This window comes from Mycetomoellerius zeteki, unplaced genomic scaffold (assembly GCF_001594055.1).
Source record: "Mycetomoellerius zeteki isolate Tzet28-1 unplaced genomic scaffold, Tzet1.0 scaffold151, whole genome shotgun sequence".
In the NCBI taxonomy this organism is placed as follows: domain Eukaryota; kingdom Metazoa; phylum Arthropoda; class Insecta; order Hymenoptera; family Formicidae; genus Mycetomoellerius; species Mycetomoellerius zeteki.
The window spans coordinates 291,168-363,256 of record NW_017256458.1 but is presented as its reverse complement, the minus strand read 5'-3'; the positions used below and the strand labels follow the sequence as shown (position 1 = coordinate 363,256).

Here is a 72,089-nt window from a genome sequence, read left to right as displayed (position 1 = left end):
TCACATAGATATTAATGCGTATACTTTAATTTTGGAAAAAAAATGTTAAATCCGTAAGAGAGAGAGAGAGAGAGAGAGAGAGAGAGAGAAGTAGTGTTACACAAAAATTATTACATTTAGTCGATAAAACAAACGACTTTAAGATCGCTTTAATAGTTTGAATCAAATTTTTTAAAAATAATACCTTCTGATATAAAAATACCTAATATGTTTTCATTTTTTATTTGCTATAGTTTATTTTAATTTAAAGAGAGAGAGAGAGAAGTTATAATTTATTTATAAATTTATAGATTTCTTCTGATGATATAGGCAAAAGAATGAAAGAAATCAGTATTGTTACAAGTTAGAAAAAACTGACAAACTTTAAATTCGGTCATGTTGTTTCCTTTCCCTCAGTTATAATTTTGTATTCATCCCTGCTCCAAATATTGTATCAATTTTACTTTTACTTTACTTTTAACTTTCTCTACGCAAGTTGCAATCACCACCAGATGCTCTTCACCACTCTGCGCTTGGTCGCGGGCCTATCGGGCATCGCAAGATAATTTTCATCCCATCGTTTGTGCCGCTAAGTATCTTCCCTCGTTCTTCCGTGAAGAATTCCTTAGATTTATCTCTCGAAAGAAACATCTATGATAATTCATGAGACAATTCACAGGATGATCTTCGCACCACTTTTCTTACGCCTGTCCGAATTACTGAAATTGTTTTCCTAAGCTGCATTTTCCAACGTTTCTTATACTTTGAATAAAATAAATCTGAAGAAAAAGTAGAGAAAGAGGAAAAGATTGTCGAGAATGTGGACAAAAAGGATAAATCTTCTTGTTCACAATGTAAAGGATGATTCTTGTGTCAGAGATGTATATCTGTGAACATAAGTGTAAACTGGAATGTTATCAATAGCTTTCAGATAGAAAAATTCTTAAACATCTGTTGAGGGGTCTGTACTCCGTAATCTTATCTTTAAAATTAACAAAAAGGTTTGTTAACAAGAGATGTTTGAAATCAAATTCTCAAATAAGTGGCATCCTTAAAATCACTTTCGGTTTATATCTCTGAACTAAAATAATCGAAAAGCAAGTTGATTTCATTATGAAAAAAAAAATAAGTAGAAAGAATAAAATATCTTTCCATTCCTCTTTCTGACGCAAATTAATTTAGAAATCCGAAGATTAATAGAATTCGAACTTTTTGAAACTTATGTATAATTTTTATGAGAAATTTATGAGAAAGATCAGTTCCGAGAGTATTCTATCTTGCTTTCATTTAATATTAAATACAATTATACATATATAAAGACACAATATAAATCACCAGCTAAGTACAAAATGACAATAACATTAACAATAACATCAATATTATAATTTTCTATTCAATGATATAAATACAATATGACACATAATATATAAATACAATATGACATATAAATACAATATGTTGTACTTAACAGCTATATTGTTGAGTAGAAAATTATAATATTGATATTATAATCTTACTGTTATTTTATGTTTAGCGGGCAATAATGTTTCAATTTACGAAATATAAGTCATTATAAGTTATTATAAACGGAATAATGGCGTAGCCACTTTTAACGCTGAGAGAGAGAGAGAGAGAGAGAGAGAGAGAGAGAGAGAGAGAGAGAGAGAGAAAGCGCGAGAGAAGCCCTCCGTGCGATGATTGTGCGACAAATATTCGATACTAGAGTACCAACGAGTGCCGTCACTAACCACCGCCTTCAAGAATGGACATACGGAATTACATATCGTCATCCATCGTGCAACCTCTCATTTCCCTCCTACTGCAATCAGCGGCATTTAAGCTTGGCTTTCGAGCGTTTAAGCATTTAGCCGCTTCCGCCATATCTCGCGGTTGTCTTATACCGGGCATACTTTTTTCGCGGAACTGGATGGCTCTCCCTCGTTCGGTTCCTAGAAGAACGGACGCGGCGATGGACGCTGGCATGTCGTGACATGTTGCCAACAGGAATTGTATCGTACGTCACCGTCGGTCCTCATTCACGCAATCATTGAACAGGAATCCTTGAAATCGACCACTTAGAATAACTAGGCTTATCAGTAAAAATGGAATTCATATACTAAAGATAAATCTATTCCAAATTGTTCCGAGTATTGTCAGATAAAGACAACATCGATAACTTTGGTACATCCTGTTGAATCATACTATCTAAAATATCATTTTTTAAATATTATGTCATTCCTATACAATTTTTGTGGGTCCTTAGACAATGTCTGAGAAAACAAAATATTATATGCAGCCAAAAGAAAATGGTAATATATGTTTCTCAGAATAAAAAGCTAAAGCTCATTTCGAATGTAAAAAAAGCACGTTTCACAATGTTATATTTGAAGAAAAAATCAGAAAAATATTAGGGGAGAGTTGCCACTTAAGCAATTATGCGTATCACTTAAGCAATTTTTATTACGTTTTCCATTTGGCATTGATTTATACGCAAATGAATATTGGAAATTGTAGCTCGATATTTCACCTGTTTGTATTTGTACCTATTATTGGTACAATTTAGGTCACCGGTACGCATTCAGCAAAAATATTCCTTCATCTAAATTTATCACATTTTCATAACTTTGCCATAATTTAGAAAAATTGTAGTAAAATTGTAACACAGAAAAACACTTCTTTCTATGAAAGGGCAACACAATACTTGATTATTATTTGCTTTACCGGAGTTTGTGTTTTCTAAAACGAAATCAGGAATATCGGAATTTGATACTTCATCTACAAAAAAAGAACGATTTTGCTAAAGTGTAAAAGTATCAAGTCTAAAAAGTATCAAAATAATTATGTAGAACGCTTGGAAAATTTTTTGCAATATTGTTCATTATGCTCCAACGTCCTATATAATTATTTTAATGATCCAACAAAATTTTTTCAGTATCGAGTTAAAAATTTTTACATGTTTTAGCAAACTTGTTCTGTCCGTGAGATAACCATTCGGCATAAAGTAAAAGTGTCCCATAAGCTTCTCACACATCTATATTATGTTATCGCCATATTAATGCGTTCCGAACTAGAATCCGAGCACCCAATTGGCTCGAGTCAAGCTCGCAAGTCCAGCCATCACAGCCGGAGAGTCCTTCGTATGCACGATCGCTCCCCTTTCGATGTTGCGATACGATTGCAATAACCGTCCATCTGCGAGCGCATTATTTTCCTCGTGGAAATTACCGAAGGCGTTGAATAATTTCATATTTCATACCTGACTCTACGAGGCGCGAGAGCGAGAGAGCCGATCGAGAGAGGCAAGAAAGGTCAGCCGGATATCTGCGCGAGTTTCGGAATGCATCGAGAATGAATTGTTGCTCCCCTCGCAGTCCGCGCACGCCGCGTCGGGATTGCGGCGTCATTTTTCCTTTTCGTAATCGATATGCGGATGTTGCATTGAAAACGCGTCAGCGTAAGCAAATGTCACGAGCCTTCAATTTTGCACTCGTCGTGACGAGGGGAGTCCGGAGGCGAGAAAGATCAACCGGACATCTGCGACGAGAGTTTCGGAATGCATCGAGAAGAATCGTTGCGTTGTTACTTAGACAGAACTTTATATACCGTCGAACGTTGTGAAATCGATTGCGAGAAATCGTGCAAGCGACTGTGCGAGCGAATAAAAATGTTTATTTACTTGACACCTTACGTGAGCAAGATACACATATACCGTCAGCAAACTTGTATTTTCTGTATGTCATGGTAACTCGCGGTATAATTTGCCGCTTAATTTACCGCTTAATTAAATACAGCGAAGATTTTCAATAATTATTTAGCTCAAAAATAATATATTTAGCAAGCATCGATATTTATTACTTGTTTAATACTTTTATTTTACAAATATTAAAAAAATTTTCTGATATATCAACAAGACGTATATGAACGAAATGCATTCTGATTATACTAATAAGAATTCTAGTTATCGTAATTGAATTTCTGATTATTTCGATCAGAAATAACCAGGAATTTTTGATAGATTTAATTATAAATACTTAATTTTATTAATAAGTATCTAAGAATAAATATCTTTCAGAATTTACCAGATTTCCAATTGATGCAGTCAGATTTTGTTTCTCGTGAAAAATTACTTTCATATGTTACTACTAAATCTACAATACTGTCATCGAAATGAGATAAGTATCCGGTTCACAAAATAAATAATCATAATTCGAAGGAAGTGAATCTTTTAACCATCGAAATTTGCCAATCTTATATATAATGTCTTTATAAAGATTACATCAAGTATAATTGAGCACTGTATGAACTGTCGAGTTTTTTTCTTTATACACACATTGTATCGATGAAGTGTTTACATAGATGGCAATATAATGAATTGTATAGCCTTGGAATAAAAATGCGATTACGCTTGCCGATGCGCATCCTCGAATGGAAAACGGGATGAATTATGATCGATAACAAGCAGCGAGAAATGAGCAGCTAAATTCCAGCTAAAACGACCGGCCATACAAGCGGATTGTTGACGATCGAGAGCTTTTCAAGGGTTTCACAATCCGCAACACTTAATCCGAAGTGCATGCGCAAACTTCGTGAACTTCCTCTTACGCAACGCGCGAATCGCAGAGTGTCGGATTTTTCTGCGCGCTCGAATTCTTCGCGTGTTTTCTTTCTCGCAACGCAAAAAAAGACCCAAGGTGTCTCGCACACTGGGTAATACTCCGAATGCAATCTGCACTCATCTGCATTCCGCTGCTGGCAGCGCGCAGAAACGCACGGGCGTGAATACCAACGTTAGACGCGGCGATCTACGGTATTCGCAACCCCGCTTTGAACGTTCCCGGCGAAGAACTCGCGGGACTTGTCGCGGGAAAAGTTTTCGAGCCGATCGCGCAAAGACTTTATAGCAAGATAATTTGGCAATGACGCGAAATGAAAATCGCAGCAAGATATTATCAGATGCAGAACGCGGGAGAAAAATTGTAAAATTGGAGCGCTGAAAAAGCAGCGATAAATAAAAATAATCGTAAATAATAAAAATAAACGTAATCATTTTATTCTTCACGGAGAAAAAAAGACAGTAGTTATCTATAAAGTATACACATCACAGTTGAATAAAAGCTACTTTATAATTATTGCAAGTATAAAATAATTTATTCCATATTATATGTACATTAATTCTACATATAAAACTTATGTAACTGTCACTGCTTATAATTATCACCACTATGTTTTTCTCGGAGTATTTTTTCGCTAATTTGCCTTGAACACTTTGTTTGAAATAAAGATTTGCGATATATCTCGTGCTTCTGAAATTACTTAAAACCTGGAACTCGATGAGAGTAGTATTCTTGATCGATACTCGAGAGCCGGCTCTGTGTCCACTGAAGATTATTATTAGCGAACGATTAACTGGAATTAATATTTAGCAATAGTTGCAATTTAGTTTTTGATGGAAAGTGAAAGACAACGTTTATTTTAGATATACAGAATAGTTCAGTCGACGCATAAACAAGTTGAGTTGGTTTTACATCGTTAACTCATATTGGGTTTCTATTGCAAAACTCGCTGGAGATAAATCTTCTCGGATTATGGAGCTATTAGCATACGCGATTTATATTATTGACGAAAAAAGTCGCTACTTTCGCGCGTATGCTATAATAGATGTTTCTTAAAGTCCTTGATATACTATTCAGTTTCTATTTTTAAATGTACATATTAACGTCACGATATGTCTGAAAGAGATAAAAATCATGCCTAATTCATTTATAGATTTTAACGGTAAAACTATCAAAAGCCTCTCCAGTTAATTAATATTTCCATTAAAATCAATCATGAATTGTACAAATTGCACATCAACTAGAAAAAGAGATCGTGCTTCACAATTTTTAATGTAATTAGAAATATATTTGTTTTTTTCCGGAACTTTAATTTGAAAAATACGCGTGGAGCTTATGGATCTGACACAACAGTTTCGGTCTAATAGCCGAGCTTTGTTCTCAGTCCTAAAATTCCCGATGCACCCAGCGGCCGAAAGATTCATCATGCGGGACCATCCACGAAGAGAGATCCGTCCCCGAGGATTTCGGAGTCGACCCGATCGACCGCCGGCGATCGAGGAGCGGAGGATCGGCAGCGGCGGCGGCGCGGCTCGGAGCTCTCGGCTCACCCGTTACTCGTCCAGCACGCTCTGCGGGAGGGAAAAGGGGTGGAGGAGGAGGAGGAGGAGAGAGTCGAAGAACAGGGGGAAGGAAAGAGATAGAGAGACACGGTGAGGCTGTGTGAGGCACAGCACAGGTAAAACAAAAAGTCGGGAAAAAATTGAAAACCAGTCTTATGCAGTCGGTAGTCCGAACTATCCGACCATCAGCGGACTCATTCTTTCTCTCTTTTCTCTCTCTCTCTCTCTCTCTCTCTTTCTCTCTCTTTTAACGAGAGTGCCTCTCGTTCTCTCTTCCTTCATCATTTTCTCGCTCGCACTCTCCTGTTGCGCTCATGCTCTCTCCCTCTTCTCTTCTCCACCTCCAGCGGAGAGATCCGCGACGGTACAAACCACTACCACCAGCCGCCGTCGCCACCACCTCCTTTTCCTCCTCCTTCTCCACCTCCTCCTCCTTCTTCCGTTTCTCTCTGAGGTCCTCGCGGTCCACGCTCTTTCTTAATTCAGTCCAATGAGAACTGCTCTTCGATTCGTCACACCCGCCGACAAATCTCTTTCTATTATCTGTTTTCCTATTTCCTTCTCTGTCTCGCACCGTTTCGCGAAAGATCGCCGCGAAATTTTGAAAAAGCTACGACGAAACGGGTATTCTCCACCGTTCTCCACCGTTCTCCTCCGACGCCGATCCCCGATCGAGCGAGCGATCGCGATTGCGATTCGCACGACGCAAGTACATCGCGATGCGTCGCAACGCGGTAACGTCGTAAAACCGCGACAGGTGCATCCTTCGCGCTGGATGGGACACGCCGTACGCGCCGCCGTCGAGCAGGAAAAGGATCCTCGCGGAAGACGGACGCCCGTCACTCCGCGAGTTTGTTTTGACGACGTGTACGGTGCTCGCGAGAGAGGCGTGAGCGCGCTGCGTCGTAAACACGCTGTGATCTAAGTGCGCGATTCCCACGAGAGAACGTTCATCGAACGTTGGCGAACGTTGGCGAACGCGTGGATCGATTCATTTTACGATCGCGAAAAATCGTCAAGATCTTCGACTCGTCATCGTCCAAGAGAACTATACATCTCATCGTCTTTTGCGTGTCACATACAGCATCTTATTCTGTGCCTCAACGATCTCTCCGACATATCCTCGCGAACACGAAGAGCGGCCGGATTCTCGTGCGTCGCGGGCGATTGGACGATTCGCTGAAACCGCTGAGAGAAAACGCTCCTTCCTAGAGGATGCGAGGAAGGATTTCTCCTCTTACCGAGGAAACATGTCCCGCAGCGGTCGTCGCAACGCGCGAACCGGTTGCGCGCTCTTAAAATAGTTTCTCACGCGCGTAGGTAACTGGCGCGCACCGTTGTCCCGCCGCTGGAACACGCCGCCGGAGTAGTGCCAGGTAAATATCGATCGACTTTGTCTATCGCCGTTAGATAGATCCCCCTGCCCTCTCCACCTCCTACCTCTTCTTCTCCTCCTTGTCCCCCTGCCTCCTACCAACGAGAGCGCGCGAGAAAGATCCGCCCGGATCCGCCGCGATCGCGATCGCGCCGGATTGCGGCGGACGGACCGGACCGGCCTCCTCTCTATAATCATGGAAAATAAATAGCTCGCCTCCAATTAAAGAAGCGTTCGAAATTTGAGCACGATCGAACCCTGGTTCCTCTCGACGAGTTGTTATTATCGGCCGAGGAACCGCAGAGAATTCGTCTCTTCCGAGATTGTTTTCCCTCCTCCTCCGCTCGTCAAAAGAATCGTTTCTCCAAGAGTTTGCTTGTTGACAGAACACGCGAGGACGAAAAAAGTTTTGGCGGAACCCGAAGGGGGAACTATTACGGCCACGCTGTCGTAATTTTTGTTTAGTTAAGAGTTTCCGTCTTCATTCTCTCTCTTTCTCTTTGAGCTTCGCCGAAACTCTCCATTTAAAGAGAAGCGAGCTATTTTTGATGATGGGGGTGGATTGGTATCGCGGAACAAAGCGCGTCGGTGCGTATGATCGATCTATTTGCAACGCGGCTTTCGCGGAATCGTCGCGGGACCGCAAGAGTTTCAGAGTCGTTGCAGCGGGATCGACTCAAGTCGCGATTATTTATCAATCCGCAATCAATCGAGAGACGCATATCGGCCGGGTGCACTCGGTCTAATACTTTTACGAGAACGCGATCGCATCAGCGACGTCGACGGAATTATCTTCAATGGCGATCTATATTCACGGTGATGGTCGATGCACATTTTTTCATTGCCCCGCTCTCAGTTCTCGAGAAAGCCGGGAGAGACGCAAATACATCTGCGATGTATCTGATCGATCGTGTCATGCGCTTAAGCACATCTTTCCGAGTATCGGAAGGCTATCCGTCGAACGGTAATTCAATTAGCACCTAAACGCACTGCCGAAACCCCAAGGAGACCGGTTATTTTCTAAAACGAGTTTAAGGCAAAAAATATCCTATCGATCGTAATAACATTTCGATACACAGAATATCGTAAATCAATGTTCTTGTATATATTTGCGCTTTAATTAGCACGAAACACACACACACACGCGCGCGCGCGCGCGCGATTGTTCGATTCTGAGTATCGTTTGAATGAACATTGTTGACACAAAAATTCGTTTGCATTCGCTGCAAATAAGATGCTAACAAGAAATAATAATCGAAAACATTCTAAAATCGGCGTTAAATATAGAAATACATAAAGATTGTAACAAAAAATAACTTGTAAAGTACAAAAAGCGTAGATAAATGTTAAAGAGAAAATATATAAGAAGGGTAAATGGTAGCAAATAGTGACAGCAACTATAGAGGTGACAACTATACAAGTATTTTATATGTAGAATTAATGTTAATACATATAGTTGAATAAACTATTTTATAGTTTTTCTAACTGTGTGTGTAATTATACATATAAAATTTGTACAGTTGTCACCTTTGTAATTACTACTATTATATTTTCCTTTGAGTGTATTAACTTTATATTTTATGTAAAAAATAAAATCGACAAATTTTGTTAAGTATTGTAATTAATCCATTCGAAAGTTTCTTCCAAATATATTTTTAATTTTTGTTTTCATTTGCTTTAATAGAATCATAATTCATTCATTAAATTCGAATAACGACTCCGCTGTTAATCGACATCTATAGCGTATTTAGCGTTAAACGTAGTCGTCCCATTCCGATTGCCCCTTGTCTATTATTAAGATGCTATTCGATGTTATCACAGGCTGTGTCGCAGCATTCGCAGCCAAGTTTTAACGCTGACCGCGCGTCGTAAGTGCGAGCTGTTCGATGGCGAGCGTGTCTCTCGTGTGCTCGGTAATTCCTGCAATAACCGAAAATAATAATACGGTAGACGACACCGTAAATGGTAGCGATAGCGCAATAACGACGCGATGCCAATTGACAGCGATTCTTCGATAACGCGGATATTAACGCACGAAGGAGGTCATCACCACATGCAACCAATCGGAAATGGCGGACGATCGAGTTTCAGCATCCATGCACTCCAATCATCTTGCATAATTGAATCGATGCGATTTTGTCTTAATTAAATTTTTTTTAACAGAATTTCCCGAAAAGCGCTAGCCGAAAGAAATGCTATTTCTACTCATTACGTTTAAAGATTGAGTCTAAACAATTAAAAATCATGATCGTACATTATACAATTAATCGCATTAACTATTTTTTACCAAAATATTTCAGACTGTGATAGTATTATAGCATGATAAAATATTTCAATCTGTGAGTTATTTCGTCAAGCGATATGTAAAAGGCTGACCTTCTGCGAAATTCGATTCCAGTTCCATCGAAGCCACGAGCAATTTTAACCCTTCCCGAGTGATTTGAACGTGTTATACGTAAATTAATTTTTTCATTCGAAACGTGAACACACGTTCCTTCTTCCTCAAACGTAACAGAAATAAAATATAAAATTGAAAAAAGTTATTGTTTTTTTACAATAACTGCTTATTACCATCAATATCATTAATTTGCTTGGCAATTTAATTTCTGATATTGCTATCTCAAGTTTCAGTTTAGGGTTGCGTTTCCAGACCGTAAATGAAATCGTACAATTACAGAACCAGATATTGCATATAAATTCATATTAAAATATTATTAATTATAAACACTAAGATCTAGCTAAATCTGAATAAGATATTTTCCTATTATTAGTTGTGTTATTCACATAGTCGTTTAATATCACTTTATTGTTGTTGAAAAGTAAAGTCAAAATGTCTAAATACATACATTTTGAAAGCTATTCCTAAAATCTTTATTATTTTTTCTTGGTCGTGTTCATTTTATATTTTATTTATTTAATAACATTTTTATTTTTTTATTTTTTTTATTTTATCTCACGTCGCGTCGGTACACAATTTTTTTTTCGACAGTAGAAAGATTTATTCACGTAATTAAAGAGTTACACACTCGCACCTACGGGACCGAGGCGAACGAGGAAGAGGGGAACGGAGGAGCTTACACTCTAGTAGTAACAGAAAATGATTGGAAAGTCTTCCTCCGTCGTGTGAACGTGGTGTACACGAGCGGACACGTAGGTAGAGATACCAGGCTTGCTGCCGCCTTCTACGAAGGCGATTGGTGTTTGTTATTGAAGTTATTCCATCGCCTCGGGCCACAGAACGAGAGGCGAGGCTGCTGATCGTGAGTGCCAGCAGCAGCGGCAGCACGCCTGTCCCTGGATGACAAACATCCACATTTCGCTCGCGAGTTGGAATTTTTATTAAATCCGATTGCGCCCGTCCCCACGTACGCGGTGTCCTGAGTGTACCATGCGCACTCGTTCATTCCGCTTTACGCGATTAGTCTCTAACGAGAATATATAGAAATTTATTATTTCAGCTTATATAGCAAGAAAAGACTTGGTTTACAATTTTTTCTCTTAATCTTACACATACATTGATATCTACGATTAATGGCTAATTAAAATCTGAGAAATAGCTAAATATTGCTGTTATCTAAACCTAAAACTACATCCTTTCCTTATTTTTTGTATCATAAATGTCACAGCCTTTCAAATTAGACACTTTACACTAATTTACATTAATATCACATTTACTCAATTATTGCACAATTTTTACACAAAACCCTAATCTTTTTTCTCGTTCTCGTGTCCTCTCTTAATAACTATTATAATTTTCTATACTTCGATTGACAGTCCGTTTTATAACCTTGCTTTTCGTTCTTATACAATGTGCAAGTATTCCGACTTCCGACAGGTTCTAGTCACGTAAATAATAGTTTTTTTTTTTTGACTTGATCAGAAAACTGCCAAATATTCATATAGACACACTGAGAAAAATGGTTTAATTATATCAACAAGATGTATATGGTTAAATGCATTTTGGTTAAATCTAGCAGAATTTCTGGTTATTATAATAGGACTCGAAATTTTATGACTAGATCGTTTGGTAGATTATACTATAAGGATCTGTTTAATATTTTTCAATTGGATCTACAAAACTTCTAGTTATATTCACTAGACGTGCGCAACGTTACCAGAATTCTTGTTAACGCTAGCGCATCTTGGTAGTTGCATCATTGTGCAAGTTCGCGCAAGTCGCGCGAATCGAGCGGATACGTAAACAAGTAAAAAAAGTGTAAGTTGGATGAACAATTTTAACATTTATACAAACGCGTTATTGAAGTAGCATGGCTGACGAAAAAACGTCTTCTCTTCTTCGCCAATGGAATTTTGAAAAATATATAGAAGTTTTTAAAGGTTAGTAATACATTAATTTATATTTCTGTAACGATATTGCTTTGTACATAGATAATGGACGCATTTCGTTTTACGCATAATACTCATGTTGCATTTAGGCCGCCATTTCATTTGTGCGTTTTTGTCGTACGACAAATAGGTCTGTTCGCGTTGCATGAAATTCCCAAATATTTTTGCACCTGAAAAATGAGATAAGTTATATATTTGGCCTTGAAAAGAGAGAAAACAAAGGTGCCGAGTACCAAAAGTGCAAGCAACGCCAACAGACCTAGGCTACGTCCGTTTCACGCATGTTGTTTATCTTTGTTAACATTCGGTAAATAACAAGAATAAAAGATGCATCATGCGTATCATATGTGAAACGGAATGCAGCCCTAATGTGTGCAGAATAGAGAATATAACTTGAAAAAATTAATTCGCTTAATAAGACATTCTGGTAGAATTTACGAAACTAATTGTTCGCTCAACAAGAAAATCTGATAGATTCAACGAGAAGGCATTATTAGACCAATAAGAAAATCTGGTACAGTTAACGGGAAAAATTTATTCGATCAACAAGAAGTTCTGGTAGAGTTTACGAAAATAATTGTTCACTCAACAAGAAAATCTGGTAGATTCAACGGGAAGGCATTATTAGACCAACAAGAAATTCTGATAGATTTAATTAGAAGGAATTAATCAAATTCATTCAGTAAATCTTACAAGAATTCTGATTCGTCCGCGTTTGAACAGACATACTGGTTGAATCTACCAGATTTCCAAATAATCCAACCAAACTCTTTTTTTCAGTGCAACGGTTATAATTTAATTTCTTTGGACGTATAATATCATTATTTACAAATATCTCCACTGAGCTTGCAATTAATTAAAAAGTAGATGGAATTTTATTTCAACCAACTGCAAAATTCTAAAGAACGAATTTATAGGACCGGTCAAATTAGTTTTAGAATAAACTTATTTCACATTTGATTGACAGATTTTACAAACAAACTTTTAGGACTTAAATGAGCTCGCTACTATCTACTCACCGGTAATTACAGATGTAGTGTTATAAGACTTGGAAAGTAGGGTGCTGAGTAGTTTAGACTTTCATATACAATCTTATTATAAATATGTTGACGATATCGTTATAGCACTTGCCATCAGTAAGATTAATATAATTTTAGATAGATTCAACAATTTTCACCCTTAATTTACGGCGGAAAAGTAGGGGATGACAAAATAAACTTCTTGGATACCACAATAATGATCGAAAATAATAAAATAAAATTTTATTGGCATCAGAAGCCAACATTTTCCCGCAGATTCCTGAATTTTTGATCCTAGCACCCTACTCCACAAAAAAGAGGAATAATTTTTGGATTGATCCACAAAGCAATGTTATTGGCACATCCAGAACTTCAACAAAAAATTTGAAATTTATTATCAAAGTTTTACTAGATAACGACTACCCGTTAGAATTTATATTTAAAACGATGACACATAAATATAATAGAATTTTAGGATTGAAAAATAAAAGAATTCAAAAATTTACTTGCTTCCTCTTGAATTAAATTTTTCTCTTTTTTTATTGTAATACTCTTGTATAATTTAAATAAAACTTAGGGAAAACCTATATTATAAAAGAGATATTTTGCGGTAATTTTTCCATTGTTTCTTTTGTCATAAATGCATAAACGGAACACAATATCAATTTGCTTTTTGTATCAACGAGCCTCTTTCTCCCATCTTATGCCTGAATCTTTGTTCTTATTCTCCTTTCTCTTTTTCAATTCTTTAGCTTTCCTTTTTCACAATTTTCTTAGAATATTGCCTTTCATTAACATCTATAAATCTTCATTCTATAACTTGCTCCATACTTTTTCCTTATTCATCTACTTTAGAAATGTAAAAAAAATGTAAAAATAGATACAGTTGATCCGTTAAATTCGATGAATAGACAGAATGACAAATTGTAGAAAAATTTCTTATACTTTGACGGTCGTCGAATAACATTATATTTATCCTCTCGATGGTACAAAAGGGTAGAGTTTCATTATTTCGACAAACATGTGACAATGGATGCCAGAAGATAGCTATCAACCATCCACAAAAATCCTACAGAAGAATTGATTTGTTGAAAGCTTTCGAGTTGCACGGATTCCATTTGACCTGAGGGAATCTAGATGTGTAGTTTCCAAAATCCGCAGCAGCAATTAGCATAGCAGAGGTGTCCCTCTTATAGAAATGCAAATGTTTATACGATGTTTCGCCAAAATTTAAATACGAGTCAATACTAACTAAAGTGTAGGACATAATCCAAAAGGAATTATACAAAGGATATCAATTTGACACTGTAAAAGCGATGCCCCTGTTATTTTTACTACTTACCATACGATGATTATAATTAGGGATGCACCAGATATCCAGTCGAAAATTTATATTGAAATGACGTGTATAATGATAAATTTGAAAACTTTTATTATCACTGATATATTTTTTTAGAAATATAATACTGGATATCTGGCATATCTTCAATAAAAATTTTCAGGTATTCGTACCATTGTACACGTCATTTTAATATAAAGTTTCGACCGGATATATTGCCAGAAATCAGATATCCGGTATAATAATAAGATTTGACGAATATTTGAACAAATCAAACAGCTGGACTTTCTTGGCAAAAATAATCATAAATATTTTCAAAGCTTTTAATCTTTAATTTAACACACAGATACAATGATGATTAATTTAATTATCATGCTATATTTTCGAGTCGGGCTTTTCACAAGTCGAGGTTTGTAATGGAGGTATTTAAGTAACTTAAATCGTCGAAGTGTGATTGCTTATGCCGACGCATAAAAAAGCATAACAGATATAATTACCTAGAAGCCATCGTAAACCGTTCCACAGTGGTGGGTGCGCCTTCATTTACGAATGACCTAAGACCGTCTCGAAATTAGAGTGGGGATTTCCTACCTTAAAACTACAGTCCCTCTGTCCCTCAAAATCTTCGTGATTAGTCCGCCACAAGAATCTGCCGTGGTGGGTCCTGTCATTCGGTAGTATTCGGCGAAATAACGAGCGGACAGTAAAGCGTAATAGATTGAAAAGTGATTCAAAGTGCACGAATAAATAATAAAATATGCTACAAAAAGGTGCGTATAAAAATAAAATTTAAAAATATAAATAAAATAAAAATAAATTTGTAAAAAAATAAAGTGTTAGAAATAAAGTTTTATGAAAAGTTGGTTATAAAATAAGTTAACGCGTAGACTACAAAAATGTGAAACACAAATGTGAAGATGTGTAACTTAAGATACAAATACAAAAGTGTAAAAAATATTTTTGTGCTTCAAATACCTATGTAAAGAAAACAAAGAAGTTATATGCAAATACATTTGTGTGTGTCTAAGATGTGTCTAAGATTAAACTTCGCTTGATAGGGTAAGATTGAAATCATATAGGTTGTTATAACTTTTTTAACAAATTTTTAATAATTTCATGAACGACACGAATATGAATATTTACAATCTTTTTTCTTTCTAAATCCTGTTATTAATTCTTAGTGATTTTTAATAGCATATTAATAAACAGGCGATATAAGAACATGTGGAAAGCTAGCATGAAAGTCGCCAGCAACGGCATGTACGATATCGAGTCGGTCATGCCTTTTCAATCACCGCGTGTAACAGGTCGTTGTGTAGTGGAATTCTTTTCCAATAATAATTCACCTGAGATATCGTAGGACGCGATTATACATGATATAAATAGATTCTTAATGGGCGCGTTTGAAATTGCAATTATTGTACGAACGATCGTTTTGCATTCGATTAACTTGTCGTTTCTTTATCCTCCTCACTATCTGGCCAAGCATATTCAATGTAAAAATAATTGCACATATATTTATCGATTTTTATAAAGAAATAATTAAATTTTATAAATGAAGAATGTGATTGTGCGATATTCATTCGATAATCTTATGACTCTTGTTTATTCATTGCTTTCAAATTGTAAAATAAAAAAATATAGAATAAAAATTCTTGCAAATTATATTTAAATAATTTTCGATAAAATATAACATTTACAATCAATAGAATAAACTTATAAAACATATTGAAAGTTATCCTCTCGTTTTGGGAAGAAATTAAATTATATTTATTTTTAGAATAGAAATAAATATGAGAGATACAATTTTTCTCTAAAAGAAGAAAATAATTTTTTTCAGTATATTTTATAAGTTTACTCTAATTCTTATTATTAATTTGACAGTTTGTCGTAATTGTAAACATAGTTTATTTCGTTTTTGATTATTTTTATTTCTTGACTATAATGCAGGATTTACAATAGAAGCCGCAGCGGTCGTAGGGTCTTAAATCGTAGAAAATTAATCAATCAGAATCGATTATTCTTCTCATATTTGATTGTGATTGATTAATTTTCTACGACTTAAGACTCTACGACTTCTATTGTAGATCCCGCATTACTTGTATTGCTATCTTTTTTTATAATTTTTACTTTTTGATGACTCTGTTTCTAACATTATATCTATTACATATATTCACACTGTCTATTACAACTATTCTGAGCATTTTTCTCAACATGTTGAAAAACATAACTGTACGGACTTGTCGGTGAGTTTTTTTTATCAGAGTGACGGTTTGCTTGCCTATATTATCATGTTGTAACAAATTTATATTTTTTACAATTTATATATATTTTTTATTTTTTGATTCTTCAAATAAGATAAAAAACATCTCGGGCTTTTTGATTTTCATCAGATTATCGAAAAATTACCAACAATCGATCGTCCAATCGTTTGCGAGCAATTTCTGTTTCTCTATAAGGCACTCAGCAGGCCTTCTCTGACATATTACCTGTATGTATAATTTATAACTTCTTCTATCACTGTGTTCCTCATTTTATAACATTTCTGAGTTTATTTCAATATCTGAAAATGGTTCGATATTGTAGCCGAAATATGTAATATTAAGAATTTTATGTTTTAATGTATCTTTTTTTATGATTTTTGTAACTGATTCTTATATGGCCTTTCTATTACTTATATTATTATTTGACGTTAAAAGTCCTTGATTACAATTAATTTGCTTAAAGTTTTTTGTGCGCCCTAATTTCCAGATGTATGTATAATTATTTATTAATATATGAAACAAAAGAAGTTTTCGCTATATTTTACAAGTCGGTTCTATCGAGTAGATTGGAAGTGTTATTTTATTAAAACATATTTCCGTATTAATAGATTTTTCAAAAATTTTTATTGTGTATTTTCTCGCTTTTGACGTCTCAATCTGGTTGTGAGATAGTAATAGTAGTGAATAAACGGGAACTTTAAACATTTTGAGAAGTAATTGCTTTTTGATTTCTGTATCTCTAAATTTGTGTATTTATTATCATGTTTTTTTAAGAAAAAATTCGCCATTAGAAATCTCAATAATTGACACAATAAAAATCGAGATAAAAATCAGTCAGAATCTGTACGAGATAGAGCTTCAAGTAATAAAAAATAATTTCTTATACGTAGGACGTATCTTCCGAGAATGTAACTTTCTCTGTCTGTACCTTCTCAGAAAGAATTTTTAATAACAAGACAAAAAATTCTTTACGGAGTATAAAATAAAATGACATTAAGATTAGATTAATAATTCTTATTCTACTTCCTTGAATCAAATATAAGATTGACTTATTGTCTTGAGACAAAGGTAACATATACAAAAAGTTTATATATTCTTACGTTTAGAATAAATCTTTACTGGAAGTCATAATGCATGCTGGAGAATTTGGCACGAAACCGATGTCCAAAATCATTTTATTCTATATAGATTTACGAATTTTCATTTAAGAAAAAAATATTCCTCTGTTAACAATAGATATGATTGTCCGTATATCAATCATATTTTATGATAGATCGAAGTAATAGCATTGGATTCGAAAATCTTTTCTATAGGAGTATTTGCGTTTATAACTTTAAAGAAAATCCATTTTTGTGCCTCGTCGTAACAAATGAGCCCCGGAATTTCCGCGACAATTCCTTCGCGCAAGAAGCGAAATTACTTCCGGTCGTATTAGCAAAGAGACCCCGAATTTGCAAAGGCTTAAACGAGTTTAAACAGTGACCTCGCGCGGTGTTATCCCTGAAACGGATAGGAGCAGCATTACGCTGATTGTTCGGGTTAGCACGTTAGAGCAGCGCTTGCCAGGAGAAGAGACTGAAATTTCATTCTTTTTAGCACGCGTTCCCGCTTAATGACACCCTGACTCACGTTCGTGAATATTCTTAATAATCTTAATCGGGCTTCGTCGGCATAATCATTCTTCTCGTCTCCGTAACGTCACTCCGGGAGTGACGCGAGCAGGGAAACGTTATAATCATACACTGTTCGACATCTAAGAGCAGACAAACAATAATCTACGCATGAGCAGAAAAAAGTGCACACAAAAATCACGTGGACTGCGTTGAACGCGGCTGGATAATTTTTCACCGGTAACACGATCAAGTAGGTCTGTGGTTTAGCTTTTAGTATCATTACGTTTCCGCGATTTCTATAAAGTCTTAAAGGAAAACTTCCTATGCAAAAAGATTATATCTTAGACATTCTGCAACGATCAACATACAAGATATTATTAACATATCGCTATAAAGCATTTCACTCTTATCTCCCATTTTCTATATCTATAACAAAACTATTCTGTCATATAGGTTAAAACAAAAATACATTATATAAGCGACAATATGTTATACAATTCTGATAAGATATGTAAGTTGATTATAAGAAACAAAAATTTAAATAATATTCATTGTTACAACTTATTATTTACAATTAATGATAAATTCTGAAATCTAAGCTGTTCTTGAAATTGCTCTATTCTTTTTAGTTTTCTATAAAAAAATGCTGATGAATCTCTTTAATGATTTCTTCTTCTTATAATTCTTTTAATTATATAGAAAATTTTAAATAGTATATTTTAGTATAGTTTTTATTTTATTTATAACTTGCATTAAATTCCTTTGTTCCTCATTTAACTGTAGAATTTCTATATCTTTTTTTTATTTAAAAATGTATAATATATAAAACTACTGAATTTATTAATGATTTATTCAATGCAAAAATTCCAAGAGGTAACAGTCATACACCTCAACAAACTGCTATTTCATAACATACTAACTCAAGTCCCCAGGGTTGTCACAGATATCATTTGAAAGGTATTTAGATATAGGTTTAGGTATTACGTGGAAAATATATTTAGGTATAAGTACAGATACATTTTTTATAATTACCTAAGTATACAGATACAAAAAAAATATCCGAAAATTTAGATACTTTTAGTTAAAAAAAAAAGGAAAAAAAGAAAAATGGGAAAGTAGGAAAAAATAGAGAAAACAAGAAGAGGAAAAGATATGAGCAGCGTAAAATATGCTACATTTTATTTGTTTATTTTAATACATAAAAGAATGTCTCGATAATGAAAATTTAAGTCGAAAACAACAAGCTGCGTTCATATACAGAATGTCTCCGACCTACGAGATCACTTCTCGTGAGGTATAGAACGGACTAAACTAAGTCGAAAAATTCTTTATCATTTTGCAATTTTCGCAATACTTTAGGAGATATTAATTTCTAAAGATTACCAAATAAGCACGCAAAGTGATATTTAGAAATTAATATCTCCTAAAGTATTGCAAAAATTGTACAATGATAAAGGACTTTTCGACTCAGTTCAGTTCACTATACCTGCTCATGAGAGGCGATCCCGTAGGTCGGGGACATCCTGCATAATTACATGTAATATTATATAATTTTATGTAACTATTGAAATTACATAGGATGCTTTCCATTTGATGACACAAATCGACACAAGTTGACACAAGCGTCGTTCTATCCTTCTTGACATTCAGAAAGTGACATTCAAAGATAGAATGACCCTTGTGTCGACTAGCGTCGACTTGTGTCATCAAATGAAAAGCGCTCATAATTTTGTAAAACTTTTTCTCCCGGGCGATGAAGCAAATGAAAGCACTTGTACGAAGTTAAGAATTAGAGAAGAAAGATGATTTATAGTATAGTAATCAAAAATTAAGTTTCTAATATGACATAAAATAAAATGTATAACTATCTTGTACCTACGTATCTCCTCCTATAAGGATCTAGGTAATACACTTAGGTACAGCTAAAGTATCTAGATACTTTTACTTACATACGTTCCAACACGGCAAATCTCTTATTATAATATTTGTATTCAGTACAATTTCAAAACACATTTCTTCAAATTGGAAGATTCCAAAAGTTTATTGTTTATTTACGTTTGTATATCTAATTTCGAAGGATTTATTACCTCCTTGTCTTTCTTCAGAGTACGTAAGCTTGTAATAATATCCACGAAGTGAGACGTTTTGTACCGCAGTACAAGTCAAGTAAGAGAATTTAATAGAAACTATCCGAAACAGGATGACGAGTTGGAGTGCATTGTTTGTCGCGGCCGCCGTCGGGATTCTGTTGTTGACGACCGCGACGAAACGCTCGGAAGCGTGCAACGAAGCGATCTGCGCCAGCGTCGTGAGCAAGTGCATGCTGACGCAGAGCTGTAAGTGCGACCTGGTCACCTGCACTTGTTGCAAAGACTGCTTCTCGTGCTTGAGCTATCTGTACGACGAGTGCTGTTCGTGCGTAGGTAAGATAATACTGAGGATAATCAAATTTTTCTCGATATTTCAATTTACCAGATGTATTGTATTACTGCTATTAGAAATTGAGTCCATCCTAATAAGATAGTAATTTATTAAAAGCTATCAAATAATAAAAATTACAAAATACAATACACAAACGAGCATTTAATTGCACAAACGGATGAACTGAGAAAAAGTTGAAAAACCAAGATTTGGACTATAACTAACGCTGCATTAATTTTAGACAAAATTTCCCTTTATTTTAAACAAATTGATTTTGAGTTAATTAATTTTATATAATTGATTTAATACAAAGAGCTTTTTAAACTAAGGTCGAAACATTTTATAGATTCTTATAAAAAGAATTTTGATAATCATTCTGAGATAAGAATGAGTGATTCGCGGAGAAAGGTTCAATTTAGATATGCTGAAAAGTTTTCATGTCATTTAATTATGAACTAAAATGCGGCTCAACATAAAAATAAATGTATATAAAAGTAAGAATAAAAGATAAGACGATTTAAATATATTCCTAATTTGATTAGTGTACTAATAATCAACATTTCATAAATATTGGTAAATATCATATATGACTAGTCGCTATGAAATGTACGTTGAAAATAGTTATAAATTGCATTCTGATGTGGACTAAAATAAATTATTTCTTCTTCGATCACTATTTCAAGCATATTCTCTATAATTCTATAAAATATATCGATAATATACTATAAAATATGTCACTCTTGAAATAACTTCTGTGTAAAAAATAAAATTTATAATAATTAAAATAATTATAAGTTATTAAATATTACTAACGATTTTTAATTTATTGGAATACTTCGTACGTGAGAGAGAATGGGCAGGTATCTAATTTATAAATCGTCTCCCCGGTTTAATCCTACTTTTCTAAGGATAATTTTCATACATCCTTATACATGATGTAACACTTTTCTATGGGTGTGCAGATTTATGCCCGAAGCCAAATATCACCGACAATCCGTTGAGCAGGAAATCTCACGTGGAGGAGTTCAGCGAGCCAGTGCCAGCGCTTTTCCAGGCACTCACGGCTGAGGCGGATCCGCACGAGAGATGGCTCACCTTCACATATCCGGTAGACTTTGACATGACAGTGTTCGCGCCGAAACACGAGAACGAAATGAAATATCATATACGTGAGTATCGAAATTGCACCACCGAGAGAAAGTGCGCCTTCTACCACACGATTCCTTATACCATACCTGAGAATCATTAGAAACTGTCGATGCAAATTGGTTAATCGGCCGATCACGCGTGTCGCGTGCAAATAATTCATCAGAACGAATATTATGTAGAAAAAGAAACAACTTCTTTGCGGAATACGTAGCGTAAATTAGATAACGCAATAAGTATCGATGAGCCTCTCAAACAGAATAAAGTCACGATAATGTGAAAATGACATAAAAATGAATCAATGAATAACTGATCGAAAAATGACTTTTAATAACACTGTTCGACAAAAAGTCATTTTTTTCTTTTCAAAGTGTCTTATTCCGAAGATATTAAGTTGGTTAAAACTCATCTTAAACCATTCTCTAAGATTCCACAACGTATGATATCTTCCTTTTACTAATACTTCTTTTTTTATTTTTCCTTCTATAATAAGCCATAGCAGTTCATATCTTTTCTCTCTTATTATATGACCAAGATATTCTAGTTTCCTCTTTTTAATCCTTGATATTTCTTTCTTTTTGTTTATTCTATGAAGTACTTCTCCATTCGTTACATGCTCCACCCAAGAAATACGCAGCAATGATACTTCTGTATAATAAATGTATCTTTCAATTTATTCATCTCCGCTTGTTTAAATGTCTATGCCTCTCAACACCATATAATAATGCTGAGAAGATATAGTAACGTAACATTCTTATCCTTATGCTTATGTCTATATTCCTGCAGCAGCAAGCTTTCTCGTCCTCAGGAAAGTAGTTCTTGCAATTTTCAATGCGCGCTCTTATTTCTTTTGATTGTGCGACGTTTTGTGTGAGAGACATGCTCCAAGACATTTATACTGATCCACTCTTTTTATCTGCGTTTCCGAAATAATTAATTCTTCGTTTAAGTTTAGGATTCTCAATCCCGATCCATTATGCAAATTTTAACGATGGCATCATATTCAGCGCGAAAAAATCTTCAGAATATATACTATGAAACTTCGGAGAGAATTTAGGTATTAAACAGTGTAATTATTTTGGAATCATTTTGATATTAATTATTATGGCTTTTTGTTTTGATTGGGCGACTGCGACGCGTTAAAGATTCTGTAATAGTTAAAGCTCATTGAGATGCTAACGATGTTGATTATAGATGCCATGAGTTAATGACACGTTTTGATTGGCAGAGGCCGCGAACGAGGAGCTGCATCCGTTGAAGCCAAACGTGATGACGGTGAACTGCACGGTCGCGTTCATGGCGCAATGCAATTCCTGGAACAAATGTCGGGCGTCCTGCCAGAGCATGGGCGCCACGAGCTACAGGTGGTTCCACGACGGCTGTTGCGAGTGTATAGGCGATACGTGCATCAACTACGGAATCAACGAATCGAGATGCACACTGTGCTCACAGGGGGACAAAGAGGAGGAAGATGACCTGAAGGACACGCAAACGGCGTATGACGATTACGGTCAGGACGAAGACGAAGATGTGCTGGGCGAAGACGTAGAGGATTAGTCATCGCGTTCGTCTTCTGGCATTCTTCCGTGCAAAATATATGCGACAAGGGAAAAAGTGTTTGTGTGAAAGACATTCCGATAAAATTACGATCGCGAGATTATTTGTTCTTGTAAAGAAGTCCATCACACATCTTGTAAAAGACTTTACTACAATCTTGATATTTGGAGTTTTATCTTTTAGGAAATCGTTTAGTGTTTACGACTTCATGATAACAATAAGTTAGTGAATCTGCGACTTAGAATTACTTTGCATGGGTGTTTCCCTTATAATCTGATTCTCTGAACACAGCGATTCGCTCGAAAATGACTTTGAATAATCCGGAAAATCGATCGCAACTGTGACAAAACTTATAAGTGTAAGCCTAATTTTAGAGTGTTGTCCCTAATTTAAAAGGGATTTTAACAAATTTTATAATTTAATATGCGAAATCGCCGATTATCGACTGTAGGAATATAATAATCTAAATAATCTACGCGTATCAAGTGCGAACGCAACTCTTGTTGCGAGGCACAAGTCTTGTTGGAGAGGGTCTTATTTGTACACGACTGCGACGTATAATATATAATATTATAAAAAACAATATTATAATATATAATATTATTTTTTTTTACTAAGTATGCACTCGGGCAATGCTAGGTTATTCGTATAATACGAAAATCTTTATTATATCGCGCGCGTCCGTGCCATAAAATTGTACAACAAATCGCTCTCGATCAAAAAATCGAGATCATTTTACACATGTAAGACCTCTCTCAAAATTCCTCTGGGAAAGAACATCACAAATTACAGTACCGCTAATAAATTTCCGGACATTCTGTAAAGCAATGCTTGCAGGAACAGTTTTAAAGCTTTGCCACTTACCGTATATTACTACGTTTACGTGACTCGATTTATGTCGAAATTGTAACATTCGATATTATAACTACTGACGTTAGATGCCGTGTAAACGCTATTTTACGACGATGTTATATTGCTGTAATAACTTCGTCGTAAAATAGCGTTTACACGACATCTCACGTCAATAGTTATAACATCGGCGTAAATTGGACCGTAAACATAGTCTATGATGAAGTTTAATGTCATCTTATTTAAAAATATTTTATATGTAAAAGCTGTTTAATAGTTGTAAAAGAGGTACATAAGAGAAAAAAATAAGATTAGTAAAGATCCCCGAAAATAAATTAAAAATCGTTTGAAATAAAATTCGTAGAGATAGATTAACAATGACTCTATTTTATTTGACTTTTATTTATGTAATACGCAGATATACTGAATTCTATTTATATAGTATAGGATATGTATGAAGTGTTCGAAAATTTACGAGCGGTAGCACTGCGCATCTCTAGGACAATTGATGTACACGCAATAACGATAGGTAAAACACGTCTCTTCGAATGGAATGATATGCTTCAGGATCGACAGTAATGAGTGCTTTCTATTTAGTGACACAAGTCGACAAAAATATCATTTTATCTTTCTTAACATTCAATGAGTAAAATAAAGACATACTTCTTCTTTTTAATCTCTTTATGGTTTTCCGACCCACCATGAAAGGTCATAGCACCATATGATGAAACAGATCCGAAGATCTAGTGACAGCCTCCTCGAGGAGTAGAGGCTACACGTAGTTAGATCGTAGCAATCCTGAATCCTGATGTCAAAACTGCTTCACGTAACGATATCCGAGACCTCAGGATCCAATCCGAGTTGGAACAGATCAGCGACAAAATCCTCGTTGAAGGTTGCATAGTACAGATGATAAATCTAGAAATCTTAATAATACTACCATCTGTACTACACGACTTTTGAGGATTCTATCGCTGATCGATTCCAACTCTTGTCGAATCTCCGTCAAAAGTCGCAAGATCAGAATTATTAATCTGATAATCCAACTTTTTTTCTTAACAATAATATCTTGCAAGCCTTTAACTCTCCACAGGAATCTTGATGTATGAATCTCAAGATGACGAGAGACTATGGAAATCTACACCTCGTATGACGCAATAGGTTTAACCTGCCGATAATATGGATAGAAACAGTCCCTCTTATAAATTTACAGATGAGTCAGACTCCTGAGGAGAATAATCTCAAAATAAAGACTTAAATCAGTATTGTGAAGGATCCGTTTAGAAATCACTAGCTATCCGGTTAGAAATCAGTAGCTTATCAGAGACGTTTCCCTTTTGATGATCAAGAACGGAATCCCGAGTAACAAGGATATAACGACACTTGTGTCGACTTGTGTCATTAAATGGAAAGCATCCAATGATGTTTAACGAGATGCGTGCGAAGAAGTTACTTAAAGTTCGCGTTATCCGACAGAGCGCGTGAATAACGATCGCATACACGTGCACTTTGGTGTTAAGTGGGATTTGAGAGAACGCTGAACGGAGAAGAGTAATCCTCGTAAATGAGTGAAACGATATTCCTCAATTGGGTCATGCGTACATCTGTATATACGAGTTTTAACAACATACAGAACGTTTATTTTTTTAACGCAGACGGAACTACACTTCGTAATACTTATTGAATTAATAAAACTCTTTAAATACGATAAACACTTTTAACATTAGAATTACCAAAGTAGTCAAAATTGGTTTCTAATAAAAAGAATTACTCAAATTTATAATGATGCATTTTCTGATATTTTTTTAAATATTTCCATGATTTTAAATATTTCCATTTTCTTTTAATGTGTGTTTAAATGATTAAATTGATCAATTTATTTTCATTCCTGTTGTCCAAAAAAAGAGATACATATTTTATTTATTTCATCCCTTTTTAAAAAAAGGTATATAGTATATACTTAATATATAGTATACTTAAATAGTAGAAGTTAATCGTTAGTAGTTTTAATGTTAAATGCTCTTCTGCGAACTCCATCACATGATTGATTGTACCGTAAGTATTACAAAGTGGGCAGTCTGTATAACGTTCTTTATACATATATTTTTCTATCTTTAATTGCACACTCTCAATACGCACGTACTAACTCGCGCCGTCACAAATATCAAACATGTATACATCACAAATAAAATTGATCGCATCTCTATTAAGTGAATTCACGGATCAACAAGATTTATCGTGGCAATGGTTTAATTTTGGATCACTGAATCATTTGAATGAATCGCGAAATACAGAAAATCTCCAAATACAACAAGATATGTATACAGGAGATTCCTTGTGAACAAATAAAGCGTAAACTAAAAAAGCTTTATGTTTTTCAAAAATAATTTCAAAAGAAATATATTGAGTTTGTTATATTTTCTCAATGTGCAAAATATTTCTTCAAAGATATTTCTTAGAAAGGGTCATTTCATGGTTCAGTAATCCAAAGGTTGAGTTTTCTCGGATACATTTTGGATATGAAGCAAAAGTATCAGATATTTAAGTGGGTGGATGTTCGTCTTGTACTTCGTTGCTCTCCGGCAACTTGATGAAGGACAGATCGCCGCCGCTCCACATCGAGTATAATTGTGATCTCGTGCACTCCTAAAATCAGCGACGTTTATGCTGTATAAGAGAGGAGGGCAAGAGAATAAGCGACAGACTAGTTTCTATGATAACATCGAATTGTCGTGTAACATAACAAAAGAGTGTAAATAGAAGAATGTAACCGCAGCGAGTAAAGCCTGTACGTTAGTAAAGACTACGTATTAAAGACAGGATTGCGAATTGAAGATTAATATTCGACCAAACAGAATGAAACGGATTAAAATTAAAAGAATCTAATTAGTTAAATTTCAATCCTCAATCTCCAATTCATAGTCTGATACGGGCTTCAAAGTTATTCGTACGCTATCATTCTTTTTTTTTCAACTGCATGCATCTTATATGTATCATCTTGTAGCATTGCGTCTTATTGTTAGCCATTTTATTTAAATCTTCTTTTTCACATTTCTTGTATATATACGTAAAATTTATCTTTACTCTGGATTATGAAATCCAAACTTTGTGATGTGAAAATAACAGTGTACGAACATCTTTTTTTATCACTGTATACCGGTGTCTTAGAAGATACCAGTTTAATAAACTTAGATTTACTAACATTGTATTCTCTCTCTCTCTCTCTCTCTCTCTCTCTCCCTCCCCCTCTCTCATTCATTTACTCACTCACTCACTCTCAATTTTCTTTCTCTCCATGAGTGAGAAAATAACTGAACTCATTTATTTACCCCGCCACCCGCGCTTTCAGAACCTGATCGGCTGTGTGCCGAGACGCAAGAGTCGGTCGACGAGCTGCTCTTGCGAGACGGCAATGTATCAGCTGTACCTTAAAAAAAAATGTTCGATATGAGATCATCGCGCTCAATCGAGCCTTAACGCCACTCTCGAAACATTCTAGCGATATGAAATATTACGAGCACGATGGTTAATGCACTCACCGGCTTCGGTTTCTCTATGATCGCAATGAGAGTGAATGCTGTCCTTGCTATCGCCGTGACTGCCGCTGGCACCGCTCTGTTCTGTAGCAATATTACGACAGGATCAATCCCTTCGCGATCTCTTATCAGACTAACAACTTTATCATCGCGATAAACGACGATGAGAGAAACTTTACCCGAATCCCTGTGTTCGCTGTGAACACTGTGATCGCTATCACGATGCCCGGATTGATCGGAATGGTCACTGGAGTCCTGAGGCCAACATCTAGGTGAACCTATCCTACGCGATCCCGACCAAATAGCGGAGTCGTAATTCGAGTCGAAATTGCAGGTTGTCAAAGTGACGCCCGGGATATGCTGACTAGTGTAAGCCGAGAGTTGATTGGACGACCGAACTCCTGCACAACGTACAACCTTCGAATCGTAAGATTCGAGAACGCGAAAAACAAGATAGCTACACTGAAAGAAAAGATTGGCTGCTGCAGCAAATCAGATGACAAAATATGACATAGCATTTTTAATTGGCTGCTTGCCATCTAATTTGCTACAGCAGCCAATCTTTTTTTTCAGTGTACAATTTATATTTATATTCGTCAAATATGTCTTTTTGATCTTACAAAAATCAGACAAAATTACGAAAGAAAGAAAAGTCGTTTTACAAAAATATTGAATGTTCAGTACTCGAAATCGAGCATTCGCCTTCAAACAATTATTTTAAATTTTAAATTTCATTATAGAGATAGAGCTCGGTCATACAAGTTACAATTTCTGACCTGTATTAAAGAATAATTTTTCGCAAAATTTCCTTCGTAAAATCATCTACGTTGTCGTTGCAAATCGTCGCGAGGGACTAAGGTTTTGCTACCTGGCTTGCAAGACAATAGCTGAATAGCTTCCTGGAGACCGTCCTGACTAGCCATTGACGTTTTCCACACCGAGTCAGGCGTGGTCGACCTGCTACGATCCTGCTGAGGCACCCTTAAACGCGACCTTGCATCCTGACGTGGCCACTCTATAACATGCTTACAATCCCAGGGCATCGACCAACGTCTCATCGTGCTCTCGACGGACTCGCCTGACATTTCCGCTGCCGCCGTTTCTGACCATCTCCTCTGAACCTTGATACACGAAACCGAGCATGACGCGCTTACGATAAAGAACGGTCGCATGCCTAGCTTACGAAAATGCCAATTACCTGCAGAGGAAACAACGAATATGGCAAAGGAGACCTCCGACAATTCTGTATGGACTGCTGGGTGGACGAGGAGGAAATTGGCGGTACCGGCGAACTGTAAAGACGTTCGAAGCATTGCTGAAGCGCAGCGATATCGCAATCGCCACTACCGCTTTGAGAACAAGAGCATTCCGCCATGCCACCTGAATCAGCAATTAAAAATAGGACCTTCTTAATTTCCAAAACCGAAATATAATCAACTAAATTTCCTACTTCAATTTCAATTTTTATTTTAGTTGATTGCTTTAATGCTGGGTCACCTATTTTAACACTTTGACTGCCATATATCCAATTGCCATGAATCCGCCTACGTGATTTCAGGATGTATCAATTTCAGTGTTAATTTGACACTATATTACTACCACCTGTATAGGAACTAAAAACACTTTGAATTGTTTTTATATGATATATTGTGAATTTTAGAGGAGTCTATCAACTTTGCTAAAGACTTTCATTTAAAAACATATTTTTTATTAGAAAATATAGGTATATTTTAATGTGAAAAGTTTACTTAAAATTATATTATATAAAAAATAATAATGTAGCGTGTGTGTGTGTGTGTCAGAGGGAGCCAATTACAAAAATCCATACGGCAGTCAAAGTATGTTAATATTTTCTTAAAATAATCTTACTTTCATTCGATTTATATTTAAATAACTGTACATACCACTGAGAATTATGTAACTTTAATAATATGTATAAGCTTACCTAAGCACTCACAACAAGCAACGCAGAACTGATATTGCAAGTTTATGAATGTCAAGAGATTTTCTCTGAGAATATCCTAAAAAGATGGAAGCATCCTATCAGTTACGCCAACAGTTTAACAACAAAGTCTAAATGATTATAAATTACTAACATGCTTGTCTCCGTCATTGTCACGAGATTCATGATCCCTCAGAGCAGTGATCACATGATTTTTAACAGTACTGCTGGCTATGTGCGTAGCTCTTGCTAATTCTTCCCACCCAGCTAGACACTGGCCTGTCAAACGGCACTGTGCCACTGTATCGTGCACGGAGAGAAGTGCTTGCAGGGATTGGGCCAGTTTAGTACCAGCTGTACATAGGCCATTAAGTGTCTGCAGTATATGAGATTCGATTTTATATGAGATTTGATTTTGTGTGACAGTGGAGAAAGTTACCTTAAGCGTACCAACCTGTAAGTACGTCAACCAGTTACCGAGGCATTCATTTATCTCTAACTGACCCCTCGAGATTTGGCCATCAATAGATTTTGGCTCCGTTCCTTCAGCCATAGCTGAACTCTTTTAGACAAATCGTCTGATAAAACTCATCACTGTCTCACGCGCAAACATTAGCACGTACGAAGCAAACATGATACACACTTAATTACAATATTCATCGCACTAAATATTATAGAAGCAACAACCTCGTGGCAAGCCAAGAGTTGATGCATTGAAGCGACGTAGATCCCTCTTCCTGAAAGGAAGAAAAAAGTAGGCCATACGAGCGACGCTAAATAAAACGAACCGTTTTTAAATGACAGTATATAATCTTGGGGTACTCACATCTTCCTAATTGGATTAACGACTCGAGGATTGTGCTATCGATTGTCCCGTGGAAAAGTCATAATTTACCATATTGACATCGGCGTTGTCTCTCGGACATCCGCCATATGAAAATGAGAGATATCAGAACTCGGAGCAATTGCGTGCGCTCTGGTGTGCACTGCGCCTTTACTTTTACTCTACTTGTCACAACTCCGCGTGCTAACCTAAAATAGTACTACGAGAAGCTGTCAGATGACGCTATTTGATATTTAGAATGATTTGGAATTTGAATGCTCATTCATTTGATGCACCACTCTTCTCGTCGAAGAATCGCGCGAGCACGGATCAAAAGATAAAATTATGTTTTAAAACCCGAGACATTATTCTGTATTAATGTTCTCTTCCTTGCGATTTTAAACAAAGTATCGATATTGCGGCTATGCTCGGAATTTTTCTTTTTTAAGAGGATGCTGGAGCGATGGAATTATCTACCACGAATATTGACGAGATACTCTATTAAAAACGGCTGGTCTAACGGAATTTCGCATGACTGTTCACTTCCAATTCTTTAAAATTTAAATTAGGAGTAAAAGGTGATCCTATCGATATTGCATGTCGTAGTATAATAGTCACAATACAATAGGTAATCTTCGTAAAACTAAAATGAAATATATTGTCAATAATACTGATCGTGTAAGATCGTAAAAATACTAAAAATATTGATACATACACTGTCAGTGTATTACTGATTCAATATTACTGATCAGTATTAATCGATCGTGTAGGATCAATTTAAAAAATTAATAATATAGTACTAACTTTATGATTTATTAGTTTCGTAAACATGTATATATAGTATGTTTAAAACTCAACTTTCATTTAAAACTCGATTTTTATTTAAAACTGTATTTTTAATTTTATCATCAGAGTTCAATTATCAATAAATATAAGATGATAACTGTAGAGAAGAAAATGTAATTTTACGGCAATATATAAGATATTATAGCATTACAAGTATGCATACTTAGTTATGCAGTGTTCGTGTAACAAAAAAATATTATCCAAATATATTTATATTAATAATCGCAGATTTATATCAGTTAATAAAAATAGACAAGAAGCATACATCACACGCTGAGTTTTAGGGAAAAGTCATTATTTTTATTATTTATATTTTTGAACCACTTATAATTTATATTTATTTGTTTATATCAATTGTCGGTAATGTCATCGTTCTTCAATTATCCCCAGACCCCTCGAATCCTATTGTATTATAATCATGAAAATTTTCCCAGGGTTGGCCGTTTTTAATAGTATCTTGTCGGTGACACGAATTACGGTACAACCAAAATTGTCGCACTAACTTTATGGATTGCAAAATATTTTTACAGAATTATAATTAATTAATACAGAGATATTAATTATAATTAATTATAATTGTAACAGCCTGAAGATCTTACAGAAGAAAAACAGACGTAACTTTTCCAACTAATTTGTGTTTTATATTTTTAACTTATCTGTAATTATCACTTTAAAAAAGTGATCTTTCCACAGAGAGAAAGCGGAAAGTTCGTGCATTTTCATTGCATTCGTGACGTTATCATTATGGAAATTTTTATGAAGAAGATATAAATTTTAAAGAGAAAAGTAAGGTATAAATTCGACAATTTGAGCAAGAAATTTAGAACGGCTCTATGTTTAATTACGTGATAAAATTTTTTAATTTAGACGATCAGTTTTCTGGAATCCTATCGATTAACAATATCTTAGGACACTATCCATGGTTTTTTAAATTTCGCTTATTTCTTATTCTAGAAATGCGACACGTCAAAAAGTACCTGCGTGATAGTGTGCCTCCGTTTCTCGAGTGTCTACGGAGAAGAGGTAAACGTCGCTGGAGGTGAAAGGGGCCCAAGCTTACGTAGATGATTAAAAAAAGGACGGCGTACGCGAGCAAGGAAGGGAGCGAGACATCGAAGTGGAAACGCGATCGCGCGGAATATCGCAGCGGGTTTACAAGGAGATGGAGGAGAGTCAGGAATGGATTCGAGAAATGGCAGGGAGCCGAAGGCCCAGAGAGGGGACTCTTAACGGTAAAGCCGCGGTAACCTTACTGGCGACTTCGCGTCACTGACCACGACTGACGTGTTTTTTCCTTGAGCTGATATCCGCGAAGATAGAGTCCTTTTCTTCAAATTTCATAAAATATAATTAATAGAAGTTTGACTGTTGACCAAAGAGTTCCAGAGTTCCTGATGCGTTTAAGTAATTTTGTTATTTTAGCCAAGATAGATTTTAATCATATTCAATTATGTCTTGAGGCGTAGTCCTAGAACTCTTCTGAGAAAAGATCAGATTTTCGAAAAATACTTTGATTTGTAGGAATTGTAAATATTTCCATCGGAGAATTTAAAATTGCGCCAAAGTGTGTCTGAGATTAATTAATTTATTGAATAAAATTCTATTTAGATTTACACAACAGAAAAATGTATAAATGCAATAAATACAATTACACGGTCCGACACGGATTTTAGACCATGAATTAAACAAAGTGAATCTTACAGATTTTTTGTTGCTGAAAATTTTTTGTTACGAATTTAAGTTTCCTTTTTTTCGGTGTAACTGTTTCTTCTTTTAAAGCAGCCAATACAATAGTTGCCTTTTATAAATTTTTTTTCACTGAAGACGAATCCGTAAATAAAATTATTCTATGACGTCACGTTTTTGAGATACTTCAGTTCAAAGGTACCAAAAAATGCCATTTTCAGCTATTAGGTCAATTTTCTCAAAAACATGACGTGATAGAACAATTTCATTTACAGATTCATTTTCAGTAACAAAACACTGTCTGTAAAAATCACTTTACCCCGTTCGTAGTTTAGAAAAATAGTCTTATATTTGTCGGACAGTGTCATGATTATTATTAATTTTCAGAAAAAAACTTTATCGCTTTTATATATTTTTCTGTTTTGTGAGTCTAAATGGAATTTTATTCAGAAGGATCCAATAAATTATCAAAATAATCTTCAGGAGAGATTCTCTAGTCTATAATATTATACATGATTATTTCAAGTCTTTTTCTAAAAAAGAATATATTTGATTACTTATTGATATCTGGATATTTTTTATTTTCTCATTGTCAGTAAGGCTATTCCCAGTGAGAAATGATAATGGAATCGACATTGAATCGATGTAGATTTCATTATCATTTCTCACTGGGTTGTCGATCGACGGTTACCGCAGTTATATTACCGGATCACAATTAAAAAGTCTCGAATACTATTTACGATAGATACTATTTATGATGGAACCGGTCCATTCCGACGTCACCATTGCGAACTTCAAAAGAGGGTCGATCGGTCATAGACGATTTTTCAGTCTAATCCGGTTTTGATTAGAACTTAGTCATGTTTCTAAGCTGTCAAAGGATAATTGGAGCAGGAAATTTAAACAGGATTTAGCATCAATGAATTTTAGAAATTTGGAAAACTATCGGTTTGCTTAGTGATGTCAAGCCGGAGAGAGAGAATGATACTTCTCTTAATAATATTCTTTAAAACTTTTAGAATGAATTGTCACTCTGAAAAGTGAAAGTCTTTAAAGATCATTTTCAAGACTGACTCAATTTTCACTCTTTAGAGAGAGATTGCACTTCAAAGAATTTAGAGAGTAGAATAAATTCTTATTTGTACAAAATGTTTCGAAGTTTGCATCAAATTTCAAAAACTCATTTTTATAAAATAACTTATAAAATCAAAATTAATTTCTTGCCGAAATTTTAAAGTGAAATGTATTTAATTTTAGAGAGAAATTCACTTGAAAGTTCTTAAGTAAGTAAAACAATACGTTCACGCAGCTGCATTTTGCGTGTGGATTAGATAATGTATGCATTAATGCAAGAAATTGCAGAGAATTAATAGCACCTGTCAAACGTAACATTTCCATTATCGAACCATTACTGTTCAATTATTCTCTGAATGTATGTTGAGCTATCCTATTTTTTTTTAATTAATTCTGTTATTTCTTTGCAACAAGTTCTATGCTATTTTCTCTTAAATTTTAATCTTGTATGCACAGAAAGAACAGTTTACTGAAATATCTAAAAATTTACAATAACAAAAACAAAAATATAGGCTCTAACGAATAAAAACAAAAATAAAAATTGCCAATATGAATTGAAATTGAATGGTAGCGTGTAATTCAGTTTGTTGATAATAAAAAAATCTCAACTTTTCGCTAAAAATAATAATAATATAAACGTTTCGGTCTTGTTCTAAAATTTAGCTAGATACAGATCGAAAAATAATTTCGTTCAATTATCAAAATAATTATGTAGAAGGTTCAAATGGATCGCCTAGAATGTAAAAACTTGTGGTTTTACTTCAACAAAACTTCTTCTTCCCGTGTGTTTATTAAAGTTATAAAAATTAATTATTTCTGTACTTACAATGGTTATAAAAATAAAATTATTATTTCAGTGTTTTTTTATATAAAAATTAACTTGTACTTTTTTAAAAAAAATCACTGGTTCTCTCAATTAAAATTAATTTCTCCTTGTCAAAAATATTCACTATTCTTCTCGTGGTATTTAACAAACAACAAAACTAAGGCGGCTGAAGATACACATATACAAACAAAGGTCTAATGGACTGGCTAAAGCTGATGTTACGCTACATGAAAACATAGCAGCATAATGTACGTTAGCTGAATGTAGTTGCTGCTCCGACTCGGCTGGTCGACTCTACTCGGCGCGAAACTTTCATCGCCGTCGAGAGAGCAAAGCAGGCCTGGGGCCCGGGGCACTCGATGGTCGACCGGTGAAGGGAACGGATCATCGTCAGTTATCCCGACTTGTTGCACGGCGAGCAAAACTGCGGGTAAAATGTCGTCAAGTTAATTCCGTTGTTGTTGTCAAGTTAATCGCGAATTTTTCATTAGATTCACGTATGTTCGCGTTAATCGAATGTCATCAGATCCGAGGATATAATCTTGCGAGTGCGAGCTGACAAAGACGAGGGACCAGAACGCGTCATGGAGAATCCTGAAGAAATAGCAATCGCTCGACCATGTCGCAGTTAACTCAAAGTTTAACCATTTAAATGATTGTTGGATTGAGTAATATATTCGGTTATGATCGAGGAGTGACCGTTGGTGACGAGTGCGTAGATAATCAAAGAAGTGTCAAAGAACTAGCACTGTTTATCGGAAATATCATAGTGCAAAGGAATTAACTGTAGAATCGTTAAGCTTCTTAAAATATCAGGAAGGTACAAAATCTTGAAGGATCTAAAGAGCGAGAGGCTTTTATGCTCTGGCAAAACACGACATTCTTATCAGATTGTTCTACCCGGTGTTTCGGCTTCAACTTCATTGGCTTTATCGGAGACGAGGGAAGAAACAAATTTCTCGTGAAAGTTTGTAGTGCGCGAGTGTTTTCAAGAGACCTTTTGTGAGTGGATCTCGCGGATATTCGAGTGCTAAGGTGGTTCCTGGTTCGCTAGATCGTCAATGTGATCGCGCCGTCGTCCCGCCGATCCGAGGAGAATGATGTTGATATACGGGATCATCCTGCCCCTTGTGGCAAGCCTCGTGTACGCGCAAGGCACGTATATGTCACGATATTTGTAGATTTCACAATTTTGAAAGTGGTGTAAATCGAAGTAAAGACAAAGATCAGATTAAAGTTAGGGTCATGTAGAGATTCTAATAGAGTTTGGCCACGAGCGATTTTGACAAAATCCCACGAGATAGAAAGATACTCTTCCCTGGGAAAGGTATTCTTCCCAAGGACTTCTTCTCTACATATACTATCTCACTTTAATCCTAAAACACACAGATGGGTCTCCCAGACCCAATCGAAGTTTCACTTGCTCCGTACACGAAGAAAAGAAAAGAGAGAGTTTTATTGTATAACTTAATAATATAAAATTACAACAAAAAAAGAGTGTAAAAATATTAATCTAAACCAAAGCCTATCATAGTTACAGTGGATCTTTCAGATCACCTATGGTGCCTGTTTTCAGAATTTTTCAGAAGATGTGTGTTTTAGAGTTAACTTAGGTATTACTCTTTATAACTTTAATCAAGATTATAGAGTAAGATAATATAAATTATAATGAAATAGTGTACATGTAGGAAAGAAATATATATATTTTTCTCTCTCGTAGGATTAATAAAATTTCGCTTAATAAAATCGCTCTGAAATGGTCTGATTCTGTTATAGAGTTCTCTAGGATCACGCGATTCGTATGATGTCGAAACAGTTTATATCGCAATATATTTTTGTTGAAGGGATTTAATGAACTCGTCTCTGACTTACGTAATGCTAAACATAGATTATTGATTTATTTCTCATCTGGAAGTCATATGCGACATTTAAGAGTGAAGAAATCTACTTCGATTGTGAAAACGTGATATAAGTCACTATTCTTTGGAATTTATCGTTTACTTGAAACACGAGATATATCTTAATTATCTTATTAATTAAGATTTAATTTGTATTTTTAAACTTTGAATTAATTAAACAACGATGCTTTGGTTTTGTAATCTAAATACGCGTGCTAAAGTATAGGGATTTTTGTATTTTTTATTATTTTTAATTAATTACTTGAAACCTTATTGCAGTAATAATTACGCCACTTTCGAATTATCTTTTCTATTTTTCTCTTTATCTTTTTTCTGCAAACAAATAAAAAGGCTGTTGCACAATTCAGATATAATCGAAGCGTCTCACGCGAGAAAAAAAAGATGCTCGTCTCACAAAGAGGATCTTTCCTCGCTGAAAACCTATCGCTTGCGATCGATCTCTTGCAAAATGCAAAACAGACCTAAGTACGCGTGCATCCTCTCTGCGTCTCCCCAGCATCTTACTCGGGAGAGTGCATTCCCCGAGTGCAGTACTCCCAATTTCCAATGGCAAGACTCTTCCAAAGGTACATCAGAATAAGTCTCTCTAAACATTTATTTAGATTTTACTTTATCTTGCGAGTCATGTATATATTAACAAAAAAGCTTCGAACGTGCAGAATTAAGGACGATTGTAAGCGAATATTCGTTCAATTCGCATAGTTTCTGAGAATAATTATCAATAATAAGATACTTTAATAGCCACAAGATTGACAGTGACTGAAGCAAGAAAATATCCACTTGTTTTACTCGATTCGTCGAGAACGTCCTCTATTAAAATTTCCAAACAGTCTCAGAATCCTAAAAGTAGGAAGGCAAAGGATTTCTTCGACAGACTCGCGTTTTATCCGCCTTGTCCCTGGCGAGCAAGGAAAGGAGTATAAGCGAGTATAAGCAAAAACAGGTACCGCCCACTCTCGGCTCTCGTCCTCGCTGGTTTTCTGATGTCTCGAGGTCACTCGATATATCCGTATAGATAAAGAGTTTTACCATTGTCGCTCGTGTCGTTTCTCGCGCATTCTCTCGATTCATTAAATAGCTAAAGTCGAAAACGCTTTTTATCAGGATTTGTTTTCTTTTCTGACACCGCGGAACATATTCACTCGTGAATACTCTCTCGGAAGCAAGAACACTTTATCTCTAAATGCCAACAAGTAAAAGTCTTGGGATACACTATCCCGTTCTACTTCGTGGCGCGCGTTTTGTTGCCGTTTAACAGTTGCGTTAATTCGTCATAATACAACATTTTTTCATCACAGCAACAAATGCCATGGATTAAAAGTGCTTTGCACACATTCTACTTAATATAATTATACATTTTGCTATGACGCAAACGGACTGTCAGTTAATTCTCGCATGTGAGAATGTGAGGAAATACGTACGATGTAAAATGTGTTCACGCGATCTCGTAGACCTTGATTAAACGATGCGATTATAAAAAATTTACCGAAAAATAAATATCAAATAAACTGAAGAAATTCTGCATCTAAATTTGAAGCTCCAGGCTGGTGCATGAAATGTTATACATTTAATTATCCAATTTTCAGACTTTGGTAACTCTATGTCAGTTCTGTGTCAATTGTGTTAATTCTATATCAGTTTTGTATCAATTTGTTAAAAATAAATGTGTTAATTTACACTAAATTGTATGATATTTCGTGTACCACCCTGAATGTTTCCGGTAATACAAAATGTGTATCGGAGAATTAGACTGAAATTCCATTAAATGAGACAATCATATTTTTATTTTCAAACATCAAAATTTGAAGTTGAAAGTTTGCTAAAATTAAATGACGTAAGGTACATTAATGTATTTCCAGAGTGAGTCAGAGACTCAAAAGAGTTCGAACTGTATGTACGTGGTAGAGTACACCGGAAGTAGGGGAGACCCACCTGTCCCAACCGAAACACGATCTGGCGGCGCGACGTCCGACCTCATTTTGGACCTATATATACTACTAACCATATCCTATACCAATAATACTAAGCGCTTATTGGACTACAGATGATTAAATCGAAATGACGGTCGAAATAGCCAACAAGAAGGTGGTCAGAATTTCGACTCAGATCAAAGGATGCGCTACTTTGGTAATATAGAGCTTTAGTCCGACCTACTTTGCGCTTCGAACCTTCTATTTTCTCCATAAGAAACAGGCTCGAAACTAGACCGGTAGTGACGCGAGAAACGGGATATGTAGATGATACGCTTACGTCGAGGCGAGCCGCTTTTACATATTTCCACGGACCGTTATCCTTGAAACGTTGAGTTATCTAACGACATCTGGAACTAAGTAGATCGTACCGATCGCCCGCTGTACGATCTGCTACTGTCACCAGAACCAGATTAATTTCGTCCTTCGCACGAGCCTGTTCCCGCATATTTCTTCCTTGATGTATATAACGTAATCGAGAATTCCACTGGGAATATGCAATTTCTATGCATAAGAAATTATTTGCCTTTAAGGAACATTTTAAAGTGTTTGAAAGATGAACACAATGTGCTCTTCGTCTTTGGCGCATAAAATATTTTTTATCAAAAACTAAAAAATGTTTCTTAATTACTTAACAGAAAATCTAAAAAATTTCCAACAAAAATAATATAAAAACAGCTAATATTTAAATTAAAACAAATTAAACAAATTTAGATATAGTTAATTAAATTCTTAAGTATGATAAATGTTACACGAAGAGATAAATACTTGTCTCGGACGGAAAATTAATTAATTGATAAAGGTATTTCCGAAGTGTTCAGGTTTCAAGTTATATTGAAAGAATCTAATACAGATCCACTTGAGAGTTGCTCAAAAGTTGCTTGAACTTTCCGTTATATCGAGTAGAATGTCAAAGTGTGGGAGGAGATTGGCGCTGCCCATACAGATTCCCGGATGGAAACACTGTGTGCTCGGAAATAATCGAGCGTGAATTCCATTTAGACATGTACCTGCTCAACTGAGCTTTCAAGATTGCGAAATGGAAAAGGTAGAGAAAACGCATATCTCCAGCGATAAAAACGCAATTATAAAAATTACGTTCCATTCGTGACAACAAGACAATTAATAGCACGATATGGCAAACTTAAAGGAATTAATAAAATAGAACAAAATATTTATTTCCTTCACCTTATACTTGCTAAAAAGAGATTTAGTTTATATTTTAAAATTTAACCACGCACACCTATTCCTAATAATTAGCTAATTTAAAATACAGCAATTAATGTATCATATTACCTAACATACAATTTCTTTTTAAAGATATGGTTTTAAATCTGCGTCCAAATTATTTCCACGACATTTTGTTTTTAAATTACATAAAGTTGAAAATTAATATCTTTTGCAATAGTTTTGTCTCACTTTGAAGCGCTGCAGTTTGATGAAACATGCATCATCGGAAAAAGTTTAATATAAGTATCTTAAAGTAGGCTTTTTAAGTTTTAAAATACTTTTTGAAAAAATTGGTACGATGATCATTCTTTTTATCTAATTCTCCATTTTTGGCCTATATCTTCATTCTTATCACTATTTTCTTCTTCTTCAAATCTTTAACTCTCTTTTTTTATTTTTTCAGTGTATTACCTTTCACCATGTTTAAATTCTCATTCCATATAGCCTTCTCCACATTTATAATAAAATAATAATACGGTAATAAATAGAACTGGTATAGCTAAAATATTAAAACGTTGCCTCACTGCGTTTATCATATTTTTAAATAAATTCTTACCATATCTTGCAAGAAACGAGTCTCGACAGACTCGCGAAATTGCTTGTTTAGCAACAATATACTTGATTAGAAGGTTTGCAGAGAAACTGGTCCTCGCGCTGACGATTGTAATATACGCATGCACGCATACACACACGGACGTGACCAAGAAAAGCGTTACTTTGTGAAAGTGTTCACATTATATCAAAATTCCAACAGCGATTCTTCTCTCCGCGATTTTCTCCTAACTGTTACAAGACAAACAATTATAACTCGTAAGGATAAAATTATTTTATCCACAGATGATCGTTCTTAAAATTTTATAATTTCAAAATTCCAACGGCGATTCTTCTTCCTGCGGTTTTCTCTGAACTGTTGCAAGACAAATTATAGCTTGTAAAAATGAATTATTTTATAACCGAGTGTTCTTCGATTTTTGCGATTGTCTATTGAATAATATTATCTGCGGTTAGATTCTCTATTTTAAGTTAAGAGTGTCTGTATTATTAAGTATAAATCATTGGAGGCTGTATTATGAGAGAATCTCAATTACTAACACATTCCGTGTCGCGGTCACTTACGACCCACGTTGGACTTTCTGTTCAGGCTGTTAGATATTTTGGTTATAAAAAGAAATGTAATTATGAAAAACAAAATAACTAAAATAAAGAAGACAATTGAGAGCATAGATAATGCGTTAAACTTTAAAATATAATTGGAAAGTTTGTTTTTCAAAATTCATCTGGGTTAATTATTCGCCAATAACGAACTTTCGTTTTTCGGCAAGGATATAACTTTAATTAATATACATCATATGCAGCTACCCGAAACATGAACCAAAGTCATTAAACAAAGCTATACATATTTGCTTCAATAAATTAAATTATTTTTTGAATAAAATATTGCAGCCTGAACTTACATAGTAGACTTGAAACGAAATTTCTGCGAATAATTTAATATAATTTGCTACGTATACTTATATAATTAATATAACTATATGTAATTATACGAGTATATTAGATATATATGTATATATACATTTTGAATTATATTTTATAATTAAATAATTAATATAATTATATAATAATTTGTGATATCATATACGGGATGCACATAATTGATACATGTTGCAATATATTGGTATTAAGTCTTCTTCTTTATAATAATTAAAAAAATTTTTTTTAACTACTATGAAATATTTAACAAATATGAATAAAATACCGTGAGCCACTGGCGAGTCCGTTATGGTCAAATAATTAAAAATTTACGCGGCATGAAACGTATTAAGAAGAGATGCATTTCGAATGGATAAAGAGGAAGAATGAATGAATACTTGAAAGATAATTCATTTACATAGTTGCAAATTTTAATGCTGGACATAAGAGACACAGTCATAATTTTCTACAATGATACGTAATAAATCATAATACTTTTTCACATTTCCAATGGGAGAGAATCTGCGTGTTTGTGAAGAATAAGTAAAGGAAAAATTCTGGTTTACAGTTCAGATAAATATGCTAACTTCGTTTCCACCTTCGACTTGCACCAACCACGCTAGTTGATTTTGTAATCCACGAGCCTTCTCACATCTCTTTCTCGTTTTTCACCTTTACACTGTAGTAGTAGTGTTTGTTCGCGCGAGGTGTCCGACGAGAGATAGCAGAGTTCGCACGCTGCCGATTACTGCCAATAGTGCCGATTCAGACGGATCGCATTCGTGCGCGGGTGGCATGGCAGGTCAGCGCGATTGCTCTACGTAACGTAACGTTCACGTTCGCGCGATGGGAAGTAAAAACTTCGTCCTCGACAGAGAAGGAGAACCCTTTTTCCTCTCCATTCCGAGAAAGAGGAAACGGATAGACGAGATACGCTGGGACGATTGTAACATTTAAATATTAGGGCTACATCGAACGATGGAATGCGAAGCGCGCAATGAGCATAATCGAACGCACGCTTAGGCGGGGTCCTTGAGATGCAAACGCCGTGACGAGATGCAAATGGAACGAACCATTGATGCACTTCCGTTTGGATTTTCAAAAGAAAAAAAGATTCGACTAAAAAGTAATATATGAAATGATTCATTAACTGAGGTCCTCCCAGAAATAAAATGTTATTTTTTTTAACTTTTTTTGTTAATAATTTTATTAATAAGTTTTTAACAACCGACGGTTAAAACTTCCTCAACGTTACTCAGAGTGATAACCTTGACGACATATGTCAAGGTTAAGGTCATTGAGAGAGACTTTTCTCATCTTCATTTTTATTATACCATAAATATTGAAAAAAAAAGGTAAGTTACACATTTTTCGACTTCTCTCGGTTATCATTGTTAGAATTGTGACAACGATTTTTATCAAGATTGCAACAAAAAAATATCAAAATTTGGAAAAGGCCTTATTATAAATAATTATATAAATAAATATTTTATACTTACAAAATATTTATATTTTATTTGCTGTCTGGGTAGCACATCAAGATTTTTAGTTGCGAAGATTTTGACCCATGCATCGTAATTTATTAAAATTAACCCCTTTCATTCGCGCGCGCGCAATCCCACTAATTACTAAAAATTGGAATTGTATTTTGAAGTACCGTGGACTTTATTTAGGAACAAGCTTTTGTTTTACCGTAAGGAAATATTGAAAATAATTATTAAAAGATTTGTTACTCGTTTCGTCTCAATTTACTCAAAATCCTAACATGCTACGCTAATTCTACTAATGGCGTCGTGTTCAGCGTAAGAAAATCTTTGAGAAATGTGTCTTTCTATAGTACTTCGGAGAGAATTTGATTGTGGAATAAATACATTACTTGACTTTGCTTAATCCGCTTGGTCGCGCCCCGGTTACTTTATCATACTTTTCCGCGTTTTCCATTTATATCTTTTAATTTGTTGGCAATATTGTATTTTTATTTTTATGTCAATGTTTGTTAATGTTTTTTCGTATAAGATGAAGTTAAAATAAAAATATAAAATGTATAAATAAAATTATTTCCAGTAATTATAATATATTGCTTTGTTCCTTAATTGATTAATACAAGGCGTTTTTTTATTATCTATTACAGGATGTTTCTTAAATATAGTGGACACTAATCATATAGCGCTAATTAAAAATTGAGTCAAAAAGTCCTCTACAATTTTGCAATTTTCGCAATGGTTGACGAAATATTAATTTCTAAATATTGCCAAATAAGCGCGTATCCGGTTGTCCAATCATTAACTATTATGAAAATTGCAAAATCATAGAGGACTTTTTGACTTAGTTTTTTATCAGGTCAGGAATGGTATTATGTGATTCGGCAATCTTTAGAAATTAATATTTTGTCAACCATCATTGCAAAAATTGCAAAATGCTATAAGATTTTTCGACTTAAATTTTAATCAGGAATAGCGCTATATGATTAGCGTCCGCTATTTAAGAAATATCCTGTATACATGCAAAAATATTTTCGGTTAAAATGACGCGTCTATTAATGTAAGTCAATTCACGCGCCTATAACTCCCGGATAGTCTTTTGATACGACATGCAATTTGTACATCTCGAAATTTTTTCATATTAGCAGTCAAAACATCTTTGTTTCTAATTTATATACTTATTGTTAGACACAAAAATTGCATATGCAAGGAAGAAAGAATAAATGTTATAAAAAAAGTACGAAAGAAATCTAGTTTCATTTGTTTCCATTCTCTATTTGAAATATTCTAATCTACAACTTTACTTTGATGACCAAATAAAATAACACGTAGACGTAGAACGTAATTTATAATTTGATGTATATATAATGTATTGTGCAATGCATTAAAAGATTATCAATTCTGATGACACGCTCTGTCATACGTTGTATCTTTTCTTTCCGTAAATTCGTACTAATTGCGAAAAAGCTCGCACGTGCTGGTTTTCACGTCACTCTCGTCGTGACGTCTCGTCGTCCTTGGAGATCATCGAAGCAGCGAGGATACACCCTCGTCAAATCGGCCTAGAAAGCCGCTGCTTGGCGTGCAGTTTTGACGGATCGAGTCACTGTACTACGGCGTGTTTCATAACATTTCACGGCAGGTTAAGCGTAGAAAGATGATGCAACACAGCTCGATACACCACGCGCGTTTCGTACAATGGATTAGGAAACCTTGATATAAAACGAGCTCTCTTCGAATCTTCCTGCGATAACGCTCGAAAAAAAGACAACGGGGGAAAAACGGGTACCTGTGCAAGACAAGAAGAACACGATATTCCGTTCAAACGACGTCGTAAACGTTTACGGAATGCTCTACTTCATTCTATTGTTTCATTAAGAGACAAGTTAGATTCGATCAAGTTAAAATGCAAACTTTTCTCAAACGAGGAAAATATTCAGGAGAGTTTCATTTATTACGGTTTTTTTTACCTTTCATAGTATATTATACATTTTTATGATTTCCAATATAAATGCAAATTTTATGGTTTACCGTGTTAATATATTGTTCAACGATGATCATATTCATCGATGATGTAATCAATGAGATTTATATTCTCTTCGCAGAGATTATTCTAATAAAATATTCAGAATTTCAGAAAAGCACCAATTTAAAATATTAAAGTTAGGACTTATTTATTTTATTTATATGTGATGGTACACGTACACAAGATAATAAATATTTATGACAACAATCATAAAATATAGCGAATAATCGTAATAATTGCCGGTAAATGCTGTACGATCACAGATGTCAAGTCTTTTGCTGAAAGTAGGTACAGCAGCGGATAAAATTGGCAACCGGTTTCTCTCGCGACAGTAAAGTTCGTTCTCGATAGCATCGTTTTTACATAAACAGCCGACACGTAATAGCCTGGCTGATTACGCCAATCAAAAATCGCTGGTAAGGAGCGAAGAGAAAAAGTGTCGCGTGTCTGATTTGATCGGAATGACGAGCCTTGTCTTCCGCAGGCGACTTCCGCTAAATTCGATCAGATCGCCATTGTTCTTAGCTCCGAAAGCTCTCATTGTCCTAAAGCGTGCGACTGGCAACGCATGTCGTAAGTTCGACCGAAGGGAAAGTGATGGAAAAATGCACAATTGTTAGAAAGAAGTGAGCTCATCGAAGAGAAAACCGATGTAATTATATAAAAATACGATATCTTTATTTATTAGTAAAAAGGAAAAGAGGAAATAAAATTTTTTCAGTATTAAAATTAATTGTTTAAAAATTTAGATTTAAAAAGTTTAAATCTGCTCTTCAATATATTTTAGCAGAACGGAAATTATGAAATTCCTCATTACATTTTCAAGACATGTAGTACATATAAATTCAATTTAATAATTTGACTTTGTTTCCTTGTTTTTCTACTAGAGCCATTTCAATTGCACTTTCTACATTTTACATATATTTTCACGTAAATACGAATACATTGTTTCATTTTAGACGCAGAAAGTGTAACCAAGTGCAGCATGCAAAGATAGGTTCGTTACCCCGTTAGTCATTGTAACGCAAAGCGGCAAATTGCTGATTTGTTACAGAAGGCCGAATTGTGTGCCTTTAGGTATTCACGATACTTGAATTTATGCCGGCGAAAGAAAAGACTCAAAAAGCTCGCAAACTGATCGTGGAAAAATGTTATGTGTTTGTTAGGTAATCTACTTGCGGGAGAAATTGTAGTATACGGTTTTGAAGCCTCCTTCCGCTATTGTATCGACGTACACACCCGGTGGATCGACCTCTCCCTCTTGCGATAGATCATGGGCACACCTACTTTCTAACTTCCTCGACAATCGATTCTACTGATACCGCGTGCGCATGTATGCAACGTTACAGATCCGCGGTGCACAGGTCGATCGTTATATTCACGTTCTTACTTAACGCGAGAGAGCAACAACGTGCCGCACGTAGAGTGCAGAGGTATTACAAAAGCTCGTCTCGCAAATCGATCACGCGATTTTTTGTATCTCCAATTGGACCTGATACAATCATTGAAATCGAATTTTTTAATTTAGCTGATAACATTACTTTATTAAGAAAATTTAATTATTCCTTGTATCTCTAAAAATTTATAATATGACAAACGAATTCGTAATAATTGTAAATAACTTTGTAAGTCAATGTAATTGTCAATTCATCAGTAAAATCTTTACTCTCTTTACTATCTTTAGAAATCTTTACTATCTTTAGAATCTTTATAAATAATAACTTACAGTTATATTGACGTCTTGAAATTTTATTGTTTAAGCAACAATTAAAATATGTAAATATGCCTGGTTGTGACGGGGTATGTGTGTGTTGTTACAACTGTTTCTGCTTCTCTACCGTTATATACATAATCTCGACATATAACTTCAGCGCAACAACGGCAACTGATATTGTGATTTTATATAAGATTTCATTGTTATGACATCTCTTAATAATTAGAATTTGCCATTATGGCATAGGATTAGAGTTCATAGCAAATTTTTTTCTCTCCGTGCAGGCGGTACAAAAATAAATATAAAAAATTTGTTACTCGCTTAAAATTGGTACTGAGATATTGTCTGTAGATACTTCGAGAACAACAATTTAAATATCAATTTTTCAACAAGCAATGAATTTTGTGTACTGATACTTTATTCTTATATCGGTCTGCACGCAGATTTTCATTGAGCGAGTTCAAGCCGGCAAAGCGGCTATAGACATGCTTGCCGAGCGAATGAACATGATTGGTTCCTCGTGGATCCAACCAATCATGTTTAATTGTTCGGCGTACAGACCTGGCCGCTTTGTTAACTTGAACGCATTCATTACTATTTATGCTTATTTCGCAAGCAACAAATTTGAAACTTGTATATTTCGAGAGCAACAAAATCTTTGTATCAAATTTAATCGAGCGAAAAGTTTTTTTCTAGTATTTTACTGTTACAATTGTACGCTGAGAGGTTTTTTATTGTTATGTATATTTATCTCGCAAGTAACGAATTCACAATTTAGATATTTTGATAGCAACAAATTAACAACAAATTCCTAAGTTATTGTTAAGTACGATTTTGATTAATAACGTTAAGTACGAATTTATTCTGCTTTGTTCTATAGCTTCTATATATAACTTATAAGACGGTGAATGCTCTACTGCTCCGTCGTTTCAATCCTAGTTTTCGATTTCGATTGAAAAAATTACTTTCGATGAAATTACTTTCGAATGTTTTTTTAAACTAGAAGTATGTTTTTACAATCGAATGATAGAAAATAGCTCTATACTTGTGACTTATGTATCTCAAAATGTTTTAAAATTGCAGATCGTGTTTCGTAATTCGAATTCCTTCGTGTATTCGCATGTAAAGATAACATGTATAAATGAGGGACACGTAACGGAGTTTCGGATAATAGGTGTCAACGTTAAGAATAAAACGAGCGATAGGAGACAATATGTCTCGAATCGTTAATGAATAAGATAGCATATGGTAAACAGATCATAGGATAATAATTTTTTTTATTTACTTTGAATAAAAGAAGATAAAAAAAAAGTGAATTAAATCATAATAGATTATTAATGACAATGCTATTACTTTGATTGTTAATATGTTCGATACGCTACATAAATAGAATATTTAGCATGCATCATTTAATGAATCAATGTCGAGAAGCAGAAACTTAACAGAAAACTATCACTCTTCAAAATTTAACAACTTGTAAATTTAAATAAAACCAGAAGACATTCGCTTAGAAATTATCACATTAATGTGAAGAATAGAATTTTATTTATATTTTTTAAATTTAAATCTATATATAAATCTTTTCGACTTAATTGAATTATGCAATAGCCGTCACCTTTTTATTTCACGTTCTGGAAATTCTATTTCACGAAGCTATGACTGTGCCTAGATTTGGAATTTCGAAGGTATATTCTTGTTTTCAATATACCGTTGGCGTGACAGAACCGATATATCGATCGTTAATGATAATGCGTGTAGAACTGTACCGTGACATACACGCTCTGACAGCGGTTAATCCCCATCAACTCCGAAGCAGCTTCGTCGGTATAAGTACCGTTATTTCGGCTTCGAGGTTTTGTAACCGAGTGACCCAGACCCGAAGAAGCCATGCCGAAGACTCACTCACGTTGCTAGCGCATCGTTATTACGCAGAACCGTCGACCGGTTTTTCACGTAACTTTTCTTGTTTCTGTCATCAATCGTCGAGGCTTCTCCGAGAAACTAGTTCCTAATTATCGCTACTCCAATGTACTCGCGACTCGATTTAGCACTAAATTTAACTATATCCTTTTAGTTATTACTACATTTTAATTGCATTATTATTCACAATCAATGTCCTTTATGTAAATTTATTTTTATCGTAATATTTGTTAAGTAATTTATTTAAATTAAATTATTTTTCAATAATAAGTTAAACTATACCGCTGTGTGAATAACACGAATAAATAAAGAAATGATAAATAAAGACTGAATCTTGGTATCTAATAATACTTTTACATAAATTTCAAGTACATTTTTCAATTATATAAACTGCGCATCAATTAGATAAATCGAGTAAACCAAGGCGATCAATTTTTGATCGTTGATAAAAAACAAATTTTATTATTGAGATAATTGGATTCTATATATGCTACCAAGCTTTATGATTTCTTTTCTAATTTTTTGCTGAATTCAAAATTGGAAATTAATGGTTACATTCAAAAGAGAAAACATTTCTAAATGTTAATAATAAGATAAAGAGGAGAGGATAAGGAGAGATAATATGAGATGATTGCTTCACTCGAGTTGAAATCTAGTATATGTATAATATAATCAGTTAAAATTTACATAGACGCTAATCATATGTGAAAAAACGCAGATTCGCGTATGTGTATTTGAATCGATCGCGATAAAATCGCGATAAAATGGGGAAAGTAATTAAAATCCAAGAAAAAAATCGTTGAGAAAACGAGAAGATCCTATTGTTGGGATTATCTGAAGTAAAAACAAATGCTGAGTCACCTGAGTGAAAATAATTTATCATCTGGGAATCAGAGAGAAAATAATTTATGAAACAATTGATGAGTAGTGATTCAATCGCGAATAGAAATTCGAAGGTAAATACAACCAAAAATTAATTTCCATCTCCTTCTACACTCATTGTAAAAAAAAAGACAGTGGCAATGTAGCAACTATAAAGCTGACAGCTATATACTTGTATAGTTGTCATCTTTATAGTTGCTGTCACTACATTTTTCTCTGAGTTTATCATCCGATCGCGGGTTTTGTTAATTAAAAGCAATTTCAAATATTCGTTTAGACAAGAAAGAAAACATGGTCAATATTTGCGTGCCGTTTGAATATTTTGTCTATCACTGTTAAATCTATAGCGTCAAATTTAACTTAATGTGAGTCGCCACTGCTCCTACTAAATATACCGTTATTTTTTATTAAAACGATAATTAAATTTGACACTATATTGTGTCAATTTGACACTACATAGTTTCAAATTTATACTGTACAGTGTCAAATATAATCATTGTTTTTTAGTATAAAATAACGATATGATTGAGTAGGAGCAGTGACGACTCACATTAAATTAAATTTGACACTATAGATTTAACAGTGATTGAATTACGCGAGAAGATTATTTCACACGTCTCGTTCAAGATGCTGAAAAATTTGTATTTGTCAACGAATTCAGTTGTTCATGGAATTTGGCTGCTAATTAAAGCGTTCGCATGCGTGCATAAGTATGCAGAATTATGTTTCACTTCGTGAGAAATACGATTCTCTCTCTCTCTCTCTCTCTCTCTCTCTCTCTCTCTCTCTCTCTCTCAAGAGCGCGTTTCGAATCAGTATATAATAACCGGAGGCTTTCACTCCGAAGATGTCAGCCTCGCGCGGAGTTAAAATTAACGAAACGCCTCCGGGAGACGCCGCTGCAAAGAAATATTCTCTCTTCCTTTTCTTTTAACATCAGATTACTGATCACGCCGTCCCCAAGAATGTATGTGAGAGTCCTTCCGTGATTTTATTAATATTCCTTAAGAAGTATTTGTACTTGAAAATAAAAATATTCGATATTACCGACTTATAAATTATAAAGCAAAGTATACATCGAACTAGAAGTGTATATATTGCTATAACTTTATATAAAAATTTTTATATAAACAATTTATATTTTTTATAAATCATTTGAGGAAAAAGGATTTATATTATTTTTTTTTATTAATTAGGATTTATATTATTATGCCTCAATTTAAAATTAGATATTTATTTAATTTACCTCAATATAATTTATTTCTTAATTTTTAATGTTTGCCGATTTCCTCTATAAAAATACGATTTTTTTTTAATTTGTATAATTTTTTTCAGGTGCATTACGAAAAAGAATAATTATTTAAAAGTTATCTAAAGAATTTTAGATAACTTTCAATTCTTAACTCTTCTGATATTGTTTATTAACTGTGTGTTTGTAGTAATATTAATTAATTACTTTCGAGATAATTATTGCAAAGGAAATATGACGGTAAGCTCTTCGTTTTACCGTTAATACTTGAAGAACTTATTATACTTAATTAATCAAGGTATCATTATTCTGGCAATTACGGATGCCGATCTATCGAAAAAAATCCAAGGTAATCCGCTACGATCGGCCTTAAAAGTACAATAGAAAATTATTCCGCGAGTAGTGCGACCTCGCTCGTGCATGTAATCGACGAGATCGTATCGCTTCTTCGAGAATCGCTTATGATAGGCAAGAATGATGTATATATTTCAACTGAGATAATAAGATATAAAACCCAGAAATTTATTTTAAAGACAAATTCAATTTAAAAAATGATTTATAGCCAACAATAGTTAATATAGTATAAACAAGGGGCAATTTTTTCGTTCTGAAGTATTTTGTAAAATTCTGGTGTTCCATGAACTATATATTTTTAACTTATATGACATATACCAATTTTATACCTTATGTTTAATAAACACATAATATACCAACATGTGTTTACTAAAATATTGTGCTTTTTAGATAACTATTGCAACATTAATATTAAAATATAATATTGTTAAAATTTGAGATTATAAAATTCTTTAAAAAAGACTTTATATTGTTGCTTATAGAGGAAACAATGATTGCGTTAAATAGAATATGTTAGTTTTAAATTGATAACAATTTTTTTCTGTATAGGTTAGATATATTTGTATGTAAAATATTGCTCTACCTAATTATTAAAAAAGTTTTTCACACTCTACAAGGCCTGTCTTTAACTAATTGTATATAATATTTAGTTGACGTAAGATTTCAACATCATGCAGACACAATGCTGCGTTCGGAAATATCACTCGGATGCCTCCGATGCTTCGAATGCATCATTTTGTCTTAACATTGAGTGAGTAACAAAGACAAAACGATCATGCAAGTATCCGAGCGACGTTTTCAAACGTAGCCAATAGATACACGCTAGCAGACAAAGTAAAACGCGGTGCATTATGAGGTAATTCCGAAAAGTAGAACGACACGCGTGAAATCTGAAAACATAGGTACTTTATAGTTTGAAAGAGCGGTTTCGTGATCGCCATACTGCAAAGGGTTAAAGAAAATCGAATATACGTGAGAACGTAAACGACGAATGGGATCAACGCGACATACGGGATTGAAAATACGCGAGAAAGGCGCTTTGGCGTTTAAGGGCACTGAGAGAAATGTGTGAAAAAGCCTCCATGAAGGATTTCCTATAGAAATAGGAACAAATAGATGAATTTCACGTCGTGCGACCGCTACGCGCAATTCGGGACATAAATTGCGAGTCTTTGGTGCGTTTCCATCGCGATCCAATAGACTTTCCCTATGGAGAAAAAGTCCGCCTTATGCGAGCGCATCAGCAAGTCTCTCTCAAGAATGCATTATATCTCGCCTAGTTAACCGTGGTGTACACGGTGTCCTGAAAGTTGTGCGCTTTCTCTTTACAACCTACACGTGTGACTGCACTCAGATTAAAAAGTAAAAGAAATATATCAAGGCAAGATGTACAAAGACGATCGTCATAATATAACAATAGATAACCAACTGTGTGAATTTACTTCTATGAGACAAGTCGTGAAAATTGCAGAACTATTGGATAGTAGTAATGGAATTCGCGTGGGATCCCGTTCAAGGCTCCTACAACGTCCGTTCGAACTATTCGCAAAGTAACGCCCGAATGAAAAGTCATGGTACACGTTATTTCTTAGTCTAGAATAGACAATTAGAAGAAAGGAACAAAATTATTCCAAGAAGTTTCGAGAAAATAAAGAGCAACTTCCTCGCGCGCTTTAGAATCGTTCTATTATTTGAATCGATTATAGAGTTGCTGATAGTAAATGTGAATTTGATCCTCTTTATCAAGTCAGCGATTTAAATGACGGCATCTGCGAATACGTGACGATGCTATGCATTTTTTCAAAGATTTCCCTAGAGATCGTTGTAACGGGTTCTTGCTATTATTTAAATTGCTATCGTGAGTGTGACTCCCGTCTGCCTCTTCGTGCATGACCGGCCGATGATCTTAACCACTTCGGATTGACTCGATTCACGTCATGCCCTGAAAATTTAACCGACCGAACGTTACGAACAGGCGGACGCGAAGTAGATTACAATTGATAGAAGTCACGACGGAAGCGTTGCAAATCTGTAAGCGTCATCGCGGTGTCAATACACGGTATCCTATGTAGTTATAGTTATCAATATCGTGCGCACGGTATTGTCATATCGATATCAAGAAGCAAACGATTTTCAGCTATCTTTAACTGTAATTTTTCGAGGAACAATAATACAAATATTCGAATGTTTTTTTAAATATTCAAATTAATTAGAAATAAGAATAAAATCGCCAGAAGAGAATCGCCTATTAAAATTGCCGCGATTATTAATAAATAAATCGATATTTGCTGAATGCTATTTACTAAAGTACAATTTCACGAAATTATCTTTGAACATTGAAAGCTTCTAAACGCAATTCCTGTCCGCAATGAGAATCGGATGCATCTGCAAGGGTGGGAACTCCCGTAAATGATTTCGCGCAAATTACAAACATAATGGACGGTTGCGCGCCTGCTGTTCGATATTTTTATCGGCGAAATGCCGTTGAACGCTCGCGCGGTTCGCTTTCAAATAGCTAAGCGTTTGTAATTTTGCTGATTACAGAACTAAAGTGCGGTCATCCGGCTGTACCGATGAACGCCAAGGTGTCGTTGTCTGATGAATCCTTGACGCCCGCCACCATAGCGAAATACACCTGCGATGCAGGCTACGAACTCTTTGGGTAAGTATATTTTCACGTACGTGATATATTAGAATAATCACCCATAAATTAGAAGAAATTAGAGAAATCATCAATTTATAGTTCCTCAAAAAATTATAACAAGACAACGATTGCCTTTTGCAAAAGTGGAAATTCACTTATTTTTATGTATAAATTCACTTATTTTTATGTATAATAATTTTGTTAAATTTATACTAAATTGTATTTTATAATAAGCTATTAAATATTGGAATTTATATGAAAATTCTAAAAGAATTTATAGATTTTAATCCGAATAGAAAAAAATACATTATGCAATTGGAACAACAGCTATAACAATGTCGACTGTTTCTACTATTGCGATATCAGTTTTATTAGTTACTTCTCGTTATTATTTATGATAATATATTATTTTATTTTATGATAATGATTTTACGGAGCTGCGTCCATCGCGCGACATCTGTAGATAATTTTGCTTTCCCGGAAAGAATCTAGATCGAGAGGCGTGCCATTTTCTATGTTGTGAATAAATTAGAAAGAAGGCTGGTAATATGTATGAAGAGAGAAAGAGAAAGAAATAATATGCAACAAAGAAGAATTAATAAGATATACAGAATATTTCTGGATTCAATCACCAGATCTAAAATATGAATTTAGGACGTAAAAACAAATACAATTTTCCTCACTTTTTTGTACACTTCATTTAAGAAACATTAACTTCTTAAGTGATTGTAAAATATTAAAGAGGACAAATCTAGATTATTTCGATATTACTTATTTCTATAGTTTTATAACTAGGAGAAATCAATATCTCTTAAAGCGTTTGCGAACAAACTTCTTAAAGAAAAATGTTATTTGTTTTGAAGTCCAAATTCATATTTTTTGACGATTTAATTAGGGAACATCCTAGATGAAGAATCATATCTACTTGTAGCTTGTTTTTAGAATCTTACTATAAATGATAAATTTCCAACTCTTGAATTCTGGAACATTTCTTTGGAAAAAAGCCAGAAATTTATTTGAAATGCATCTTAAACGTGAGATTTTAAGCAATATGTCGTGTATTCTGTTGTAGTACCCTTACAAATACGTTATACGTACATGTTAATTATAGCGCTTCATTTATTTGATATAGTACCGTATCAGACTAGTATTCTTCAATGTCAGACCGAGTATTTTTTCTGTATGATGATTTTGAGATTGGCTATCGATATTCAAACAATTCGAAGCTTTTTTTATTAATTTCAATTAAACTGCGCAGATTTGTGTAATTTATTCATATAACTCGAAAAAGTTCATCATATCGACAGAGTAACAAGTAAAAATTAATTAGATATTGATGTCGACATCATAAATATATGATTAATTGAAAATTAATTGAAATGTCATGAATAATATTCAATAAATTAAAGCTAATCTGACAATTCAACAAATAAATAATGACGAAATTTCATCTGCTACGCTTCTTCTGCAAAGGATTTGCGTTTCATCTTCTTCGCGGTTACCATTCTTTTATAATGTTCTTTAAGATCATATAAAGGAGGAAAAAATATAAAATTACAGTGATTCTCGTTTCTCTGTATTGCAAAGGAGATAAAAAAATCATTGACAAGCGTGACGAGCAAGAAAGAAAACACTTGAGGTGTCAATAACTCTACACCTTTGTCATACAAGACTGAAACAAAACGCAGTTGGCAAGCGAGGGAACCGGCTTTTTGTTGCGAAACAAACGGGAGGGAAAATTAATTTCCTGTCAGTGCGTCCATAAGGGACGTAACTGAAAATTGGTGGTCGTGTTACGCGTGATATCTCAGTGCGTGCAATACGACGTGTTCTTTGCGAACGAAGTACACACTGCTAGTCGAGAATGGTGATTATCGATAATGCGATAGACCGCTGACTTTCTCCGTTTTCAAACGTTGGCATGGGGTAATATTTAAGAAAGATCGAAAGGGGACGCAAAGATTCCCATTGCTACATTCGTCAGTTCGAAACTCGAGGTAATGGTTTACAATAAAAAAGATTCCAGTGACTACATTCTTTTCTCCGCTCCAAAAAAGGATTTCTTACGTAGATATTTAAATTAACTAGTTCAATTCGGATTTAGTTATTGGAGTTAGGCTCACTAATAAAATGTGTAATCATATTGCACGCCATGATGCGTGACGTTAGTACATATCTGGCAAATGATCGAACGAATAATTACACGCATGAGCGTGTAATTAAAACCTACGGATTACGGAAATTCAAAACATACTTACATAATTCTTTTGATTGGTACAATAGCCACCTTTTTATCGAGTTTCTCTCTTTTCTTTTTAAAGTTCGAACAAGTGCAAATATTGCTATCTTACAACGTCCTTGCACCTCCTTCTCGCAGAGTACGTAATTATTACATTGATTATATACAGAAAATTATAAGTAATGTTTTTCGCTCCAACGATTCGACAAAAATTTTCTATGGCATAACACGCATAACGGAGCGAATTACACCTGTTATCAGTTGTGTAATGTTGGAAGAGAGAGTGATATACGTGTATTGGCTCTTGTTTCCGATAATATATACGCTCGATATTTATTCCAGCCCGATGACTGTTACTTTCTTTCAGAATTGGTAGTTTGGTGTGCAGTCCACGAGGAAAATGGCAGGGTGACCTACCGTTCTGCGGTGAGTATTCACTCTCTTGGCTGTGTTCAAAAACATCACCCGAATGCCTCCGTGTATCGTTTTATTCTTATTATTCACCCAATGTTAAACAAGGATAAGATGATACACGGGTGATATTTCCGAACGCAGCCCTTAAAATCTTTTTCAATTGAAGTCGAATGGTGATATTCTGAATAGTATTTCAACGCATAATATTTCAACGTTGCTGCACATATTTTGACGAGATTGGCTAATTCTTAATGCTCGCGTCGTTCATAATATTAATTTTAATTATATACATCTTCATAATTCGCCCATCGTCGCATTCGATTTCTATCGGTCTCGATGACGGCAATCGACTTTCTCCGTTGAACGAAACGGAATTCATTTTCGTGATATGCCTGGCATGGACGCGAGAGGGGTCGTTGAACGAGATTCGCATTTTCGTCAGAGAGGACACCATACTGCCTGCCTTAAAATGCCAATCAAGCTACTTTCCCTTGCTTTATACAAGATGCCTCACAGTCATTGATTCTTTTATAAGAAAAAATTAACTATAATTTATATTAATTATAATTTATATTAATACTTTGTATTATTTATAATTTAACACAAAATATTCAAATAATACAATTATATGTTAAATTGACACTCGGACATGCTAAAATTTTAATACAAAAATTTTAGGACTGATTTTAACACAAATATAAAATATTTTTTACTGTGTATAGATAATTTCATAAAATTTTATTATATATTAGAAAGCTGTTTAATTACAAAAATATCAATTTGCATTGCATAATTGTTAAAAATAATTGCGCCAACAAATTTCTTGAACAAATTGCCCGAAAAATTTCTCAACTAAGAGATAATATAGTTCCGGAATATCTTTTAGAAAAGTACTGTATACAATTTTAATTATAAGTTTCTCCGCGTTATCCAATATGAATATCAGATTGGTGACAATTCTTGTAAATTGCACGATTGCCGTAAAAAATGATTTCGTTCTAGCTTCCATGACTTTCCCTATGTAAAAAGTACGACCGCAAGAAAATACAATTGTCATTGTTCAACGGTAGCGGAACGATTCACGTCGTTTCCGCGTAATAACGGCAACGCTTTAGAATCGCCACAAAAATTATTTTTAGAAACAGAATATGCATCGAAAGAAAGATACACATATCGATATACAATGTGAAACAACAGTGATAAAATGGACATCTGACAGCTAATCATCAGCGATAATTACTGTTATTGTTAAAAGCGTCCTGGTATTAACGAGCATATTGTCATTTTGCCACTTGTTTAATGATCGTGACTAAACTGCAATTAATAAACATTACACAAGCGGCGTGTAACGTTCATGAACCCTATAACTATCACAAAAGCAACATGCAGACATAAAAACTAACAACATGGAAGCTAACTGGATTCCTGTGGTTTGAATTAAGAGATACCGTAATGGCGAAACTGCAATAGGATATTGTACAATAGGTACGAATGTGGGTTTCCGCAAACCGGCGAACCAATCAACGACCGTAAGGGGTGGAAACGCGAATCACGGTAATGATGGTGACTTCAGCACGGAACACGATGGGAAAAGATGCACGGAAACTCAGAGCGAGCCCAGTCCCTGGTGGAGGGTTGATCTTCTCAAATCATATTCCGTCAAGGTTGTTCGAGTGACGACGCGAGGCTGTTGCGGTAAGTTGTCCGCATATTATCATATTTATTTTACATTTGAATCGGTTAATTCAGAAACTTCATAAGTCAATTTTTGTTCAAATTGAGATATATTAGGAGATTTAGAATCTCTCAGAGATAGTAGATATATAAGTTGCTTTCCATTTACACCGATTCTCAGATAATTCTTACTTGTGACATCATAATTCAGTTGAATAACTTGTTGAACCAATATTGGGTCAATATTGGGAATTCAATTTTTATCCAATATTGGCTATACATTGTTTTCTCAATTTCGCCAATATTTAACATAGTAAATATTTTTGTGGTCTTAGATTGCACGGATCATAAATATTTATTATGAATATTATGAAATATTTATTGTAAATGTTGTGATAAGTGCTATAAAAATGCTTAATAAGACATTACAAATAAAAAATATTTATTAAAAATATTTGTTTATATTTATCATAAACATTACATAAAATATTTAGTCTATATTTTAATAATATATAATAATATTTCGAATAAAGCTTTATATAAAATATATGTATAAAATATTTATACAACATTTTAAAAAAATAAATAGTAATCATAAATATTTATCATAAATATTCTGTGCTGTCTGAGGTTAGCTGGAGAAATGACTTATCGATTGCTCGGCAGGTCATCAGCCTCTTCAGGATATTGAGATAAGAGTGGGCAACAGCAGCGCTGAATTGCAGCGTAATCCACTGTGCGCCTGGTTTCCCGGTACTATTGGTAAGTACTTTGAAAGAATTACAAACGTTAGCAAAAGAATGTTCAGAATATTTTATTATTGTACCGATTTTTATTACTGTACCTTTTCCTGATATACTAGAAAAATTTTACGTGAGTCTACATTAAATATTACAAAAATATATATTTGGTAAATTATTCTAGGAACACAAAGACAATCTATTATTTATTTTAAGTTACTCTATAATATATTTGAACTTTGTTGCCAAATTAAGTTCTAAATATTCCCCGAAAAATGAGAACAAATTAAGACATATTGATAAATCGAACTCACAGAAGAGGGTATCACGAAGACCTTCATCTGTGCCAGAGCACTCGTGGGACAGTATGTCTTTTTGCAACTGGTCGGTGTTGAGGGTAGCCTAAGCCTCTGCGAAGTGGAAGTCTTCGCTACTGACGGTAAGCTCAAAATTTCCATAAAGTTCGAATTCAAAAAGTTTTCTTCTAATAAGTAGTATATGCTCACGAATGATTTTGCATTTATTAATTAAGGATTAATAAATAATTAAGAATTTAAAAAATCGGAAAATCACCATAGAAGCACACATTTATCAGAACGGTCGAGAAACGTTTTCTATGAAAAATATTCAACAAATGTTCACAGAATTCTCGATAGATAGATGTGCGTATGCTAACACACCTGCCGACGCAGATTTAACTGCCTTCAATTCTACGTGTTACGAATTCATGGTGAAGAAAGGCGGTTCCTTCGAAGAAGCAAGAAATTACTGCAAAGGTCGTGGTGGCGATCTCGTTCACGGTTTTAAGGTTTTTACGATTCATTTCTCTTTATTTATTTGTCTCTTTGCAAGATTATTCTTGTATAGATTCTATTCTATATTAATAAATTTTACAATTCTTAAATATTTATAAGAAATAAAAGCTCATAATGGTCAAAACAAGATCTTTAATGCTTAAATAATTCCATGTGAATTTATCTATACTAATATTAATAATATGTATAACATATATACCTATAATGTAATATATTTGTAGTCATTTGAACTGTGTGTCCAATTAATTTTTTCGAACTTAGAAACGCAGTTAAACTACTGTAGTAATACCATAATGAAATTTGATGTTCAATATAGACATCTATTAAAAAAATCTTAATGAGAATGCAGAATCTGAATGCAGAAAATCTATAAATACATTTATTTATTGCGAAAAATATTACCTCGGCCGGGAGTCGAACCCGGATCTCTAGCTTTCGTGCGAGCGTCCTAAGCCTCGGTGGTCTAACTAAAGTCTTAGGACACTCGCACGGGGAATGCTAAAGATCCGGGTTCGACTCCCGGCCAAGGTAATATTTTCCGCAATAAATAAATTTATTTACAAATTTCAATCATATTAAGATCTCTTTAATAAATGTATATTGAGCAATAATGGTATTACTACAGTCGTTTAACTGCGTTTCTAAGTCCGAAAAAATTAATTCGGCACGCAGTTTAAATGACTACAAATATATAGTACATATGTATGTATAGTAGGTATATACAAATTCATATAGAATTATTTAAGCATTAATAAATAATAATTAAAAATTCTACTTCAACCATTATGGGCCTTTATTTCCTATTGGTTATTGTGTTTTAACATGTACGGTTTCCCCTCCCCCCCAATAAGAATCTTATTGTTTATAAGTGTGTACATTAAAATACAAAACAATTTGCAAATAAGTACAAATACGGACAACATATAAAACATCCTGCTGTGAAAAGTAGAAAATAGAATGCTACATATTTATACTATAAATATACTATAAAAATAATATCTATTTTCTACTTTTCACAGCAGGATGTTTTATATGTTGTCCGTATTTGTACTTATACTATAAATATATGTAGCATTCTATTTAGTATAAAAATAAAAAAAAGATCACTAATGTTCTTATAGATGATAGCAATTTTAGTCAAAGATATTTATATCGCAGGGCATATCATCTGTATTCATTCTGAATAACCTAGAAAAGCGGAAGGATAAGTTAAAGACCCAGTTAGTCTGGATCGGGGCTCAAAAGGAACCGCAGATTACCGCACGAACGTGGCGATGGGTGGACGGTAAGTTGTTGAAATTTCGGCGAGTTATTCCTATCGTCAACGATTATCCGTGGGAATCAGGCCGGGAGGGCGGAGTTAAGTAACCTGGGGTGAGATTCGATAACTCGATTGTCGATTCATTGTCCGACAATTATCCGACAATTACAAAACGATTACACGACATCGTTATTTCGGGAGGGCAATTTCGTAAATTCGTATTCGGGTTTCGCGTTCGATAAAACGACGGTCTCGTTCCGTATTGATGAGCCAATCGAGTATCATGTAATCAATTGAACAAATTGTATCGTAAGAATTGAGTAGAATCATTACGAAATTATACAATCGGAGCATTTTTTTCGTGATAAACAGTACGTAAAAGTTTGTATAATCATTAGACATCGGATTTTTATGCAGATATTTTTTGCAGACATGCAAATTTGCACAAATATGTAAATATGCACGATATGTACAAATAAATATGCATTTCTAGAATGCTTTTTTAATAAGAAAAATTTCTGTTTTGATATTACTTTCCAATTTGCTTTCCAAAAAAATATGAAATTGCATAAGAATCCGATATCTAATAATCATATCCAAATCGACAGGAAATTACATCTTCTGTGTAGAGAGAGTACATATCAATTAATAATTAATTATATATATAAATTATATATATTCTTATGTATCGTTATTTATAATACAGATACAAGAATACATATAGTATATAGGGTAGAATGGGGCTATTCAATTTAAGTTTTAAAGTGATACGAAAATTTGCAGAAAAATGTCTCACATACTCAATTACATTACAAACATAACTGATGTATTATTGATGTGTTACATATTGAACATGGATGAAAAAACCTCACCCTATCCTAATTTGCTGTTTCCTCGAAACATAACACGAAAATAATAACAAAAGATCCAAGTATCATATGTATATCGAATTAATGTGTACTGGTTTAATATCGAAATATAAAGTGGATCAACTCTTACAGGCGAGATCGTGCAAAAGCCATCCTGGGGCAAGGACCAGCCGAACAACTACAACGGAGAACAAAACTGCGTCGTGCTCGATGGAGGTCGTGGCTGGCTCTGGAATGACGTCGGCTGCAACCTCGATTACCTTCACTGGATCTGTCAGAGCAGTAAGTGAGATATTGAGGAATTTTGTTTATGAACCAAAGAAAAATTCGGTTCGGATATTCTCGCCCAGAAAATTCGCCGTTTCGACTTCGAATTAAAAAAAAGGAAAAAAACACAAGAACGTCTCATAAAAATGTCGTCTCATAAAAAAATATGCTTCGTCCGTTCACAGGGCCACCAACCTGCGGCAGTCCCGAAAAATCGGAAAATACCAAAATTGTAGGATCCAAGAGAACGATAGGCTCCACGATAGACTATGTTTGCCCGGATGGATATATGCTAATTGGATCAAAGAATAGAATGTGCGAACCAAGTGGTTCTTGGAACGGCGGCGTGCCCACGTGCAAGTGTGAGTAACTCAATAGCGCTTCAAAGAAATCCATATTCATTCGATTTTTTATCCGGCGGCCCTTTGGTCACGCGAAAATATGTGTATTTATATTCTATCAATTTTGAACTCTTATTGATCACTATTTAAGGATTAAACCTCAATTAGCGTTGAATATAATGACTTAATCTTGGATATTTTGTACAAATCACGTAAACTACGTACGTCATCTTTTGAATATTTTCGCAGTCGTTGACTGTGGCGCGCTGCCGAATTTGGAAAACGGCGCTATCACGCTATTGGACAACAGAACCACGTACAGTGCTTTCGCGGATTATACGTGTAAAGAAAATTACACATTGAAGGGTGATACGAGAAGAAGATGTGGCGACGGCGGTATCTGGAGCGGTCACGAACCTCAGTGCCTATGTAAGTATCTGGAGACACGATAGTGTCGCGGCGCTAACACATAGCGCGAGACACTGCCATGCTCCTATAATTAATTCACACACATTCGATTATTTACTCTCGATATCCTTCGTATATAATTTCTCGAAAGGAATGTCTATAAGTTAGATACATTTAACTATTAAAATGTTTCTTTAAATGTATTCAAATACAAACATTTTTAAATAAGTTATTCATAAATATGATATTTATATAAGTAAATTTTATCATAAAATAAGAGAGGAAGAAAGAGAGAGAGAGAGAGATCCTATTTAATTATAAGTAGTGTCAAATATTTGTCATTTATTTCTGTCTGATACTTAGATAATTGTTTAAAGTTTATGACAAAAAAGCGCGTATCTATCGATAAAAGTGTATTCTGAATACGGACCTATATGTATAAAATCACGCAAATTATAAGTTATAAGTTATAATTAGAAGAAATTTTCACGTTAACGTGCTTAGGTTAAATGAAGATTCGCGTTTCTAATATCACTATATAACTAATTACAGTCGATTGGTGTCCCGACCCACCGGAAGTGAACGGTAGCATCGTGACAACTACCGGAAAACGAGCGGGTTCCACTGCCACTTACTCTTGTCAAAATGGATTTATTTTATTTGGGGATAATGTGAGTTCTTATAATCATTAATTTATAGTTGTCATAATGTTATTGCTCAAAACTTTTTTTCTTAGGAAAGAGTTGCTAAATGCGTACCATGGTTGCCTAAATTATATCTCATCAGTATTTTATAGCATTACTTAATATAATATAAACAACTTGTTATATTAAAATAAGCATTGCGATCTAATCAGAAATAGCTTGACATTGATTGAACCACAACGCTTATGACACACTTGTGACACTACGATGCGATTAATGTAGAACCAGCTGTTTACATCTGCTGGTGGAACGGTCCGTGAAACGCAAAATAGTTTGGATAGTCATCAAAATAAGAATGAGTCAAAATTAATAAAATGCACATAATTTTGAACATCAAGAATGACCCCGATAGAGATTAAAACCTTTGTTATCGACGTTTGTATAATGTTTCTTTGTAACATCCAGCTTGATTTGTAGCCCCTTTGGTCTTCGTCGAAAAATTTTTTTTAATTTTTGAGCCTTTTATGTGATTGAAGTTTGGAGCATTCGTGGAGCGAAAATTAAATGTAAGCTCACACTGAAATAACAGACAATTGACGATCACACATATATTTTTCTTTATATATTTATTTAATTTTAAAAAATTTAACAGGTTACATCTTGCCTTGTGCGTGCTAACACTTCAAAAAAATCAGGTACATATAATGTTAATTTTTGATCAGTTTAACTAATAGATTAATATAGCTAATAGTAATGTATTTATGCAGTTTTATTCTGAATTTGTATATTTTCATTAAAAAAAATTCATTATAGAATATTTTACATTCACTCTGTATATGCATATTTGCAATTATTATAAAGATTAAATTGATATTTTTATAAAATTTTTCAAGTTTCCTGAACTGTACTTCCAGAAGATAAGACTAATAATTGACAATAATAAATTCAATAATTTATCAGAATACAAAATTTATTGCGAAAATAAATTCGAGTCAGTTTTATGTTTTTATTATTATTCTTTAACAATTATGATAAGTACTTGATCTTATTTTAGATAAATTAATAAAATTAAAAATTAGTTAATTATTATTAATATTAGTTATTGATTTTTTTATCAATCTTATATATTTTTGATTATTTTCATTCATAAATTTGATACTTTCAAAGAAAATACAATTTTAGAAAATCTACAGATACGATTTAGATAATTGATTGCCTAAATCGTATCTTTTGCAGCATGCTACAAAAAGACTTATAACAAATTAATTTCTTATTAGTAAAAAGTTAAACATGTATAATAGGTGCCTGAAACATCAAGCTACAATTTCCAATGTTCACTTGCGTACAAATCAGTACCATGGAAAATATAATATAAGATTACTTAAGTGGTACGCATTTGGCAATTCTTTTCTATGTATAATATATATTAAAATGAATAAGTTATAATATAATATACCTAATATTTTATTAATTTATAATTGCGATTCTTGGATTGATAATGAAGGTCCTCACGTGCAATGTCGGTGGCGAATGGTTTGGCAAAGCGCCGCAATGTCGATTTGTTGACTGCGGGGCTCCGGCTCAAATCGAGTTTGGGACCGTCGTTCTAATTAACGGCACGACCACGGTAAGCAGCTTGGCTGTATATACGTGTCAACAGGATTATTGGCTAGTAGGCGAAGGAAAGCAAGAGTGCACCAAAGAGGGCAAGTGGAGCCACGACACACCATCATGCGAGCGTAAGGATTATTTACTAAACATGTTACCTAAAAATTAATTTGCCGAAGAAACTGAATTCCTTCCTGTGCAAAAAAATAATTCAACTGTTTTCGTAAAAATTAACGCTACGATCAATTTACAAACAGGAATAACTTTGCTTTCACGCGGAGAACATATATGTTTGTCTTATTATTTATTTATAATTTTACGTGGCAATTAGCTTACTTAAACAGAAATGAATTCATTTTATAACGACAGAAATAATTTTACAAAGGTAATTTTAGTGAAAAATACAAAAAACCTATTGCCTTTGTTTATTCAGTACAATTTCATGAAGATGAATATCTTTTTTTGCAGTAATAACATGTGAAGAACCAGAAGTGCCTACCGGAGGATATGTAGTAGGATACGATCTAAACGTTCACAGTGTTATCGAATATCACTGCGACGTGGGTTATTTGCTTCACGGAGAAGCGAGACATTCGTGCGGCAAAGACGGCGAATGGACGGGAGAAGTACCGATTTGCGAGTGTGAGTCATCTTTCTCATATCTCTTTCCCATCGAAACCGCTCGCGATATAATCTTGTTGAATTAGAAAGGAGTAATTTAAATTAAGGTTGTGTATGTGTATGTGTGTCTTTACTTGTTAGTAGCCTTAAACGAGATCTCCTTCGGAGTAGCTTGTTAGCATAAACAAATAGAAGAATATTACAATTCGATCAGATTTCAAACGATATTAGTTATTTCACTTCATTTTTACACTTAGAAATTAAGAATTATTTAATGTTTAACATTCTTTGAGATATATTCTGTAATTCTGATAAATTAAAATTAGCGCTTTTATCACAAAAATTAAAACAGAATATTTCAAATGCTAATAAAAGTCAATTTGAATTTTATACCTTGTAAAAGCAATATTTATCCCGAATACAGACTTTTTTAATAAGAATATTCAACATGAGAATATATACTTAATATACAGGTTGTCTCATAATTCTCTCGACAATGCTTGTGGGCGAGTAGAACAGATTAAACTGAGTCGAAAAGTTCTCTACCATTACCAGACACCCTATATATTTCCTTGACAATTTAATTTATGATATCGATAATACTTTCTTAAATTATTGATTGAAATCATTATTATACAGATGTCAACTGTGGCAAGGTTCTTCCGATTTTAAATGGTGCGGTAGACTATGCGAATGATACGACTCATCTTGGAAGCGAAATTACGTATAGTTGTACGAGGAATTACAGACTGAATGGAATCTCGAGGAGATACTGCCTCGATAATGGTCAATGGAGTGACGCTACTCCGAAATGCGAAGGTAATTACATTGAGACTAAATAGAGTAGAATTTGGAATTAAACGACCGAGAAGAATATCAATCATCATAAAAATTTGGCCCGACGTTTGTACGTGCATTTGTATTATATTTCTCATCTTAGAAATTCGTTGTCCGGAGCCTGTATTGGCCGAACATGGAATTCTTTCGGTTACTGGAAATGATCGAATGTACGGAAGGACATTGATTCGCACGGGAACCGCGGAGAACTCGAACACGGGCGCGACTTCGTACAAGATTGGGGCCTTGGCGAAGTATAGATGCGAAAGAGGATACAAGGTAGTTGGAGAACCTTTGTCTACCTGTGAAGAAAATGGAAAGTGGAGCGGCGAAGTACCACAATGCGTCTGTAAGTATCTCCAAATATCCTATTCTATTCACTAAGAAGTCTATTTCACCGAGTCAGCTGTTTATACGTTAAATTATACAGATACAATAAATGATAATAATTGTTGACGACTACAGAAATTCGTTTTTGTTCTTTATATTCAAATAACTGATAAACGTTTGCTTAAAACGGTAACTGTGAATTATAAAATGTATTTGTCACAACCTCGCAATCAAAGAATCAGTCCACGATATTTATATGCGAATAAATGTAAAATATATAATATAAGCGTTCGTTTCGACAGATGTCGATTGTGGTAAACCCGAACACATTCAACATGGACGTTATACATTGACATCGAATGCAACGTATTATGGAGCAGCTGCACTTTATGAGTGCGATGGCAATTTTGAGTTAGATGGATTTGCTAGAAGATTATGTCTTGAAAATGGCACCTGGAGTAGTGATACCCCCGTTTGTAAAGGTAATCGGTCGATACTTAATTCTCCAAAAAAAAGATTGTGAAAGATATTATGAGAGATAGATAACGAAATCTTATTATGTTTTGATTTTAAATTAACTTCGATCTTATACTAATTATTTTATTTTAAAATATATTCGCGGAACTAAGAGATGGCAATTAGTTAAATTTTATGAAGATTAATTATAGCAAATCTTTACAGAAATACGATGTAGAGATCCGGAGAAAACTGGCGTGCTATCGACGCAAGTGTCGACTCATAGTGTGGGTGGTGTAGCACATTATAGTTGTCCACGTGGGTTTTATATGGAGGGAAACGAAACTAGAATCTGTCTGCAAAATGGATCTTGGAGTGGAACAATGCCTGCTTGTTTCTGTATGGAATCTCTCAATTAATTATTTTTATTTTCAATATGTGTATATAAAGCTGTCAGAAATAAATTACAACATCGAGAAGGAAATATCATTTTAATATAAAAATCTATAAATATGTTAAAAGGAACGATGTGAATAAATGATTAAGATTTCAAAAGATTTATTGCACAATTTGTTGAAAAATATTAAATTTTATGATATTTTATAATCTAATATTTTATACAATCTGATATTTTATAAATCAAAACAGAAAACTTGATGTTACTTTTCAATTAAGAATTTCCTAAAACCGAGTTTTATGATAATCAAATTATTTGTATAAGTTCTGTCCGTTCCCCACCCCCTATTGGATCCATTATTTTGAATTTTCATTTTCATTTTTAATCTCAGATTCGAATAAAGCATTATCAAATTACTTCATAGATCAAGTTTCATGAAAATCGAACGATTAGTTTACTAAATAAAAGGGGTGACCCCAAACAGAGCTGTCCATTCACAAAGATTTAAAGATTCATAATCTAAACATAAATTTCTGAAATTTTAATCATTTATTTATATTGTTCCATGAATAGTAATATAGTTTCGTTTTAATCAGATATCTATTTTTTGGTGTTGCAATTTCAATTTCTAGCAATGTATTTATTAAAATTTAATAAATATTTTTAGTAAAAAATATTAATAACTTTCATAATCAAAATTCTTGTTATATGAATATAATTTCGTTATATGAAAAAATAAAAAATATATTTTGAATAACGGATCTAGCGGAATAAGTAAAGTCCTACGGCTTTTAGAATTGACCTTTTTTTTTCAATTTGTAAAAAATCGTTTTTTCGTTCTAACTTGATTAAATCTTCATATAGGAACCTAAAATTTAATATGTAAGCGTCTTTTTATATGAGTAACCTTAGAAAAAAAGATCAACTCTAAAAACCGTGGGAGCATTTTTACCGTACTTATATTCCGCTAGGTCCTTTTATATCACTCAGTACAAATACTTTTACATATAATAATAAATTAATAAATATATAACTAAAATATTGTGATAAACTACTGGAAGAATTTAAAATCCATTCGCAATATGTTTTTAGCGGTTGATTGTAAGCATCCGGGACCGATAGAGAATGGTAGAGTAATAGTAGTGAATGGATCGACGACTTACGGAGGAGCCGCGGAGTATCACTGCTTACCGCAGTACGAAAGGATCGGCATATTTCTAAGAAAATGTTTGGACACAGGATTCTGGAGCGGCGAGGAGCCAAAATGCGAATGTAAATAAGATATCAATATCATAACTTTGAAATGTATATCTAAATAATATCGCTTTTGAAATATGATATTTTTATGCTACGAACAATCTTCAAACTTCATCGGTTAATTTCCAAAGTTTTTTAAAAACTAAATATTAAAAAATCTTTTATCAAAGACCCATTGGCAGCAGATTACTCAAAATAAACTTAATGTCATTAATATTACGAACTGTTTATTTTACGCATCGAGGAAATAAGTATGATGAAAAATTTGAATCATACATGATTATTGTTTGTATTGCAGTGGCCACGAATGAGATAGCAGAACCTCAAGGTGTAGGCACGAGCGTTGGCATCGGAGCTGGCGTCATTATCTTTATATTAATTATCCTCGGATTAATTTATCTTAGGCTGTGAGTATTGTTTCTCAAGATAACACGCACATTTTGTTCAAAATATATTTATGAATTATATTTACAGACGAAAAGCTACGCCAGTGAAAAACACCGAAAATGTCCAAGCCGCGGAACGGAAGGAGGATCAAAACGCCGCCGTCATGTCTTACGCGACATTGAATGATGGCACGCATAATACCATGTACGAGAACGTCCCCGAGGATGGTCTCTACGATAATCCGTACAGTCTAGGTGGCAACGCGTACAGGTAAATCACAACTGTGCAAAACAATTTAAAGAGACGCACCAATTCGATTCATACACTGTAGAAAAGTACGTAAAATTACATGAAGAATAGGTATAAAAATAATATGTGGAAATATATAAAATTGTGCTTTTTTAATAAAAATTAATACTTTTATCTCTAATTGTGTATAAATATATCTTTATTTTGATGTGGAAAATCACAACAATAATAATAGTATATTTTATAATTTCTATGTAAATGTACGAATTTTTGTAATATAACATAATAGTAATATACCATAATATTTATATTTTTATGTTTATATGTATCAATAAAATAACTTAAGAAAAATTGTTTAATTACCATAAAAAAGAATAATTTTATTTGTAAGTTGTGACTTTACGCGTATCTACATAAAGATATACCTTTAATAATGGATTCCAAAATTATCCATATAATTGTAATTTTACATGTAATTTTTTACAGTGTAGTGTAAATGCAATTATCCCATTCGTGTTTGAATCTCTCACGTTAAATAACAACTTTATGAAATCAATTAATTTTAATCTTTTAAGGATTGGAGCTTTCTAATGAAGTAACTTAATGAAGATCTTGCTTTCTAAAAAGGGCACTGAATTCGATTCTGTGGTCTCAGAATTCTAAAATTCAAATTTCAAAAAAAAAATCTGATTATCGTGCAACTTATATTTATATTATAATAAGAGATAAATAGGATTGATATCATGTTATATAAATTGATTACGTATTCATAACAGATACGGTGGCCATTCAAGAAGAATGTACGGCCGATCTGGACATTACGAAGCCGAACCAGTTTCCAACAGAAACGGAATCACTATCAATGGAGTGTCTGTGCGATAGTAATTCCATCGGCTTTATTTTCCTCGATGTCGGGAATCGTACGCAGAAAACTGCCGATCTTTCGCGCTGTTTCCGCCGTTCTCGAAACGTGTACAGAAAACACCGAAGAATTTATTGTTATTTATATAACTGCCTGTTGAAGGCGCAATAATTCATGTAAATAATTCATGAAAAAGAAAGAAGGAGAGACGTGTGGAAAGGATTACACACCGACGAGATTTTTTTCTCTGAGGATCAACTATTTTGTATGATTCTGTATATACGGTGTATCAATCATTTAGGTTTATTACACGTAGGCTTTAAGTAACATGTTGTAGCGTAAGTTTACAATTGTGCGAATAAAGAAATCAATGCTCTTGTTATACTTCACACTTTGTCACATTATCTCGCTTAATTTCCCCTTCAAGTTTGGTTTTCTAAAATTTCTCTATTTTCTAACACTAATCTTTAGAAATTCGATGGACCCACAAAATTCGCCAGAGAATTAGGCATATAGGACTAAAATTATCCTAATCAGTTTTAACTTGTTTATTTTAAGGAAACGGATATATGCAATGCTGTACATATATTTATCCGTGTATTGTTATTAAATACATGCATACATGTATTCAGGTATGTACATAATATACTAATAAAATTATCATACATCCGTTACCCCAAAAAAATGTTGATTCATCACTCACCGACCCGATGCCCAACAGTGGAGTTATAACTGCAACGTCGCTACGATGATTCTATAACAAATAAATTAAAATATAAATTAAAACAGGATAAAGAAATAATTATTACTTAAAAAAATAATTGCTATATGAACGCAGTTAGTTGAAAAATAGTTATGCAATTTTGAAAATGTAATTTTTATAGGCATCGAATTTTGTACCCATTATTTAATTAGATATAAAATAATTACAATATTCTCTAAAGGAGATCTTAGCAAGAATAAATTTGTATAAAATTTTAAAGTAATTTTTAAGTAATTCTCCTTTTATCTAATTATTTTTAAATCATTGTCAAATAAAATGATTTAAAAACAAGCCAAAAAGGTTAATTTTACACAAGTAAAAAAAAATATTTACCGCAAAGTTGTTCCACTGGTGCCCGATGTCTCCTCCCAGACCTCCTCCTCCTCTCAGAATCGGGTTGACATCCTCTCGCACAGGACACTCGCGTAAAACACTCGCGAATAATACACTATAATCGCGCGCGGACTAATCATTTATGAAAGTCTTTCGCGCGACACTGCGGTATTTCACGTTTACAAAACCCATGATCTATGATTTCCATTTCGATCGGTGGAATCAACACTACATGTCGACGAGTACACGCGAAACACACGGTGAATACCGAACAAGAGTTAAGCCCCACACGAAAGAAGACGAAATCGATCGTATCGAGTCCATCACCTCTGATTTACGCGAAATCACGTTTAAAATTGGCTCAGGCATACGCCCTAACACTAGTTCTAGTGTGACACAAGTGGTGCTGTACCACGAGCGATTCAAAAAGGCTGGTAGACGTGACAAGCGCCTCTAATAAGAGAAAAGTTGGTACCCATTGCCGAGTCTAACAATCTAGACGATCCAGGAAATGGGATCCAACCCCTCGTCACGAGCTAGGTCCTAAGATCCCACTAAGAGCTAGGCTCTGACCAAGTCAGATTAAACGTGATTCAGCATGTAGATAAACCCGGAGAAATGAGCGCCCTGACCAGAGTTAT

At 34.1% G+C, this 72,089-nt stretch overlaps 3 protein-coding genes across 4 annotated transcripts; 2 read left to right on the top strand and 1 right to left on the bottom strand.

The window, feature by feature from the left end:
• Window positions 1-6,614: 6,614 nt before the first annotated feature.
• Window positions 6,615-23,349, top strand: LOC108720553 (twisted gastrulation protein homolog 1). Its single transcript, XM_018444632.1, has 4 exons — window positions 6,615-7,530; window positions 20,311-20,534; window positions 21,495-21,701; window positions 22,907-23,349. The coding sequence occupies exons 2-4, from the start codon at window positions 20,312-20,314 to the stop codon at window positions 23,233-23,235; spliced, it is 759 nt and encodes a 252-aa protein (XP_018300134.1). The 5' UTR covers window positions 6,615-7,530; window position 20,311; the 3' UTR covers window positions 23,236-23,349.
• Window positions 23,350-26,171: 2,822 nt separating this feature from the next.
• Window positions 26,172-30,586, bottom strand: LOC108720552 (uncharacterized). 2 transcript variants are annotated; one of them, XM_018444631.1, is made up of 10 exons: window positions 30,389-30,586; window positions 30,017-30,299; window positions 29,717-29,938; window positions 29,566-29,641; window positions 28,819-29,000; window positions 28,489-28,741; window positions 27,800-28,021; window positions 27,624-27,704; window positions 27,414-27,505; window positions 26,172-26,730 (listed from the first exon to the last, which is right to left on the bottom strand). In XM_018444631.1, the coding sequence occupies exons 2-10, from the start codon at window positions 30,113-30,115 to the stop codon at window positions 26,626-26,628; spliced, it is 1,332 nt and encodes a 443-aa protein (XP_018300133.1). In that variant the 5' UTR covers window positions 30,116-30,299; window positions 30,389-30,586; the 3' UTR covers window positions 26,172-26,625. The 2 variants fall into 2 exon arrangements, with proteins under 2 accessions (XP_018300133.1, XP_018300132.1); XM_018444630.1 differs by having other exon boundaries at window positions 27,414-27,511; window positions 30,389-30,585.
• A 4,599-nt stretch (window positions 30,587-35,185) lies between these two features.
• fw (CUB and Sushi multiple domains furrowed) lies at window positions 35,186-70,900 on the top strand. The gene is made up of 22 exons (XM_018444650.1): window positions 35,186-35,972; window positions 53,577-53,694; window positions 56,283-56,341; window positions 57,815-58,024; window positions 58,670-58,765; window positions 59,060-59,182; window positions 59,388-59,551; window positions 60,717-60,843; window positions 61,821-61,970; window positions 62,141-62,317; window positions 62,546-62,725; window positions 63,257-63,375; window positions 64,853-65,087; window positions 65,425-65,598; window positions 66,217-66,396; window positions 66,518-66,763; window positions 67,047-67,226; window positions 67,426-67,599; window positions 68,690-68,869; window positions 69,153-69,261; window positions 69,329-69,511; window positions 70,267-70,900. The coding sequence occupies exons 1-22, from the start codon at window positions 35,915-35,917 to the stop codon at window positions 70,370-70,372; spliced, it is 3,348 nt and encodes a 1,115-aa protein (XP_018300152.1). The 5' UTR covers window positions 35,186-35,914; the 3' UTR covers window positions 70,373-70,900.
• The last annotated feature ends 1,189 nt before the right edge of the window (window positions 70,901-72,089 follow it).

Excerpts from the sequence above, each read along its gene's own strand:
- LOC108720553 (XM_018444632.1), top strand. The coding sequence starts at position 20,312 with ATGACGAGTTGGAGTGCATTGTTTGTCGCGGCCGCCGTCGGGATTCTG. Across the intron at positions 20,535-21,494 it reads CGAGTGCTGTTCGTGCGTAG|ATTTATGCCCGAAGCCAAAT; the intron begins GTAAGATAATAC and ends ATGGGTGTGCAG. Across the intron at positions 21,702-22,906 it reads CGAAATGAAATATCATATAC|AGGCCGCGAACGAGGAGCTG; the intron begins GTGAGTATCGAA and ends TTTGATTGGCAG.
- LOC108720552 (XM_018444630.1), bottom strand. The coding sequence starts at position 30,115 with ATGGCTGAAGGAACGGAGCCAAAATCTATTGATGGCCAAATCTCGAGG. Across the intron at positions 29,939-30,016 it reads ACTGGTTGACGTACTTACAG|ACACTTAATGGCCTATGTAC; the intron begins GTTGGTACGCTT and ends CATATACTGCAG. Across the intron at positions 28,022-28,488 it reads GCTATTGTCTTGCAAGCCAG|GAGTTCGGTCGTCCAATCAA; the intron begins GTAGCAAAACCT and ends TACGTTGTGCAG.
- fw (XM_018444650.1), top strand. The coding sequence starts at position 35,915 with ATGATGTTGATATACGGGATCATCCTGCCCCTTGTGGCAAGCCTCGTG. Across the intron at positions 68,870-69,152 it reads CGAGGAGCCAAAATGCGAAT|TGGCCACGAATGAGATAGCA; the intron begins GTAAATAAGATA and ends TTTGTATTGCAG. Across the intron at positions 69,262-69,328 it reads GGATTAATTTATCTTAGGCT|ACGAAAAGCTACGCCAGTGA; the intron begins GTGAGTATTGTT and ends TTATATTTACAG.